This window comes from Microplitis demolitor, chromosome 2 (assembly GCF_026212275.2).
Source record: "Microplitis demolitor isolate Queensland-Clemson2020A chromosome 2, iyMicDemo2.1a, whole genome shotgun sequence".
NCBI classification, from domain to species: Eukaryota; Metazoa; Arthropoda; class Insecta; order Hymenoptera; family Braconidae; genus Microplitis; species Microplitis demolitor.
Genome location: NC_068546.1, coordinates 8,435,943 through 8,508,031, shown reverse-complemented (window position 1 = coordinate 8,508,031; position 72,089 = coordinate 8,435,943). Strand labels below are relative to the sequence as shown.

Below are 72,089 nucleotides of genomic sequence, written 5' to 3'. Positions count from 1 at the left end.
ATCATAAGTATACTTATCCTTTCGAACCAAGTATTTTTTAGTTAAGATCAATAGCATTAACCCAAGTTGCAATTATAATGTTTCATGTAATTCATTTATATAATCAGTAAAATATATTTTCTGAAGAAAAGATAAAGTTTTCATCAATTGTTTTAAAACTTGTCTACTGTCTACTTTGTGATGAAGGTAGCAGCGGACCAGTATAATTTTTTTGCATTACTAGTGTGATTATTATTACTACTACTGTGATTACTACTACTAATATTATTGTGATCATTATACTATTTTTATTATTATTTTTATGGCTAGCGTTAAGGGGGTATTCTGGCCTAGAAACCGAAATTTTAGGTATCTGTCAAAGTAGGATAAAAAAAAATGAACATTTTTACTATCCATTTTTTCATATGATTTTTATTGATATTTAAGGAATGAAAAAAAAAAGATTTTTAATTAAAAAATAACAAAATCTTTGAATTACAGGCCGGTGAAGTGCGGGCTACAAAAGAAAAACGGTGCTCTTCGGTTGATATGATTTCAACTTTTGTAGTGATCTAAAACAAACAAATTTAGAAAAATTTTAATTAGTAAAGATGCCGCTATCGCATGGACCTCTGCCAAGAAAAAAAAAATTTTTTTCACAAAATGGCGCCTGCAAAAAAAAAATTTTTTTCACCCCGTTTTTTTGACCTTGTCGAATTTTTTAAAAATACTTGAAATTAAAATTTTTTTAAATTTAAGGTTGGTGCGATAGAGAGATATATAAAAAAGAATTTTACCAAATTTCAAAGAAATCGGTAAGGTAGAACTTGAAATATCATGTCAACCACTTCAAAAAAAGTAGTTTTGAAAAAAACACGTTTGAAATTTGAGAAACAGTTTCAGTCAAATAACTCAGATAATATTTAATACTCACTTGGAATTAATCGGCGATCCCAGATCCCATATATTGGGCCTTCTTCTTGGAAAGAACGAGTCTTAAAGTCATCCAGCAACATCTGCCGTTCATTGTGTGATTTGCTGTACTCGGCCGGCTTAGGTACTGGGTCACGAAATCCTATGTATCTCGGAAAATAATTCGAATTTTGAAAAATCCGTTTTAAGGCATATTTTTGAGAGTCTAAACTTTAAAAATATACACAAAAAAGAAAATCCATTTTTTCAAATTTCTAGACCAGAATACCCCTTTAATACTACTGAAATTACTACTATTAGTCTTATTACTATCATTATTCTTATGACTATTAATATTATTACTTTCTTATTTCAATGAGTTTACTTATGTAATTATTATTTTGACTACTACCACTAGTATTGTTATTGTGATAACTACTTACTATTTTGGCTATGATTAATACTATTACCATTATTATTACTACAGTGATACTATCACTATTTCTACTATTATTGCTAATATTACTGCTATTATTGTTATTATAATTTATACTACGACTATGACTAGTGTAATTACTATTTTTTTAATATTATAACTATACTTAAAACCATTGATATTACTATGATTATTTTGAATATAACTAAACTTATAACTAACTACTACGTTTATGATTATTACTGGCATTATTATGATTCCAACGTACTATTACGATTATGAGATTGTACAATGTGAATGTATAAGTGCGCGACCGTGTAAAATTACTCAATAATATATTCTATTAACTCCTGAGCATTAAAATGAAAGGGAATCGAAAAAAATAATGTTAACCTAACTAAGTGACATTCGAATTTCCGCGGGTTAAGTATAACGACTGCAAAGTTGCCGAGTTGTGATTGCTGTACCCCACCACACGTCAAGTATTTTAAAATTATTTATATTTTAAAAATCAATATTTTTTAAACAAATCGGTCAAAAAATTCAGAGTTTTTTTCAAAAAATTTCTAATTTTTTCATTTAACAGTGGATAAGTTTTTAAAAAAAAATGGTAAGAACCGTTTCCAAGAAATTTAGGAAACTACATGTTTTTCTTATATTTGGTAGATCTCCAGCATGTTAATTATACACTTTTTTAATGTTAATATCTTGTCTTACAATCGGTAAAAAAATTTCGTTTTTTTTCATTACATATAAGACATTTTAATCTCATGTTTTAATTTCATCGCATTCCTAAGAAAAGTCGTTTTGCGAGTGAACTACCTTAATGACTATTCGGTCATTAAAATCAATTTTTGTCTATTTGTTTTATGATACCGAAACGCTTCCACAAAAGCGTACTTAAAATGAAAGTAAGGGATTAAGATTATATAAAAATTACTTCATTTGTTAAAAAAAAAAAATTCCATTCTCAAATTTATTGATTCCTTACATATTATAAGTACACTCTTGTGGATAAATATTTTTGGCTACTTCCTAATGAAAGCATTTCTAGAAAGTCTTTGGGCCTTGGTAATTACTTGAAGAGTTATTAAAACTACATTTAAGTGTTTGCTCTAGCATTTCAACGAATGTTAAAACAAACAAGCCTAAATCTTTTAAAAGCATTTTTTCTTTAAAACTACATCATGTCTTATCTCTCTAACATTGTTTAAAAATAAGATCTGGTCACCAGATAAATTTTAATTTGAAAATCTAAAAATAAAATTCAGGAATAAAATACAATGATCAGCATTTAGCTGAACGTAACAGTAACGTGGTTTAAGACTCACTCGGGCAAGCAAGGAAGACGCATTAACCTCCCAAGTGTCATAGGCTACCACGACATGATTACCGTTGTTTTTAGGTAGATTTTTTTAAAAACCTAGGCATTGCATTTGTCCCCATGGTCAATTCTTCAAGGAATTTAGTCATAACCTATTATAATTATTTGAATGGAGTTCGAAAACACCATTCGTTGAAAAATTTATGTATGTATGAATGTATGCATATATATGTAAATACATATATAAACTTTCGGACCAAATGTATTTTCTGACTCAACTCACCGAGCTGAGTTTAAATGTAGCAAAATTTTTCGAAAATTCTATCATAAAGACAAATACAATAGTTATATTTCTATGAAATCTACTAATAAATTTTTATGAATTCTACTAAAAATGCTACCTTCATGTCATACAAGCAGAAAATAATAATTTCCATAAAAAATTATTTATTAAACAAATTAATTAATTATAATCTAAGGAATTTAAAGTGATGATTTTGAAGGCTTTTTATTATAGATAAAATTTGTTACAAATTCTTTATTTGATACTTTTCGTGAGAGTAACAGTTTTCGTGTAGAAACAAATTGAACTCGAATTCTTAGAAAGTCATCTACTTGAAATACCTGTAACGTTTGACCCGTACGTTTTAGAACTTTTGAGCTCATGAACAATTTTGTAGAGCATGAAGTTCCTTACAAAAATGTCCATGATTAAAATTTTTTCTTCAACGTCAAATGAAGTTATAGAATTTTTCATAAAAAATAATTAAAGTCCCATAGCTTTAGCATAGAAAAATTTAAACAGCGAGCATTACTTTTTTAAATTGAAATGAAAAATCGTCTATTTGACAGAATTTTTTTTTTTTTCGAAATATATAAACTTTTTTTTCATGAGCCGAAAGAAAAAAAAATATTGAATTTTTTTGCTCTCTAGTGTGTATCCTATTTTTCTCCTCGACGGAGGCGGACAGGCCAGGTAATAAGATGTCCCGAAAAAGCTCGTAGGATTAACTCGTTCTCTGGGTGCTTTTACTCGATAGGATTTCTAGCCAAGTAAAAACCAAGAAGCTGCAGTTACCTGAGTTCCGACCGAGATACAGGTAAGTGATAGCTAGTAACCCACGAGGAAGTGGACTTATTCACCCCGAGGCCTTCTACCAAGGGGTGATAGGTGAACATAGTCGAGTAGTTAGGAGTGAGTGGGAGACTATCTGCTCATCACTAGGGGAGGGGTTGAAGTAAAGGCAAAGGGGTGACGACTAATTGCCCTTTTGGCAACCTGGGAAACCAGTAACCGGTAATGTGGATCATGGATTATTTTGGGACAGTCTTATATCACGCCGCGTAATTAATTATAAAGATAAATTGTAACTAGGTACTAAAGAGACTGTTTATTAATGCTTGGTTATTGTTAGAGACTTGTTATTAGATTGTTGATTAATTCTTATCTGAATAAATACTTTGGTTAATTCTTTAAATAAAGTCTTGTTTGTTTAAATTTCCGTTTAAAATATCCTGGACACCAGCGAGTATATCTGAGCCGGGAATTAGCTGATACAACGTATAATACGGTCTTTTTATTCTAAAAACTGAATATTCTTAACATTTATCAGAACTAAATCTTTGCTTTTATGATATCCCAGATAGCAAAATGCCGCTTTGATGAGTTCTGAATAAGTTCCTATTTATGATTTCGACGTCTCATCAACATTTTAAAGAAATCTTTAAGAAGTTCTCGAGATATTGAATGAGCCACCTAGCGAGTTCAGTAAGACGTCTTAAAAAAGAGTTCTCAAAGAATTCTTTTTTCTGACTTCGCGAATAAGACTTCAGTATGAATTTATCACGATGTCTTTAATGAGCTCCTAATTTTGGCTTCACAAAGAAGTTTAAAAATGAATACATTCAGACGTTCCAAAACTAACGTTTCATTTATGGGATTTTCAAGAACTCTCCATTAAGAGTTCTTAAAAATGACACCTTTAAGAAGTCATTATCAGACTTCTTGAGAATGCCTTCAAAAAGACGGTGTAAAGCAGTCATTCCAACTTGAGTACTGTCTGGGATCTATTCTGGTACAATAAAAGGATATCATTGTATTCATACCGGATACAGGTATCCTGCAAAAAAAAATCCGCTAAATTCTTATAACTGCATGTGTAAGGTTGTATACTCTACTATAGCATTTCTTATAAAACTTATTTATTCTTATAAAATTTCTATGGGGATTTATGAGAATATATTATGGTCTAAGAGCCAGTGAGCGGATACCTGCATGCATTTGACCAGACCTGGGTTTTTGCACATTAAGGCCCCTATACCTACCGTATATGAGGTGAGGACTCACTAAGCCCAAAGTGGTGGATGCGGCGAGCGTGTAGGTAAGACAGGTATCGATTTTTGGCGAATTTTAAATGCATTTGACCAAGTCTGCCGTTTTGAAATTTAAAAATATATTATTATTATTAAAGGAAAATAACAATGGCAGACCATTATCGCGCGATTAACATTGTGGCAGACAATTTTGAAAATATTGAAAAAAGAAAAATTTTTTTAAAGTAATTGACCAGATCTGCCATTAATACGTTTTATTTATTATAGTCTTAAAAACTTATATTGATTACGGCAGACGTATTCATTGTGTACGTACATCAGCAGATAAGAAAATCTGAGATACTACCAAGTTCGATGTCTATCCCTGATTAAACACAACGATTTGTGACGATTAAAACTGTTTTAATTGTTTTAAATCGTCATAAATCGTCAATTGATGATTAATAACGATTAAATTTTTCGAATGAAGATTAAAGACGATTCATGACGATTTGAAATTTGAATCGTCATTAATGGTTTTTAATCGTAAAATAATAAATCGTCTTTTGATGATTTGGGACGATTAAATCTGAAAATCCATGACGATTATGACGATTAATGATGATTTAATTTTTAATCGTTTTTAACCGTCACAAATCGTTTTGTTTAATCGAGATGTATTATGATAGCTGTTTTACATCAATATAATTTATTCATGATTTACTTAATCACTTAATTTATCGGAATTCGTATTTTGATGTAGTTTATATACTAAACTTTAAATGTTTGACGATAAAAAAAGGAGATACACTGGTAACAAAAATTAAGGGAAATGAAAGAAAATCCAAATTTTTGAGTGATTTTCAACATACTGTAACTCGGTGAAAAATAGTCATAGAGTTGAAATGACAACAGCAAATCGTAGCCTCAAGTTTCTAGTTTTCAGATCCGGAATTAAAATTTCATCATACATGGTTGCAGCCCGATAAAAAATGATTTTATTCGACCATGTAGAAGTATATATGACTATATATAATTATATATAAGATCATATATAACTATATATAATCATACATGGAATTATATATGATTATACATGGTCATACATGGAATTATATATAATCATATATGAACCTATATATGATTAGATTTGATCAGACCAAACTGATGAAAGCAAGATATAATTATATATAAGCCTATATATGATCAGGTTCAATTATATATAAGTCTATATATAATTAGATCTGATCAGGCTTCAATGATATGAAATCTATAAATATTTAATTACGTAGGGGTAGGGTGGGGAAGGAGGGGGGAGGGTAAAGCGAGGTACGTAAGGAAATACTATGGTTCCAAGGATTCAAATACGCGAAATCTTTTTGTTTTTAATGACATGCGAAGTAAATAAACAAAAATTTCAGTTGACGTTGGAACAAAAAATTTTCACTTCGGCGGTACCCCTAAAAAAGGCAAAAAAAAAAATTTCTGCATATTTAAAAAAAATTGATCAAATTAAATTTTTTTGTGAGCAATTTCCATAACGAATCATTACATCTTACACGATTACTGGATGCAAAAGCAGGAAAAATCTTTTTACTGGTTTTTGTCATAAATCAAAAGCCATCAACATTTTTTGTCTGAAAGTCGATTTTTGAAAAAGTTTAACAAAAATATTTAAAATATTACTCAATTATGTTTACAAAAGTTATTTTGGAATAATTAAATAATAAAATTTTCTCTTATGAAATCTTGGGGGTACCCCGTTTTACCTACCCCACCTTCTTTTTTTTTTTTTTTTTTTTTTTTTTAATGTAAATTAAACCAACATTCATATGAATGAGGACAATAAATCCTAATTTAATTACTTGATTAATAATTTTCAGATATTTTCAATGAGCTTTTAAAAATGACTATATTCGTTCATGCATAATTACATCTAATCATATATGATTATATATGATCAGATCTGGACAATTTTTAGATTTGATTATATATGTGATGTGTTTTATATATATATATATATATATATATATATATATATATATATATATATATATATATATATATATATACATATATATATATAAAACACATCACATTATTTTATATATATATATATATATATATAAAATAATGTGACAATTTTAATATTCATGTTGTTAAATTTTTATTTTGTCAACTATCAATCAAACTTAAATCCTCATTACTTGAAAAATATTCAAAGGTTTCGGCAGCAATTCAAAAGTATAAACCGATATCGATTTATATATGAATATTTATAAGTTTATAGATAAAAAGATTTGATTATATATCTATCTGATGAAAATTCAATATTTTTTTTTCTTTCGGCTCATGAAAAAAAAGTTTATATATTTCGAAAAAAAAAAAAATTCTGTCAAATAGACGATTTTTCATTTCAATTTAAAAAAGTAATGCTCGCTGTTTAAATTTTTCTATGCTAAAGCTATGGGACTTTAATTATTTTTTATGAAAAATTCTATAACTTCATTTGACGTTGAAGAAAAAATTTTAATCATGGACATTTTTGTAAGGAACTTCATGCTCTACAAAATTGTTCATGAGCTCAAAAGTTCTAAAACGTACGGGTCAAACGTTACAGGTATTTCAAGTAGATGACTTTCTAAGAATTCGAGTTCAATTTGTTTCTACACGAAAACTGTTACTCTCACGAAAAGTATCAAATAAAGAATTTGTAACAAATTTTATCTATAATAAAAAGCCTTCAAAATCATCACTTTAAATTCCTTAGATTATAATTAATTAATATGTTTAATAAATAATTTTTTATGGAAATTATTATTTTCTGCTTGTATGACATGAAGGTAGCATTTTTAGTAGAATTCATAAAAATTTATTAGTAGATTTCATAGAAATATAACTATTGTATTTGTCTTTATGATAGAATTTTCGAAAAATTTTGCTACATTTAAACTCAGCTCGGTGAGTTGAGTCAGAAAATACATTTGGTCCGAAAGTTTATATATGTATTTACATATATATGCATACATTCATACATACATAAATTTTTCAACGAATGGTGTTTTCGAACTCCATTCAAATAATTATAATAGGTTATGACTAAATTCCTTGAAGAATTGACCATGGGGACAAATGCAATGCCTAGGTTTTTAAAAAAATCTACCTAAAAACAACGGTAATCATGTCGTGGTAGCCTATGACACTTGGGAGGTTAATGCGTCTTCCTTGCTTGCCCGAGTGAGTCTTAAACCACGTTACTGTTACGTTCAGCTAAATGCTGATCATTGTATTTTATTCCTGAATTTTATTTTTAGATTTTCAAATTAAAATTTATCTGGTGACCAGATCTTATTTTTAAACAATGTTAGAGAGATAAGACATGATGTAGTTTTAAAGAAAAAATGCTTTTAAAAGATTTAGGCTTGTTTGTTTTAACATTCGTTGAAATGCTAGAGCAAACACTTAAATGTAGTTTTAATAACTCTTCAAGTAATTACCAAGGCCCAAAGACTTTCTAGAAATGCTTTCATTAGGAAGTAGCCAAAAATATTTATCCACAAGAGTGTACTTATAATATGTAAGGAATCAATAAATTTGAGAATGGAATTTTTTTTTTTTAACAAATGAAGTAATTTTTATATAATCTTGATCCCTTACTTTCATTTTAAGTACGCTTTTGTGGAAGCGTTTCGGTATCATAAAACAAATAGACAAAAATTGATTTTAATGACCGAATAGTCATTAAGGTAGTTCACTCGCAAAACGACTTTTCTTAGGAATGCGATGAAATTAAAACATGAGATTAAAATGTCTTATATGTAATGAAAAAAAACGAAATTTTTTTACCGATTGTAAGACAAGATATTAACATTAAAAAAGTGTATAATTAACATGCTGGAGATCTACCAAATATAAGAAAAACATGTAGTTTCCTAAATTTCTTGGAAACGGTTCTTACCATTTTTTTTAAAAACTTATCCACTGTTAAATGAAAAAATTAGAAATTTTTTGAAAAAAACTCTGAATTTTTTGACCGATTTGTTTAAAAAATATTGATTTTTAAAATATAAATAATTTTAAAATACTTGACGTGTGGTGGGGTACAGCAATCACAACTCGGCAACTTTGCAGTCGTTATACTTAACCCGCGGAAATTCGAATGTCACTTAGTTAGGTTAATTTTTGAGCATGAAAGTATTGGAGGTCAAAAAATTTTTGGAAAATTTTTTGAAATAATTTTTATGAATGTTAAACTGTTACGTCCTCGTCACCCTTCAACACTTTACTATAACGCACCTATCCAAAAATATCATTATTATTCTGGGAAATGCCCAGCATGAACAACTCATATGGACCGTTCCCGTATGATACCTTCATAAAATTTATACTTTAAAGGAAAATGTAAATTTAACTTGATTACTATGTATATGTATATGATTCGAAGAGTGTACACATATATATATATATATATATATATATATATATATATATATATATATATATATATATATATAATTATATAATTTATATATAACTTTTATTATTAAGAAAATGCAGTAAGAATAAGGCAAATATTTGTAGCTGCACATATACAAATGATTCATGTGCGCATACATACATATTACAATGTTGTGTATATGCGCATATGGAAGTATATGTGTAGGTATAAATGTGATTTAAATATTAGATTCCAAAAATAGTTATTTACAATAAATTAATTTAAACACAGATACTAAATTTAAGAAATAATATGTGCATGTATATCATACACTTAACGTTGCATGTATGAAAGCATACAAACATTCTTCTCTATTTACAATTAAATTTATAAAAATATTTTATTTTATATATATACTTAATACATAAATATTGCATGTATGACATACATACATAAAACATTTAGATGCAGCATGCATAAACATAATTTAATTAATTTGTAATACACCATCTTTGTACGAAAGAGAGCATACGAGTAGATGAAGCAAAACATGAGTGGGCGTTAGGAATACCATGCGGTAACCTGAGTACCGGGCGGAGAAAAACAATAAGAGCAAGGCCCAAGAATAAAGAAAAGAAACGCCCGCAGCTAGAGTAAGCGACCAACTTACTCTTGCTGCTATCCTGATACTAAAAAATCGAGAAAAGACAGTCCAGAAGGGCTGTAAAACCCTCAAATTTAAAAACAAAATTACCAAAATAGTAAATTTGATTATTATCTAGTATCTATCATATTTTGGCTTTGTAATATTTAAAAAGTATCTATAATTTTTAATAATTTATTCGTTAATAAATTTATCAGATGACGACAGCATCTCAGATTTGTTTAAATAAATATGATTGCTTATAAAGCATATCGTATTTATTTAAATAAATAAAGATTCCCGGTATTTTATCTCCGATAACGCCGGAAGAGCTGGATCATCGATAAATTTTTGATGATTAAAACAATAACTATGGGAGAGTGTTTCTGCGTCTTTTCTCATAGCCCCTACCGTGGGGGTCCATCTAATGTTACAATGTAAATAAAAGTCACTGCAGCCGCTAATTAATCAGTTCGTTTTTACGCTTCGTTACTGCCGGGTGTGACCCCGTTTTGAGTTTTTACAAGTACAGTTTAGTGTGATTTCATTTTTATACGAGAATTTTCATTCTTATTTACGAATTCCAATCTTTATACGAGAATTTTCATTCTCATTTACGAATTCCAATTTTTTTACGAGAATTTTTCATTCTCAGTCATAGATTTCGATTTTATACGAGGAATTTTCATCCTTAGTCACTGATTTCAATACGAGGATTTTGCACTCTCATCCAGGATTTCAATTTTATTTCGAGGATTTTCATCTCATCTACGGATTCCAAGGATTTCATTTTCCTTCACGGATTCTTAACACATTAAAATTTTACTCACGGATCATCTCAAGGATACATCTAAAATTCAGTTAAATAAAATTCATTGTTTCCCCTTCGTTAAAACATTAAAAGAAAGTGCAGTGATTTTTCTTTACTTGTGTTATATGGGCAATTAAAACCAATAAATTAAAATATTAGTCGTGGAAGATTTATAAAATTTGGTGAAATTAAAACAAGTGCGTGAAATTTAAAACTTAGAATTTCTTTTTCAGTTTTCTTTTTTCCTCACAATAACAGGTAACGATTTTATTTGGTTTACGAAAGTATGCTCTCTTTCCCTTTATCTAATACAGAATTTGTGAACAATTTGTGAACAATTGTTTTCCTAATAACACTAAATAATTTTACAAATAAATTTGGTAAACAGACATTGCATGTCAACTTTTTTTAACAAACCTTTCACACAAACAATAACTACTAATACAAACAAATAGAACTAGCATTAATTTTAAATAAGAGAATCTAATAAAATTTGAGGTTTCGTTAATTAACTCAACTTAGTTGAGTTATTCGACGGACAGAATCGAAGGTTATTAGATGGAGAGAGAAATCATGATACACATTTAACTTAGAATCATCAAAACAGAAATTAACGAATATTCTTTACATTAAAAGAATTTATTTGTCATACATAATCAACCTTCCATATATAGCTTTGTTTTATATGAAGGAGTGTTATTATTTTCGATCATCTAAATATTTCAATGAATTAATATTTTGTTTTCTTTATAATTCAATTCATTTTACAAGAAAAATTCACGATAGAAAATTTTGTTTTACTACAATTCTAAAAATTGTTTTCTTAATTCTATTCAATTTTATTTTTTTCAACCTATTAATAAATAAAATCTTTTTATTATTTATTCGAATCAATCCAAGATACATTAAACAAAATTTGCTTTTTTTCTTTTGAATTTTCTTCAAAGGTTTCGATTTAAATAAAGACAGGAATATATTTATAATTTAATTCTTATCCATTATATAAATTTTTAAACTCATTTTGATGTTTCAATCGTAGTCTGTTTGCAAGGTTGAACAATGACTTTTTCCATGACCATTGACATGTTTTATAAGATTTCATAAAAGGTGGATTTTACCCCTTTTTGGTAGACTTGTCATTCAATCTATGGTAGGAAAATTATTGTTTTTAAATCCTGCTGGAAATCAGCTATTCACTGCCTGACTCAGTAAATTAGAATCTTGATAGAACTAAGGTTTTCTACTTAGCCTTTTTGTATAATTTAAATTCAATTTACTTCCACGAAAATTTGTTTTATTATTTTAAGTAAATCCACTCAACTCAATGAACCCGTACCTGACATCCAAACCTTTTTTTGCCATCCATACTCCCCTACTATCAAGGAAAATAGCTATCTCAAACTTTCCAAAAAAAATACACAATGATGAGTGATAGCAACTGAGAGATCGACCTAGGTTGGTCAATGATCCATTCATTGATTCACTGAGTGTATTAAAAATTTTCCTATCAATTCATTATTTCCGTTCTATCAATTTATCGCTAGTAAGACAATAAATAAATAAGAAGAATCCCAATCACTCAAGTCAAGTAAAACATCTAATTGTGAGTCAGTAAGTGAATTCTGCATTGCTAAGTCAGGAGCAAATTGATTACTTTATCTTTCTCTTCTAATTACTATTATTATTTCTGAGAGCGTCTTTCGGGACAAATATCGTTATAAAAATGTTTTCGAACAGAGTCAATGGCGCCGAAGGTACGCCGGCCTAGGGGCTCTAATCCAAAACCTAAATATTGTGATTGTGACTCCTGTACGGAGTATGACAAATTGTGTTCTGGTGAACGTTATCACCAACCACTAATCAGACCTAATTTGCCCTTCGTAAGGAAAGTCACTGTCCTTCCAAAAAACTTTAGGGTTAAGAAACTCAAGTACAAACTGATCCCGATCACTGAGGTCGAAAGGCCGATACCTCTCATTTACATCGGCGACGCGGATCCAAGGTTCCATTTTTATGCCGATAAATTCCTGTCCGGACCTTCTCTGCTGGAGCCGTACACGGGGGTTCCTGACGACCACATAGAACTAATAGTCTTGGAGTAATTTTCAAAAGGAAAAGGTACCCTTTTTAAAATCGGTCCCCTTTTCCCACCAACGTAAGTAGAAATAAAATTTTTAACTTATTTTTTTTTGAGATCAGGGATCATTCCTAGGAATCAGTAGATTTCTAAAATATAAAATCTCTTTTCCCCATTATCCCAATTAACATCGGGACGTAACAAAACATTTATTCAATGATTTTAAACAAACAAAAAAATTATTTTTTAATATTAACTTACATTAATGATAGCTCGGCTGCCCAATTCCAAAGCACAGTAAGTGACAAATTTTTCAAAATCGATTTTTTAATATTTTTAATTCTACTGGTGTTTTGTGAACATAATTCTAAACATATTTTATAAATTTTTTTTTGTTTGTTACTCTGTTTTGAAATTGGTCAGCCGAGCTTTTCTAATAGTTTTAGAATTTTTAAAAATTATGATATTATATTGAAAGTAGCACACATCGAACAATGTTTTTCTTTTAAATTGCGATTTTTTTGTAAGTTTAAAAAAAACTATGAAAATATGCACAAAAATTAATTCTATCCAAAATTTGTGATTGTCAATAATAACAAACTACATGTATATTAAACTCACACCATATAAAGATTGCTACCTATACGTTTAATCTATTGACTATTCTATATAAATGTTTGCAGCGTTGCCACATTTATTATACTTATCAGTGTGATTGTATTAGTGTGTATCTGTATATTTAAAACTAAAATGTATTGGATACAGTCTCTCACTAAAACAAAATATTCTCGCTTTAAGTATTATAACCGGGCAGCATTGGTACGACGTGAGAGTGTGGCTCTCTCGCTGTCCTTGTTGGTTTTTGGTCTTTCTCTCTCTCTCTCGTTACAGCCTGATTGCCGAGTTTGGCTGAGCTAGGCGTTAGACCACAGGGGATGATTCCACGCAGCAGGTGACCGTAAATTGGTCATGTGCGCATAATTAGGTAGGGGTCATCGGAGGTTGGGGCCTAAGACGACTAGATAAAAGAGGCGATTCAAGGGCAGGCAATCAATTTAAGTTCAAGATTTCAATCGAGATTCAAGTCCAAGCGATCGACTCGAGATTCAAGTGCAGGCAATCAATTTAAGAGACACTCAAGTCGAAGCGCTGACGCCCACAGCCTCGTTACTAGTTACTCGATTTTCTCGTTGTAGTAAAATTTCAACTAAAATTCTAAAATACATTTGTTCTTTTGTTATAAACTGGTTTATAAAACCGAATTTGCGTTAAGTTCAGTATCTAAGTGATTAGTGAGAGTGACCAGCATCAAGTTCCGGTCAGCCAGCAGCCCAAGAACTACCAGGATCAACGGCGGCAAAATCAAGGATGAACCGACGCCCGATTCCACTTGTACGTCGTGCACAATAAAATCCAGATAAGATTTAAAATAAATTTACATTATATTTATATCTCTCTCTTCAACGAAAATTTAAAGTAGATGATTATTATTAAAATTTTCTCGTTTTCACATTTACTTATTTAATTATTTATTGGAAAGAATTTAATTTTATATAAAGGGGAATTTTGTACATATTTGGGATTTGGTTAAATAAATCTATTATATATATATAAACGGTAATTGAGTCTCTACAATAAATTTCTTTTATCACCAGCGTTCTCTAGAATAAGTTATTTCAGCCGCGTGTCCGGTAAGAACGAGTCGACCTGCAACCTGAGAACTATTTCCCGCTAAGAACCAGTAACAAAATAATTATAATTTATATTTATATTTAATAATTTATAATTAATAGTTAATTATTTAATCGGGAAATTTCGTAACTGTGGTTCGTGGCTACTGGACACGAAGTAGCCAGGGACAACCGTTATAGTATCTCGAACTTTTTGTAGTTATAATTACGCTATACTTTTGGCTACGTATGTCGCGAGTGAACTACCTTAAAAAAATAAACTTTAAATAAGTAATTTTTAAATAAAACAAATTTACTTAAATGAATAATTTTTAAATGAAACTATTTTATTTAAATAAATAATTTTTAAACGGAAGCATTTTACGGAAAAGAATATTTAAATAAACCGTTTTAACCGAAATCACTTTTAACTGAAAGGTTATTCTATAATAATTTTAACCGAAACAACTTTTGCCGAAAGAACACTCAATAATAAATTTGATAAGAGCCAATTTGAAATTAAAATACTAAAAATGAATTATTTCTGAATTTTGTAAATTAGAGTCGGCTGACTAGCCACCTAATAATTTATTTTTATAATTCCTTTTGTTGTAAATTAGAGTCGTCAAACTAGCCACATATTTTTGGATTATAATCGAAATTTTTTAAATTAGGATGCAGTTCCAACATTGTTATTAATTGCTAACTAAGAATTAATAATCTTTTAAGAACATAAAACTTATAACAATTAATAAAGGAATAGGCTCACCGACAGTCAATTGTAAATTTTGTATTGTTAACTGAAATTAATAATTTTTTAAAATAATTATAAAAGAAAATCTGATAACAAAAAGATTAAGAATAACCATAGAAACGAAACTATAAGAATAATTATTAAAACAAAAATACTTGTAAAATTCACAATAGCTACTTCTATAATATATAAATTCTAAGAATAACTATAAAAATACACGAGACTATAAGAATAATTATTAAAATGAAAGTAAATGTTAAATTCGAAATAACTACAAAAATAATTATATTTAATAAAGAAATTCTCATTATAAAATAAAATTTTTAGAATAACTATAAGAATAATTATGAAAGTAAAATTATAACAGGGCTAAGCTGTTACTTTGGTCGTCCTTTTATCAAAGGGCGCCACTGGAAGTGATAACGGCCTCCCAGAGCCGGATCTTAAGTCGTCAGGGTCGGTGTAATTTATTTAATTGCAAGAGAAGGATGAGGAAGGATAATTTATAAATAATTTAATAATTTCAATTAACAAATCAAGCCTTTCATTTATTTAATTAACCTTTAACCTTTATGACCTTTATAAACTTTATAACCTTGTGACTTTTATAAACCTTATACCTTTATAACCTTAGAACTTTTTGAAACCTTTTATACCTTTTATAACTTTATATTTATTAACTCGCAACAATTCACTTAAACCTAATTTCTTTATTGACCCCCAATATTTCTTTTGAAATTTAGCCAACTAGCTTTGACATTTTCCACACACTCACACACACAATTATTTAAAAATCGCTTAACCTTCGTGAGACTTAATTACTACAATTTTCCAGTAAAATCTTTCTTTATTTCACTCACACATTCACTCAGTCCCCTGGATTTATTTTCGACACACACTGATTTAAAATAATTTTCCCGCAAAATTAAATAAATTAATTAATTTGAAAAGTTTAAATAATTATTAATTAATTTTAATCTTCCTTTATTTTATTATTATTCCTTTTATTACTAATTACTTTTACTTTAAACTTTCGAAACTATTAGTCAGTAATCCATCAACACGTTACCAAATTATTTGAACCCAAAGTTCACTCGATTCAATTTATATATTTCCCACGTGCTCTTTTCAGGTACTTTTATTACCATAATAATTATTCTTATTTCATTTACTGAGTTTTCCTTAATTATTTCTTTTGTTTAGTTGATTAATTTTCCATTAATTTAAATTTTACTTATTAAAATTTTTATCAGTAACTATGACCGCAGACCTTTTTTTTTTACTTTTACCGAGACAATTCTCCATTCATTATATTTATAATTATTTTATTATTAAATTTACTTATAATTAATTACTTTTACGACTAGCAATTCGTGACTTGATTCTACGGTTTCTGGTACGTGAGACACGACCTACCTGAAAACTTCTAGAATATTTCCGGCCACCTGCCTGGAAATATTTTACTTCGTAAAAGCTCCGGCAACCTGCCTGGAGTTTATTAATTAATTATTTTATAGATTTTACTTCTGAGTTAATTTATTAATTTTGATTTTACGAATAGACGAATAAATTATCGAGACGCGACGATATACGACGTATGACTAAGTATTAAATAAAATTTTTCGGCTTACTGCCTGGAAAAATTTTAAATAAATACCTTTACAACTTTTAATTCGCCTTAATCAGTCCCCGTCGTAGTTGCCCTTGGTTGTCGTCCTGGTCTCGTAAATGTAAAATTTTTCCGTCTCGTTCTACTCCTAGCTCTCTCTCTCTATCTCTCGTCTCCACAATAACCTCGTTCCCTCCTTCACCTGTTATTGAGACGCAATCAGTAAAATTTTTATAATAGATACCGGCTACCTGCTCGGTATGTGATGAAGGATTTAAATAATTTATCGCTTGGTTCCACAATAAAACACAAGCTCTCAATTAATTAATTACCTGATATAAAATTCAGCGCCTAAAAGCCGGCGTCTGTTATGGGGTCTCGTCACTTATTGTTTGCCCTTGGTTCTCAACTCGATCTGCTCGGTCCGATTATTCCGATTACTAATCCCGTTTCACAATCCGGTCCCCGTTTATTAATTACTCGCTCTCCACTTGACTTCGGCAATCTTCAGGCTCCTACTTAATTCTAATTGTGGGAAACTGACGCTCAAGCATTTGAAATTCTCACATCCGAACGACTAGTCGCAACCTACCCGGAATACTCTGGGTGGTAATGTCACATGACCAACAGTGCGCATAATAGATTTTATTTTGACTTATTTGTACGCGGTAAATTTAAATTTACCCCGTTACAAAATAAATTTGAAATAGCTACTAAAATAATTAGATTTCTAAAAGAAATCCTTATGACAAAATAATAATGAATTAGGGATTAATATTAGGATTATAAACAAAAAAATAATATTATAATAAAAAAAATAAAGGTAGATGGGTGGGCGTGTGCGTAGATGGGCATACTCGCAGGCCAATATACGGCGAAACGACTGTTTTCCCGAAGGATGGGGGAGAGGCTAGAGCCGGAAAATCGTTTTCGATTAGACGACGCTTCCCTAATAACTCATAACAATAAGACCCATCAAACATATAAAAAGGGGCTCTTTTCCTAAAAAGCAGCAGTTACGCATTCACTCTTCTTGAGTTACACTTCTCTATTTTCTTAAATGCGGCTACGCCGCTTTAGTTCAAATTTTACACTTAGTGGTGCCACCCCACTGAGTAACACATTAACGTGGTCAGTCCACTTTTCGTGAGTTCGAATTTACCAAGAATAATTAACATCAATAAAACCAAACATAAAGTTAAAACATACAGGTACCGTAAACATATTCATCCTAAATATTTAGCTTAATTTCACCCTCAAATATTAAAATTAATGCATTTCATTACCAAAATCTCGCATTGTTAAATTATTTTTTGTTTTATTCGTAAACTGAAAATACCATGTGTTGTTATTTCAAATTGTAAATTAAATTGTATATGGGGCATTCCATGCCAAATCACCGAGGTTTTGACCCGACCCCCTTCGATTTTGCTGAAACTTTTTTATTATTTTCTATCCTAGCGAAGACATTTTTCTGAATTTTTTCAGATTTTTTTACCCAAACCAAAAAAAGTTACGAATATTTTTAAAAAACCGCTCTTTTTTTAATTGCTATAACTTTCTCACAAATTAACCTGTCGGCATTTTTTTTTTTTCAAAATTTGTGTTTTTAAATGTAGTTTTCAGAAAAAAATACAAAAAATTTTTTGGAAGTCACGATATATAAAATATCGCAGTTTTTTCAAATAAACCGGCATTTTTTCGAAGTCCGAAACCTTCGATTCTCAATTTTTTAGTCTCAAAAAAACTTTAACTAAGACAGTATTTAACCTCTCTATTCCCATTTAGTGCCGACTTTCCTTGGTATTTTTTTTTTCGATTGAAAGTCGAATAATTTCTAAATTTGGCTTATTTCTTATGACTTTGCGCTGAAGTTTTTTTTTTTTGTTTTTAACAGCTCGGAAGTTGAATAAAATTGTACAAAGACAATCGTAAAGTATATTAGGGACAAGGATTAATTTTTTCGGAGAAGAATTCCCAATTTTTAAATATAGAAAACCTAAACTTACAATTAAACTTCTCAATAAGACAATTTATAAATAAACTGAGAAAAATAAAGATAACCCGAACTGAGAATCGAACCTAGACCATGAAGGTATCGCGCCGAGTGCTCTACCAGTTGAGATATCCAGTACTATACTATATTCCGTTCAATTTGATCAAAAAATGTCTATAAGGCTATCTATATATAATAGGAAAAATTCAAATTTACCGCGTTCAGCTACCATGGTTTTCTACCATGCGCACGGTCGATATGATCTATTACTGCCCAAAGGTTATCCGGAGTAGAGTGCGACTGTCGTCCCGAGCGGAAATCGTAGGGGCTAGTCTGTCAGTCCCACTTAGTAATAAGTAGGAGTGTCTAAGTTTTCCGGAAGTTGCCGAATTCGAGCGAGTGGGTGCACAATTATAAGTGCAGGGTGAACTGAGGCCGAGACACACAACCGGACGAACCGCCCGAAGATCGAGACGCTCAACCAACTCAGGTAATTAATTAATTTAGACTTAAATTCTTATTGTGGAACCAAGGGATACTTCTATTAATTATTATTGATATTAGGCCATTGGCCGGTATCCTAAATAACCCTTATTAATTATTTGGAAAAACAGGTGAAGGAGCCAACAAAATGTTTTAAAACAAACAAGAAGGTACGAGAGCACGAGGGTATGACAGAAAAGGAAAGACGAGACAAGGAACTGGACGCGACGAACGTGATAACAGACAAGGAACCTGAAGAGATGGAAGAGAACACCGTTTCAGGAAAAGATCAGGTATTTATTAAACTAATTTTTCTATGCCTAAGCCTGAATTTTAATTTAATTTAATAAATACTTAGTCGTTCGTCGGGGTAATCCGCCCCCGTAATAATTAAATAGTTATAAAACTTATTAAATTAAAATTAAGCCAGACGTTGTCTAACCAGATTCAGATCCAGTTGCCGGGTTCAGGGCGTCGTTTATAATTCCAGGCCATTGCCGGAATTATTGCGTCGTAGAAATTTCTAGGCCGATTGTGTAGAACACAAGCTAGAAATTTCGTGGTCTAGTCCGCATTGAAATAAAATTATTAATTAATAAAAAAAAATATATTTAATATATATTCAAATTCAGAAAATTAAAAAAAACTCAAGTAATAAATAAACTGAAAGATAATTAAATAACGTCCGAAGTAGACTAATTTATTAATAAATAAAATTAATAATTAAGTTAATTAATAAATAAAAGTACGGAAAATAAAATAATAGTAAAGCAAAGTAAAGACGGAAAAGTAAGAAGTCGAGTAACCGCGAGTAAAGATGGCGGAACCTTAGTGATGCGAGTATCGGGAAAACGGTGATGAGATTTACTGACTTTTGTAATAACAATTAAATAAATGCATGCCAGGACTGGTTAGTGGTTGGGATGTTGGAAAAATACGCATATTGAAAAATATAACAATATTTGTATTTGTCACAGCACATAATATCACTGGGCTACAAAATTAAATCGTTGATTTAATTTATTAATACTGTTAAATTGTCTGAGCTCATGAATACGTAAATAATTTAATGCAAATTGTAAGATTAAGCTCGAGTAAATAATTGGAATAATAAGTTTGAATATATTTGAACACTGATTTGATTGAAAAAATGTCATGAGAATAAGTAACATGAATTCAGAGGTTACCAAGCGAAGTTAATTATTGAACACTTGAATTACTATTTCTTTAATAGCACAATGCATAAATATTTGAGTTCATTGATTTATAATTATTTATGATCACTTAATTTAATTGATTTTAATGAGTTTATAATAAATTGCACTGCATTGAATTTATTTTCTGAACACGTGGTAGCACGATTGCAGAGGCTACCGAGCAAGAATTTACTTTTAAAGTTATCAAAATATTGAGCATGTTTATAATTAATTTATTATTATATAGAGTCTTTTATATTATAAACACTTGATATAATTATTTATTAAATAAAAAGGCACCTGTGATGTCTCCCGTTTGAACAAACTCTTGAAAAACGTGGTCGATGATCACTGGAAGTCTTGAGTTTTTTATTTATTTATTTATTTATTTATGAGCTCTGGTGCCCACAATTACAAAAATAATTATATTTTTGATGAGCTTATTGATTACTTAATTGAGCTTAATTATTAATTTCTTCAATTAATTACTCGAGATGAGCGCAAAATGATACGATAGAATATAACACATGTTATAACTTGGATGTGTATATTCGAAAGATAATGGCGGCCGTCTTCTCGACACGAAGCAGGAAAAAGTCGTTGCGCATACTCAGGTTTTAATTTATAGCTAGGCCCCAGTAGGTGCTGCCTCTATTTGCCGGAAGTGAAACTATATTTGAATTTAAATATAGTTCCAATTACGCAACACTGACCAAAACTCGAAGTGTTCATTGTCGTGATTTCGGCTCGTTGTTAAATTAAATAATTAATGTTTAGTTGTTGAAAAGAAGGAAAATTAAAATCAATTAATTAATATCAATAAATTCTCGAACTTTTAATTAATTAATTTATTGAAAACCATAGCGGGAACGGCCATGTTAAATTCAGTGTGTGTGAACAAAAAGTCCAGGGGACTCGAGTGAGTGTGCGTGTAGATGAGATTTTAAAATTAATATTATAATAAATAATTAATTCGGGAGGTAACCAATTAATTTATAAGTCCAAAGGTAGTTGGCAATCATTTTAATCGAGTGAGTGTGTGTGTGCGATGCCAAGGTATTGGCTATTTAGTTCCAAGTCACCAAAGGTAATTGGTAATTTTTATGGTTTAAAGGTATTAGGTATAAAGTTATAAAGTTATAAGGTATAAAGTTATAAGATATAAAGGTCAAAGGTTTATAAGATTTATCAAAATTATAAGGTTTATGAGTTGGAAAATTTTAATAAAGAGAAATTTGTATATTAATGAAGTTTAATTTCTTTATAAGTTATCCTTCCTCTCTTCTCTCTTACTTTGAAAATTTCAAACGACCCTGATTTTAAGACCCGGTTCTGGAAGACCGTTAATCCTTCCAGCGGCGCCCTTTTTAAGGACGACCAGAGTAGCAGTACCCCTGTTATATATATTTTTCTCAGTTTATCTATAAATTGTCTCATTGAAAAGGTTAAATGTAAGTTTAGGTTTTACTATATTTAAAAATTGGGACTTTTCCTCCGAAAAAATCAATCATTGCCCCTAATACACTTACGATTGTTTTTGTACAATTTTATTCAACTTCTGAGCTTTTAAGAACAATCCAAGAAAACTTCAGCGCAAAGCCATAAAAAATAAGCAAAATTTAGATATTTTTTAATTTTCAATTGAAAAAAAAAGATATATAAAGGAAAGTTGGCACAAAATGGGAAAAGCGGGGTTAAATACTGTTTTAGTTGAAGTTTTTTTTGAGACAAAAAAATTGAGAATCGAAGGTTTCGGACTTCGAAAAAATAACGGTTTTTTTGGAAATACTGAAATATTTCATATATCGTGACTTCCGAAAAATTTTTTGTATTTTTTTCTGAAAATTAAATTTAAACACACAAATTTTGAAAAAAAGAAAGTGCCGAAAGGTTAATTTGTGAAAAAGTTATAGCAAATTAAAAAAAAAAAGAGCGGTTTTTTTCAAAAATTCGTAACTTTTTTGGGTTGAGTAAAAAGATCTAAATAAATACTTAAAATTGTCCATTTGGGCATTACATTACGTTTAGGTGAAAATCCTTTTATCCTAGCTTTTCAAATTCTAATCACCATCTTAAATTTTCTCACAGTCAAGTGATATCTAAAACCCACGGGAGGAACGTCTCGATTAGCGCAATCGAGAAGGCGTAACAAATTGCTTGTTCTTGTTAACATCATTTTCAAATTTATATCTTCCTAATCAATTATTAAGTGTAAACAGCGATTCACATCCAAGTAAATTGCTAGCGCCGGAGTTTCAATCGAACTTAAATAAACTACGAATTCATTACATTTCAAGTGTAGCCCTATAAGTTGAGTTTAATAGTTAATTGTAAATCCTAGAGATTGAAGTGGATTAGTGGATTAGTGTTAAGAACAATCTAACATCTGGTAAACTGAGTACCACGAGTCTGTCGGGCAATCATCAAATAAACATTCATCATTGGAGAAAACCTGTACATCAAATAATTTCTATTCATAAGATCTGTTCCCTCCTTCCTGGACCAAACCCTACGTTCAATCAATGACAACAGCGGCCCCCACAGGAGTTACAGTCCATGGGCCATGAAAATCAACTTAAAAGTAAGTAGCGATCATTGAAAGTTTGGTGAAATAATATAATTCTTTAGCGCATAAAATTCAAATTCTGCGTTGAATACACCGGAAGTCTCCTGAGGGGCTTATCGTTCGCATTCTCACAACCAAAATAATACCTAGAGCTAATCCTTTGGCATAATCACTCTGTTTGCTTGGTGCCTCCCATTTGAGGCTCATGTGACCATTACCAATAATTAATTAATTGAATCCAGGCTTAACACAAGAATTATAAATACAAGTCTAAATCAGTTCTGAAATAATAAAAAAAAATTAACAGAAATGGTATAAGGAAATACACCCGTACAATGCTACCTAATTTCACGAAGTCTACCTATATATAAAACTCTAATTTATTTTTCATTTCTTGATAGCAATACAGTTACAATTGTCACTTTCATCATTCCTTAAAATAGTTATCAATTGTCTTGTCAGAGGAAAAATTTTAGTCCAAAAAGGATATGAATTATTTATCAGTTCGAGACACCAGTTTTGTAGCCCTGCATTTTGATGAAAACATCTCAGGTATATAGGAATAACATTTAGGAATAGCAATTTATTAGATGCATTTTCATCTTTTCTCACTTCTTTATTTATCCCTGTAACGAAAAATATATATTCATAAGTATCATCAAAAGTTTTATGATAAGAAATCGTTTTTAAATTATTTTCTTTGCTTTTTTGACCGTAGTCTTCTTGAATGCCACGAAATCTTTTTTCATTTTTACCTGAGCGTAACATTTTATCATTGTATGCGGTTTTCTCAAATTTTGAAGGAAACTGCAATCGAAGCTTATGATTACTGCTAGACATTATACTTCACGGCATTTGATCATAAACTTATTGAATTGCAAAAAATTTAGCATACATCTATTTCATACTGAAATCCGTGTTTTATTGACAAATGAATTTTATCACTACAAAGATGTTCATTGGCCTGTTATTCATTATAATCAGAATACTTTCATCGTTGATCCAAGTTGTAATGCAAAAATCTGGAATAGTTGATAAATGTCATAAAAGGTTAGATTCAAGTAGAAATTTTGAACAATTCAATGTATATTTTACTCTTGCTATGGTAAATAGCTTGTTATCTTAGAAATATTGTATGTAAATCCTTAAGCAGATCTAATTGAATCTCCGAAAGCTTCTATTGTATCCAAGTCATTTTCTTAATTACCAATCTGAAAAACTTTTTGTATGATTCCATGCTAATGAGTACACGGAAAGAAAATTATAGAAAGTATTCCTAAATATTATGGGAATGGTTCCCATAATCGTATAGAAATTGTACCCATACTATAATAAAAATGGTTCCTATATATTATAGGAACCATCCCTATACCATTATGGAACCATTCCCATAATATTATAGGAACAGTTCCTATACCATTATAGGAACCATTTCTATAATATTATGGGAACCGTTCCCATAATATTATAGGAATGGTTCCCATATTATTTTGGAAAACATTCCCATAATGATATGGGATTGGTTCCCGTAATGGTATAGGGATGGTTCCTATAATGTATAGGAACCATTCCTATAATAGTATGGGTACAATTCCTATACCGCTATGGGAACCATTCCCATAATACATAGGAATACTTCCAATAATTTGCTTTCCGTGTAGAAGTAATTGTCACACTTTTCTTTGAATTAATATTTTCATGATAGTATGGGAACCATTTCCATAATTTTATAGGAATGTTTCCCATAATGGTGTAAAAACGATTCCTATGATATTATGGGAATGATTTCCATAATGATGTAGAAAATATTCCAATTGTATTATGGGAACCATTCCTATAATATTATAAGAATGGTTCCTATTATTTATAGGAATGGTTCCTATAATTTATAGGAATCGTTCCTTTATATTATAGGAAGTATTCCCATAAATTATAGGAACCATTCTTATAATTATAGGAACCATTCCCATAATAATATGGGTATCATTCCCATAATTATAGGAACTATTCCTGTAATTATGGGTAACATTCCTATAATTATAGGAACTGCTCCCATAATTTATGGTCGTCATTCCTATACTGGTATAGGATGAAATTTCACAAAATTATAGGAACCATTCCGATGATTTTCTTTCCGTGTAGAGAGGAACTATATTTATAAATTTCAAATGTACACAACTCAATATTCTATGTTATATAGACGGCTGAGGCAGCCGTTCGGCACGCGTGTGGCATCAAACACGATTACTACTTGGCTAGGTGACCACTTAGCCACGCGTTTGGTTCGAATGGAGGTCTCGGAGTTAGGCGCAGGATGAAGATCCAGTGATCGGTAAAATGGGAATTTTATCGATCACTGTAGCTTTACTCAAACCAAAATTGTACTGGCTAGGTTTTCTCTGTGGTTATCTTACGCCACTGCCCCTCCATTGCACACGGGAGGTAGTAGAGCATCACTGTAATAATGCAGTACAGTACAAGCACAAGTCGGGCTACAGCCGCACAAAAAACCGGGTATAAGAAAAATTGAGCTGAGTAAATTTGTATACTATGTGACAGGCAACACCTACATACATGGTGGATTTACAAATAATGATAATAAAATAATAAATATTCTATGTTATCCATTGAATAATTGATCCACTTTCACATATTATCGAAACATACATCTACATATTATTATTCTTTTTAAAACTGAAATAATATTAAATCTATTTAATTGACACGAAATAATTCTTAACAGTATAATACCGACAAGTCTTCTTTACTCAATTAATAATAATAGTCTCATATACTCCATGAAGCAAGAAAAAATAATAAGATATATGCAATGCTTAATGAATCTTTAAAAAAACCTACAAAAAATTTTTTGTTAAATTCAAACAAAAAATTTTCAATCAGCCGCATTTTTTTTACAAAAATTTTCGTGCCAGTACTGTCACGAGGTTAAATCAAGCAACAGCACTTGATGATGAACGGTTGCATGAGGTGTTTACACAAATATGTGTGTTGTACAAATATAAAATTAAAATTAAAACATCTGTCAAAATATCGTGACGCGCCGGGAAAGGCAAAGATTAAAAAGAAAACGATCTTGACTCTTTTAATGTTACTAAAGACGCAAATAATAATAAATTTAAAAAAAATAAGTTCAGTGATCAATTAAACGAGTTTGGTGAAAACATTTGTATTAATTTGTGCTTAAGTGCGTGTGTTAATTCAAATAAATTTAGTGATAAATCAAATAAGTTTTGTGAATATTAAAGTGCGCGTAGTAATATGAATAAATTCGGTGATGAATTAAATAAGTTTTGTGGATATGTTTTATGACATAGGTTTCGAGGGCGTGTAATAATTTAAATGAATTCAGTAATTAAATAATTAAGTCCGTGAAAATATTTTTCTTAATCGGTGTCAAAGTGCTTATTTGAATTTACTTGTGTGATATACTACATATATAAAAAAAAAAAATTCGTGATTAATAAATTAGTATTACGTAATTACGTGTGTAATAAAAATATAAAATAATAGTGATCGAAACATAAAACGCCGGATAATATTATTATTTTTTTTTTTTAAAAACAGTGAAGCCGGAAGAATATTTTCTTAGCATCATTTGAGGAGTTGGAGTTGAACTTATGAATAACTTAAAAATTCGGAAAGGATAAATTGGTGATGTATCATTAATTAATAATAATAATAGTTAAATAAAATTAAAAAAAAAACAGTACAAATTAACTAAAACTATCGTGATATCTAACCGCTCTTTTGTTTTATAATCGATTGACGTGTTTAGTGAACCAAACACATTTAATGATTTTGTGTTGTAGAACGATAGATAAAAGATTTTGTATAGATAGTCAATTTGAAAATATTTTTTATTTTTTTTTTATTGTTCTGTCGGGGCTGTGTAACACCTCAAGTATTTTATCGAGTCAATGAATATAGTCTTACACAAATAAATAGAAATATTTTTGTAAAGCTGCTGAGATTATCATCATAAATTAAAATTTATTTAAAAAAAAAAAATTAATATTAACGAAAATAATTAATAATTTTATCTACTTCAATGCGATTGGGAAGATCTTCATGAAATCGAAAATAAATTAAATAATGTAGTTTACAGAATTAGGAAAATACCAAATGAAAATATAAAATCGTGCATGTAAACCACCTTGCAACATATTGCGATCAATAAGAGGAAATAAAAGAGAAGTCCGGTTGGGGCCCTGAACGATCTCAGCGTAGACGTTGTAAAGGGTTCCCGGTATTCTGTAGTCAATTAGTGAGAGTAGGTTATCTCTTTTAAACTGATAGAATCGAAAGATTTATTTGGACGACTTACTAAAGACTGGTATAGTCCGTAAGAGAAGTCTGGCAGTGGAACCTTAATAACCACACTGTAGACGTCGTAAGTTCCCGAGATACTGAAAGTAGTCTGGCCGAGGGCTCTAAACGATCTTGGTGGTAACGTTGTTTGGGAATTCCCGCGATTTTATTAGGACTGGGAATGTTCGAAGTTCAATTATTAGCTGAGGGAAGTCTGGCTGAGGGCCCTAAGTGATTGGTCGCTGTGAGGGGATTCCCGGGATTCCTGGGCCTTTGATGAGAGACGATATTTCTTTTAGTTTAAGTGAACCCAGCTCAAGTAAAAAGTTTGAATTCTCAGGACTTATCATTGGTCAACAGTATCCTGGATGGAGCTTTGGGATCCATCCGGAGTTGAAATAGTCAACACTTTTCTTAAGTAGTGCACGATTTCTGGAAGATAGGTGGATACCCTGGTGAGTTTCCGAGGAACTTTTAGGGGGAAAAATTGAAATTCGTTTTAACGTGTATTTTTCAGTAATTATTGATGTGTTAGCTCGAGATAACATATCGGCATATGAACTGAATGGATCGAACGGTAGAACATTGAGCATTCAAGATCAAAAATTATTGAATTGATCATAACAAAGAAAATTTCTAAATTAACAACTAATAAATAATAAGATGTAATGATGAAATATGTTTAAGTATAAAATTTAATAAACGTTGGAGATACTCGTTTTGTTTCTTTACTATGTGCAGATAATATTTCCAATTTTATTGCGGAAGGAGAGAAGGAGTCCATTCCTAGTCCTTCAAGTAGGAGAGTAAGGAGTTCCTGTCCCCATCCCGTATCTGTTCTCATTCCCATTGAAGATCCATCAATCAAGAGTAGGGTTACATTTTTAATTTTATTTATTTTGATTCGTTGAATAGAAAAATAGAGTCACGCGCACCGATTAGCTTCTTAGCAGAATATTTTATATTTTTTATCAATTCTGAGCTCAATTAAATTATAGACTATTTTTTTTTATTATGTCACGTAACGATTCAAATTATTTAATTTTATTTAGTTTTAAGTCAATTATCGTAATTATATATTTGAATTTGAATCGTTGCGCGGGCATTCCGCCATTTCGCCGATGGAACGGCAGTCCGTGCACGGTGCTCGCGCATGCGCGAAGGGTATGAGAGAGCACATGTGTGATTTAATTTATTTTTATAATTTATGATTTGAAGCACAAACGCTTGACTTTTGCTTATTTTAAGTATTTATTTATAATTTTGAATTAGTTGGGATGCGTAATCCAGCGTTATATTATGCCCCAACAATTGTCAACATATTACTCTGTTTAAACTTGTCATCCAACTGATGACGTAAATTGATGTTTAATATTTGGAAAGAATGTTAATTTAATTTATTGTTGACTATTAAAAATCCAGATTATATGACGAAATGGGTCATATAATTAGATGATTTTTCATGTATCATTCAGATGTCAGAGGATTTATGTTTTATATTTTATATTTTTAATTTAAGTAAGGCCCAGGGCTGACAAAAGTAATTAAAATAAAACTTAAGGGCGACGGTGGTGCCATGTGTGCGACGACCAACAGGTGGAGGCTTAGATAATTAATTCAGAAAGATACGGATAAGCATTGTGTACGGACGTGATTTTTTTTGTCACTAAGCACTAAAGTTTTCTTTTGAAAATAAGTAAAGTTCACCGGGTGAATTAATTCGAGTGATTGATATCATTATTCCGTTATTGGAAAGTTTATTGTTTTTTTTCGCTGATTTGCTGCTTTTGAGTAAGTACTTTGTATTTCTGTTCGCTGGATAATATTTTTCATTTGGTAACCTCCCCCGGTAGTTGTTGGTCGCCGCGGAGAAAATCATTTATTTGTAGTTATTATTTATTTATTGAATGATACATGAGAGAATTGTTATTAATTATCATTAAATATTATTTCGTATGTGGGTGAAAATATTTGGTAATTAAATATATATATATATATATATATATATATATATATATATATATATATATATATATATATATATAGATAAAGCGTACGCAACGTCGTAAAACGTTGCCGGTACACACTTTTATATATATACATTAGTAGTATATATAGCTATACAGCACACGCAGTACTTATAAATTCCTCAAGCACTGATGTCAGCACTCGGATAAAGAATTCCCGAGTGAATATAATTATTATTTTTTCTATTTTATTTAGAATATCTGTATAATATTATCAATCATTATTTACGTTTATTATTATTTAACACAATTGCATAGCATTATATTATTTTATTTTGATTATGTGTACCCCAGTGGTAAAAATTATTAACGAGATTGTTATGCTAAAATTATTATTTAACTTATATGTTATACATTTATAAATTGGTAATACCGAGGAATTTATCTTTTTGAGTGTGAGTGAGGAAAAATTCCGTGTCTTTCTCTCTCTCAAGCGTGTTGAGAGATAAAATAAAGTAAGATTATTATTATTATTCCTTTTTATTTTCTGGAAAAATTTAAGTAAAACAATTGGTTTCTTTTATTTAATAATAAAATTAACAGTGTTAATTGAATTAAATTATATTTATTTTGGGTTGAATTTATATAACGTTATTATTTTTTTAGAACCATCGAGTGTCATTATTGTGGTTAAATTAACAAAACCTATTTATTGTACAATATTATTAATTATATTGATTATTGTTTAAGATTAAAATACGGAAACCAACAGCTGTCGGGGAAAATTTAATATTTATTTTCCCTGGATCTTTTCCTACTACTTAATTTCATTTTTCTGATTTATTTATTATTTGTAATATCATTATTTATTATATATTTACTATTTTTCTTTTCTTATTATTATTCATTTTATTTTATTTTTCTCAATCGTTTGTCCGCGTTGTCGTGAATCACTTGCTCGGATTTTCCCTCGCAGATTTCCCCCTGAATTGAATTTTGTCCGTTTTAGAATAAACGGTCTGGCGCCTGCGTGCACTAACCCAGCCTGAGGAGCTGGTTCAGGCACTCCAAGAGTTTATTATTTATAATTTTATTATTATTTATAACTTATCATTTATTTCAATTTGAAGGAAACATTTAAAATCATTTATTAGCAATATTTATTATTATTATTTTAACACGTGGGTGACCGCATACGGTTTACCGGTTGATCCGCGTCTTCGTCGCGGAAATTAATTACGGTTTACGTTATATGGCGCCCAACGTGGGGCCAGGGGGTCAATAATTTTGAATTAATAAATTAATTGAATAAAAATAAAATCTACGAGGTTCCACGGAGGAGCAAAACAAAATTAAAAACATTCGGCAGCGGATAAAAATAAATTGGACAAGCTACTCAATATATACAATTGATTTTTAAATACATTCCATATATTTACATATTTACTTATTTACAAATTAATAATACTTGATTCATATACATATATACACGGTAAAAATGAACAAGTTTAGAAAAATTTTAACAGAAAAATCAGATCGGTTTGTCGATTTTATGTCGTCAATACGTATCCGCGGTGGCGCTTCGGACGATGAACTCATTCCGACTGAGGATGAGAATGCGATTGAGAGAAACGGGAACGGGAGCGTGGTCGAAACCGTGAATAATGCTAGATATCGGGATGTTCCGATTAGCGAGACGGAAGACGAAGGTCTTCGTGAATTTTTCGAACATAGCCGCGGGCCTCCCCAACAACACATGATCCCAACGATCGTGCATGGCCCAGTGAATCGTTCTGGCCGAGAGGTAGAGATCGTGGGTGATAACTCCCACCTTGCCCATGCGACTGACCCTGGGCATAGGAGCCGGGGGCGCGGACGAGCGTCACGGACGGCTAGGGATGTTGGATCACACGACACCTCTACTTCAGTGCCAGAAACTGAGCTCACCTGGATGCTGACGCGACCGGATGATGAAATTCGGATGATTTTATTCGGATTGGGATTATCAACCGCCGGTAGCCGCAACACACGACGCGATCGGCTAAACCGATATCACAAACGGGCTCTCGGGGTTCCGGATATCCCCTGGGATCGGAAAAAGGATAAAATATCGCGTGACGTAGACGCACGGGCGACAAACTTAACCGACGCGGAGATTCGTCGATACTTGCTATCTCAGCAAGTTAATCCATCTGGGTCCAGCGAGGTGGTTCAGGACCGTTTCCGACGGCTGCTGCGACGCGAAGATGGGGATTACGATGCACCATGGAGTCTCTGGAAGGATGAATTGGTTCCAGTCGGCCAAGAAGCGCCGGAATTTCCCGATGGTATGGATGCGTATGTCACCGGGACAACATTTGTACAGGGGCTACGCATGCTTGAGGAGAAAATGGAACGTGGGCAGCAGAGACTGTACGAGATGATCGAGAGGTTATCTACAAATAACCAAATTCGTGCGTCTTCACCACATGGGGGTCCCACTATGCCCGCAACACTCCCGGAAATCAGTGTAATTCCCACTGTCACCACTACCATGAGCTCCGCGCAGAACACGAGACCTGCCACTACTCAGGGCACTCGTATACGGGATCCCAGGACCAACCCACTGGCACCACATCCTGAGGACATTCTCAATGACCAGCGACGGCAAAGTACGGGGCCTGAAGGTCTTCCCAACCCCACACCATCGCGTGTTCATTTCGAGACACCCAAAGACTCACACAGAGGTCGTAATTCTGACCAACATCGTCACAGTTCGTCTGGCGAGTCCGATTCAGACGATAGTTATTCTTCATCGTCATCGGAGTATCATTCACACAGGAGTTCGGGTAGTGAAAAACACCACTCACCCCGTGTGTTCGCTCGAGATCATGGTGCCATCGCCAGGAACTGGAAACTATCGTTCTCTGGTGGTGGAACAATGACTAGCGATGAATTCCTGAGGCACCTGGTCGTATTAATGCGCAGCGCTGGAATTCGTCGAGCTGATCGTCTTGCAGTATTACCAGAGGTGTTCAAAGGCAAAGCTGAGGTCTGGTTCAGCGCAAATTGCCACCGATGGTCAAATTGGGAGTCATTCCGGTCGGAATTTTTGACGTGGTTCAAGAGTGGTGGTCGTCAACGCGAAATCAGGGCTGATATTCGCGCACGTAATCAGGGCCTGAAGGAAAATGCCCGTGATTACTTAATCTGCCTTCAGAATTTGTATTCTCGGCTAAGACACCCACCATCAGAGCGCACACAAGTCAGACGGGCAACAAAGGGATTGTTACCCGCGTATTGGGACCACTGTCCACTCGGTGACTTCGACACGTATCAGTCATTGTTATTGAAAGCCACACAGGTTGAAGAAAGGTGGAAAGCTGCAAGGAATCATCGCCAACCACCGCCGAGGGAAGAAGCGAACATCAAGGAATGTTCGTACTCTGCTGGTATTCGACCTCCCAGGGATCACCGAGCTGTTATGCACGCGGTAGAACCAGCTGCTGAACACTCTGACTCAACCAGCGGTTCGCAGTCCGGTCCAGGGACGAAAAAGAAGCGAAGATCGCGTCGATCTCGCCAACAGCGGGCTGCTGAGCGTAACTTGGCACCTATTACACCTAGTGGACCTGACCAAGCGTCAAAACAGGTCCCAGGGGGAACCATGAAGACCCCAAATCAACGTGGGAACCCACAAAATGCGCCAGCGAATCAGCAACGAAACCAAAGCGCGCAGAACCGTGGCGCGATCCCGAAAAATCCGCCGTTACCACAGCCACAACCTCTGAAGGTGCCCAATTCACCTATGAATAACCCTCTGAGAGGTCAAGTGAGTCCATCCGGTGGTAATCGATCGCCTCCTGGGTTCAACAACAACAATAATCAGCCGTTTGTCCGGAATTCAGGTCAAATGGGACAAAACAGAGTCGTACGTCCAAGATTCTGCTATAATTGTGGCTCATTAGAACATTTGGGCTACTTTTGTCATGAACCACGCCGGGACGTATGTATGAGATGTGGAAAAGTTGGAAAGACAGCTGTTACGTGTGTCTGTAACGTCGACAGTCGTCCCGGTGCGTTCCAACTACCAAAAAACGACAACGCAGCCCGCCAGTAGAGGGTGGTGGTGCTGGACCTTCATCAATCCCTCCAAAAACAGTCACCAGGGAGCAGGATTCGATGACTCTACGTCGTATTGTTGTCCAGGCTGATATACACGCTATTTCTGATCCACCGTGCGAGGCCAAGTGTGAAGAAGATGCCACACTTGATGAATTAACCGCGGTAGATTATCGAACAGCTGTCCCAGTGTCACTTATAAATCAACCTGGTGATGAAAATGATAATTTTTGGCGTTTACGTCATGGGAAACCCAGACCTCAGGTGGTCATTCGCGCTGGTAATCGTAAAAGGGTCGCGATAATCGATACTGGGGCCAAAACGACTGCTTTTGGTGATTTCGCAAGAGAATCAATGGTTGATGGTTTTCCATGTCTGTTTGAAGCTCGACCGACGCGTTTTGGCATGGCAAACAGAACGACTGACGTGAGTGGAGGCGTGGTAAACGTGAAAATGACTCTCGATGGTGTTAAAGAGGTCATATTTCCGGTTCATTATATTCCTCGGTTGGGAAGTCTAAACTTAATCGGTACTAACTTCATGAATCATGTCAATATGGAGTTAGACCTGAGAAATCGATCGTGGCGTATACAAGGTGGTACCTGGCACGAGGTGTCGTTCGAGCCTGAAATTCATTCGAGACCTGAAGACGTTGCAGCTATACATGAACTCACTGGAGATGAAACCAAACAGTTACGTGAGTTCTTGGACCATCAACGGAAACTAATGCCACCTGGTTTGGGATTGACCTCGTTGGTTGAGCATCAGATTAGGCTCAAAGACGAGCGACCGATTAAACAGCGAGTTTATCGTCGATCACCAGTGGTTCTTCAGGCATTACACGTGGCCATTGACAAGATGCTCGAAGATGACATCGTCGAGCCTGCGCCAGCATCGGAATGGTCCAGTCAGCCTATCATGGTTAAAAAGCCTGATGGATCATATCGCATGTGCGTTGATTTCCGTGACGTGAATACTGTGACCGAAAAAGACACGTATCGACCGCCGGATATGATTGAGATTCTTGAAAAATGTCACGATGCTCATTATATTACGACTCTCGATATGAACTCAGCGTTTTGGCAAATCTTAATGAGTCCAAACAGTCGTAAATACACTGCTTTCTGGGTTCCCGGTCGCGGTCTTTTTCAATACAAACGTATGCCTATGGGATTATGTAACGCCCCGGCGAGTTTTCAGCGTGTAATGGATAAGATAATTACACCTGATCTATCTCCGTTTGTATTTGCGTATCTGGACGATATAATTATCGTAACCCCGACTTTCAAGAAACATCTGGAGATGTTAGAAGTCGTGTTGAGTCGGTTACGAGGCGCTGGGTTTACTTTGAACTTCGACAAAAGTAAATTTTGCCAGCAACAGGTACGATTTTTGGGCTTCTTACTTGATAAAGAAGGACTCAGGCCAGATCCTGAGAAAACTGAACCGATTTTGAATTACCCGCGGCCGAAAAACGTCAAACAAATACGTCGTTTCAATGGCATGATTAACTGGTACCATCGCCATTTGAAAAACGTCGCGTGCGTAGCTGGTCCATTATATCGGTTAACTCGCAAGGATGTACCCTGGAGATGGACTGAGGCTGAAGAAGAGTCTTTCCAGTCTCTTAAGAAAGCACTCGCGGAAGCTCCAGTCTTGTCAACACCTGATTACACGCTACCGTTCACGTTATATACGGATGCGAGTCAGTGTGGACTCGGTGCAGTCCTAGTTCAACGTAACGGCGATCGTGAGTATCTGATTGCGTGTGCGAGCAAGGCCTTGAACAGTGCTGAAGCAAATTACAGTACGACTGAAAAGGAATGTCTGGCGGTAGTTTGGGCCGTACGTAAATTCAGGCATTACCTCGAAGGTTTCAAATTTACAGTCGTGACTGATCATGCTAGTCTCTGATGGCTCATGAACGCTCGGGATCCGACGGGAAAATTAGCCCGGTAGGCTATGGAGCTCTTCGAGTACGATATGAAGATCGAATATCGAAAAGGGGCGGAAAACGAAGCCCCGGATGCCCTCTCGCGAATCTACGAAGACCAAGAGCCTGCCGAGAGTCATGTCAATGCCCTGGGCGAAGCTGGAAACGACGAATGGTACGAGGAAAAATGTCGTTTGTTGACTGCTGACCCCGAGGCTCTACTTGACTACCATTATGAAAATGGTAGATTGTATCGACGTAGGCCTGACTCGATGAGACAAATCCTAGGTGAAGAAGATAACGACTGGAAGTTAGTCGTACCAGCTGATCAACGAGAGCGTTTACTCCAGGAGGTCCACGATCATCCACAATCTGGTCACCTGGGTGTCCAGAAGACATACGCTCGGGCGATATTGCGGTATTATTGGCCCGGAATGTTTCGAGATATACAGCGATATGTCAACAGTTGTGAACTATGTCTCGAGTCAAAGCCAATTCAGCGCAAACCAATTGGTTTTGTGACGCCAAGGATACCCAGTGAGCCTTGGGAAGTCATAGCAGCGGATACGATGTCGTTTACGCGTTCTCGTGCGGGTTATTCGTATTTACTCGTGTTCGAAGACCTATACACGCGGTGTATCGAGTGCGTTCCAGTTCGAGCTGCAAACGGAAAAACTGTTGCCAAAAGTCTTCGACAGTTCGTCATTAACCGCTGGGGCGTCCCGCGTGTATTTTGGACAGATAATGGCCGTGAATATTTGAATCGAGACGTTGCTGATCTCATTCAAGAGTGTGGTATCCAGCATACTACCACACCACCGTATCATGCCCAAGCTAACCCGGTTGAAAGGGTCAACCGTAATTTAAAAACAATGATCATGAGTTACTTGGGTGATGATCATCGCGACTGGGATGTAAATATTCACGAATTCCAGTTCGCGTATAATACTGCGGTACATGAGTCGCTCGGTGTGAGTCCCGCGTATTTGAACTTAGGCCGTGATCCATGTCCTATTCGCAACTGTCGAGTTGCAAACGACACTGGTATGGTTGTTGATAATAATGTTAACCGCAGTATTTGGATTCAACGCATGGATCGTATGGTAGAACTACGTGATATTGTTAACCAACGTATTCGATGATCCTCTGAACGATATGCGGCTTATTATAACGATAAAAGACGTAATATTTTGTTCGAAGTAGGTGACCAGGTATATAAACGAACGTGAAACTGATGTTTTAAAATATTTAAATAACTAGAAATCAAATGCCTTCTTCTCTTGTTTTATAGATGCGCGACTAAAGTCAGTCAGTCCTATACTGACAACTAAACAGCAAACATTTGTATTCAACAAACTATATCTCTCTCTTGCTTTCTTTTACTGCTGTTAATTGTGGTGTTGTTAATTCTAATTGAAGTGTGTTATTATTGTAGTGTATAAGTGATATTAATTTAAGATACCAGTCACTACAATATATAAATATATATATATATATATATATATATTTATATATATATATATATATATATTAGGGTGCTTCGTTTCCGGCGAAAGTATTTTTTTTTTATTGCTCAACAAGTAAAATATTGTTTTTTATGCTAAGACAAAAATCCCTGCCAAGTTTGAGCTCTTAATTCCAATCCTAAGTACTTTCCATTTGATTTCCAAAATTTACCATTTAAAATACACGTAAATTAAATTACTTTTTTTTTAACTTTCTAATAGTCAGCTGCGTTTTATGATATCGACGTGGTTTTGGTCGCAAATTGTAGGCCATTTTGAGTTCTTCAAAAGTGCCCATAGTAACTTAGCTGTAATTCCTGCTGTTTCACTGATGTCCGCTGAGGAAGTCATTTTTCATATCAAATTGACCTTTATTGGCTTGCAGAACGTAAACCAATGAATGCACACCAAAAATGTAAATGAGATTTTATAGGAAATTTTATTTCCTTTAAAAAAAGCCCTATAAGGCAAATCGCTAAAGTCCATAGTTTCCGAGTTATAGGAATTTTAATAATTTAAAAAATATAAAAAAAAAAAAAAATGACAATTGCTATTTTATTTTTCAAATTATTAAAATTCCTATAACTTGGAAACTATGGACTTTAGCAACTTGACTTATAGGGCTTTTTTTAAAGGAAATAAAATTTCCTATAAAATTCCCATTTACATTTTTGGTGTGCATTCATTGGTTTACGTTCTGCAAGCCAATATAGGTCAATTTGATATGAAAAATGACTTCCTCAGCGGACATCAGTGAAACAGCAGGAATTACAGCTAAGTTACTATGGGCACTTTTGAAGAACACCAAATGGCCTACAATTTGCGACCAAAACCGCGTCGGTATCATAAAACGCAGCTGAGTATTAGAAACTTAAAAAGAAAGTAATTTAATTTACGTGTATTTTAAATGGTAAATCTTGGAAATCAAATGGAAAGTACTTAGGATTGGAATTAAGAGCTCGAACTTAGCAGGAATTTTTGTTTTAGCATAAAAACAATATTTTGCTTGATGAGCAACAAAAAAAATACTTTCACCGGAAACGAAGCACCCTAATATATATATATATATATATATATATATATATACATATATATATATATATATACTTACAATTATAGCATCGCTGTTGTGCTATGGTAGCTTGCAAAACGAAGCATCAGCAGAAAATTTGTTGTTTAGCTTATGTTTATACTATCTTGTCACTTTACATTTGTACATGACAGAATATACTACTGTCTAAAAAACTATCAAGAACAGCGTAAGCGTGTGATTTATTTTAATATGCTGCAAATTAATAAACATCTCTATGATGAGATTATAAAATTAGTGCTGTTTATACGTAATAATGAGCCTGAATTAACAGTACCGTTTCCGGATGACCGTTCAAAAGTTTGGCAATATCTTCCAGAAGAAGCCGTGTTTTTGCTCTTAAAACGTATTTATTTATTTGCGCCAGCTAGCATAATAAGTGATGCATATGAAAGTAGTTTGATTTTTTCAAGTGTTAAAATTATACATGCTGTGTGTGATTGTTTAAAAAATAGTAAAAAGTAGCAGGCTAAGAGGCTTTCTAAATTGTTGACAGCTTGTGGTATGTAATGCTATACATTTGAACATTAAAATTTTTACAATTTAGTTTAAAAAATTTTGAAAAACAATTGTGTTGAATATTTATTTTCATATTATACACCAACATTGTAAAGAAGACATTTTAGCCGCTCTTTCTAATGATATCAACAACACCGTGAATAATGATGATGATGCAAAAGCTGTTGAATCGTCTACTGTACCTTCTTCTTCCACCCTGGAGGTATGTAAGATGTAATTTTAACCTGCACGAGTATTTTAAAATATTTTACATTAAATTTTTATAGCCTCAACCTTCCACTTCTTATCAAGAACGTGAAAATAACGGTAATTGGATCGATTGTTCGGAAAAAACCATTTCAACAATACTACCTGGTGAAATAAAGGGTTAGAGTGTTCGGGTACACGTTGACAGAGGAAACTACATATCTGTTGAATATTTTCTGGAGATAATAGACAGCGATAATGATGATGATGATAATGAGAACAATGATAACCGATCGGTTTTATCATGTGATACATGCAGTGCTAAAAATGAAAGGGAAAATGAGGATGTTGACACTCTTGCACAATTCATATTAGAAGAAGATGAATTTTATGTAAAAAAATTCTGGTATTGGAGAACGAACACCCTAACAAGAGCAGAAATATAGGCTCCGTGTAATATCTGAAGTGCGTATGGATGCCGATTCTGATTCTGAAACGGAAAATAGTGAATTCCACTTCTTAATGGGTAAATTTAAATTTTAAACAAATACCATATTTCATTAGACCAATATCTATTATTTCCGTAGATTTCGTTAACACTTACCTTAGTGCTGATCATGTAGGAGAATAAACTTTAAAACAAGTAAGCTAAGCTGAAATTTTGACTATTATAGTTAAAGATGTATTTGTGAAAAATTTACAGGTGATCAACGAGGTGGTATTTTAACAAGAAGTGCCCGTTTGAAAATCCAGACAACTAATCAACATGCAGCCTTGCAACATTCTGAAGACAACAATTTTCAGAGTATAGAACCGCTGGGTCGGTGTTTTATTATTGAAAAATAACAACACTGTCAAAAATTCGGTGCAAAAGGGGTGGAGAGCGTTATCCGTATCTTACAACCACCTGCAAATACCAATAATATTCATTGACTTGAAGGTGGTTTGAGAGACATTATAACGCACATTATCTCGAAATGTAGAGGTCATAATTATGTGGAATATACAATCACTTGTGATAGATTCACGCCAGGGCCCTTATGGTCTCGTTTCAAACAAGCTAATACATATACGCCTGACGATCTAGGCTTATTGCTAACGTAGCACAAAGCGCCGGTACTATCACAACAGATGACCAATTAGTCATTACAGTCTCTACTGTAGAGGGTGTTGAAGGCACAGGTCGAAAAATTTTAACGCACCAATTAATTTACAAAAAATATATAATACCTATCAATAATAATGATAATTTATGTTTACCGCGGTCATTAGTAGTTGGACAGGCCTATGTTGAAAGAGGTGAAATACGTACAGGTACATTATATCGGAAATGGAAATCAATCACAGATAATAGATGTAACCTACAAAAAATGGACGCGTTGTCTTTGGTTCATAAAGCGAGTGTTAAAATTTCTAATAGGGGTTGTGGTATTGAGCGTGTATTTACTTTTCAAAAATATTTTGAGCGCGTGGGTATTGTTACGTCCAGAATGACGAACACGAGTTATTCAGTCCCTTAATTTTGAGTCAAAGCACTTAAGACATTTACTCGGGTAGCGGGGACCTCGCTATTTAGTGTCGAGTATGTCGATACACGAAAGTATGATGTACGAGGTGAATGGATGTATCTTATCACTAAATAAATGAACAATTGATTGAACTTACCGTTGGTTTATTCGTCCGGGTAAAAATAAAACAATCTATGGCAGACTTATCAAAGATCTACTGCATAACTTTCATTCACGGATTTAGGACAAATCTACGGTAAGTCTATCTGGGGAGACAATATTCTCTAATAATGAAGAGTATAACAGAGACTTTCTTAAGACCTCTTATAGATCCGCGAACAACGAATACGCGGTAGGTCTTTAGAAAGTCTGCTGTAGATTTTTCTATTAAAGCTTGGTATTTTTAGATTTTGATCTGATAGCTGTTGCAGTTTTTAAATCTTTGAAAACTTATTTAAAAGGACAATCAGACAACATCACAATAAATCCATATAAAGCAATAGCATCTGTTTTGGACACTATACTTCAAGTGAACGCATGATAATTCCTCCTAAAATATCGCAATAAGAACGTTTCAAATTCTTATGCATTCATCCAGTGTTTTTTGCATGAATCAAATAAAAGTTAAAAAAAAATCGGTCTGTCAGTTAATCCTGCGGGCCAGCCCCAAAACTTCCCGCTGCTTTTGAGTTTCTTGAGCTTAAAATCATTGTTGAAAATACATTTTTGAGCTCTCCGAGCTCGAAAATACTTTTGTATGCCTTTGTTTTCGAAAAATAACGTTTTTTACCAATGTTTTTACAACGATATCTCTCGAACGAAATCACCGATTGAGACGTTTAAGGTGGCAATCGACGCGTTTTATTGAGTTCTAGAGCTGATCAAATTTTAAAATTGATATATAGAGTCGTTTTAGAGAAATTTCAAAAAAAACTAAAAAAAAAATTTTTTTTTATTTTTTCGTTAACGGTTTCATTCGAACGAATGAACCGATTTTAATCTTTGAGGTGGCATTTGACGCGGCTTACAAAGTATTAGAGCTTTCTAAATTTTGGAATCAATTCATCGAGCGAATTAAAAGTTATTCGAAAAAAACATTTTTGAAATACATCCGAACGTACTCTACCGATTGAGCTCAAATTTTTAGTGCTTATAGTAAATAACAAGCCGCGTCGAATGACACCTCAACGATCAAAATCGGTTCATCCGTTCAAAAGTTACAGAATATTTACATACGTATGTACGTACGTACGTACATACATACATACGCTCGGACAACATCTTGAATTCAGTCAGAATAGCTTCTTAGAACCTTGAAACGTCGACATCTGTTGGAATTTCGATTTTCACAAATCAGAGTGAAAAGAATAACTTCCCGGAATTTTTGAAAATCAAGCAGGAAGTTAAAAAAAACATTTTTATAATGTTGAAAAAAAAATATTTTTTTTAAATCAACACATTGATAGTCGGCCTTAAGACTGAAACAAAAGTCCTGTGAACTATGGAGACACTCATAGTAGGCTTTTAGACTGAAATAAAAATTCTGGAAACTGTTGAGACACTGATAGTGGGCTTTTTGGCTGGAACCAAAATTCTTGCTTTTTGCTACATAATTAAAATTAGAATAGTATTATAATTCAAAGATATTTACGAAATGATCGACTTTATATCATTAAATACGTTTATTGAGGGTCCACTTCACATCCTGAATTAATGAGAATGATGAAATTATTATAATTTAAATTTTTAACAGTGAAACTCATGCTATAAATAATGAAATCAATCTACTAATGTCCATAATTTCTTATTAATCTCAAACGAAAAAAAAAATTGAATGAGATTTGAACAATGAAAAAAATAACATTCAAAACATTAATATTGCCAAATTAGTAGCGAAATAAATATGAAAAAAAATGTATATCGTTGAATGGATTATGAAAAATCAATTATTAGATATGTATATAGTTGACTTGAATTAAATACTTATGTAAGTATTTTATAAGACTGACGGTAATTGTCTGATGCATCGTGAGCATATACATTCGAAGCACGCTTTAAAATCCTATTGATCCTGGCTGGTGAACATTTATGGGGTGATTGACTTCTGGACGTGGGTAAAGGGCGTTTTTAATTTGGATTAGTTGAAATTTTTTTGTATCGTTACTCGCATTTTTTACACCAATTCGTTGAATATCATTTTCTTCTGTGAAAGTACCAATATTTGAAATTGAATTTTTCGCAACATTGTGACTCCGTTTAAACGATGTAACCATTTGAGTAATCGTTCTTTCAAATTTTTCTAATTTCATTGTAGGTCTTGCGTGTGATGTAACGTAATCTGAAGTAAAACATTGTATATGGTACTTTTTCTACCATTAAATTATTAAATTCTTCACACTGTTAAAAATTTTCTGGATTTTCAAGAATAGTTATCATGGACTATTTAAAATTTAATGTTTTGTGTAATTATTCAAAATATTGAGTTAGATTTTAATTCAAAAATTTTTATACTTACAGTATTAAATTTGAAAAAACAAAACCTTAATCGGTGTTTGATAATTGTGGGTTTAATAATGTCTTGATATGAAATTTCTTGTATGTAAAAAGTAATTATATATGAAAAAAAAAAAAAATAATTTTTAATTGAAATTATAGTTTTTCAAATAACCATAAATTTCTAAATGAATATTACTTTAAATTAATTTACTTAGGGATAAAAAAACCATTATTGAAATGAAATAAAATAAATTAAAGTATATGATGATTTTAATTTTTATAATAGTTGTGATTTGATCATCAAAAGTAATGGAAAAAACGAGGCATGTATATTTTGAACAGTGTATTTTGCATGTATCGCATCTCTAAAGCTGAAAGAGCGTATAAGTTTTTTATTATGAATCGATAATGGGCTGGAAATAGAAATAAAAAAAAATATTTATGCTTAAAACTTGTATCGACAGACATAATCCCTTTAACCATAAGAAAAATTATAAGCTTTGTGCCAAAAAAGCATATAATTTTTTTTTTTTTTCAATCAGTTAACAGACTCTTTCTAAACCAAAAAATTGTAAAAAAAATAAAAAATCATAAATAAATAAAATTCTCAATTTCAGATATAAAATGACTTTTTTAAAAATAAAAAATATTTTTTTTTTTTTTTCAAATTGAAAAAAAACTTTAGCTAAAATTTTTGTTTTGATTCAATTATACCATAAACTGTCTGATAGACATCAGATGGTAATGGCTGCCACTCATTTCCACCAGTAAGGCTCATCGTACTCAAACGATCTTTTCCAATAATAAATTTGAGAAGACGTCGTGCCATTTCTGCAGGATTTCGGTTGAATTTATTTCTTATGATTTTTAAATTATTTTCGTCATTGTAAATATCTGATTCTGGAAATAATTCCACCTGACAAAGAAAAATAATTTTAATGACTCCATTATTATCAAATATATTTCAGAGTCAATCTTGTAAATAAAACAAATATTGATTAGAAAGCAAAAAAGACTACGTAAAGACAAACTTTTTTATGAGCAGGGATATTCCATAAGTATTGAGAACTATGTGTACTGTTTTGATTTTCATTGGTAGATTTAGTAACTCTTGAATGGGATATTCCTGACGCTTCTGAATAGATTCTCTTCTGACATCTGATAAAACGTCTAAGCTAAATTCTTCAGTTGAATCTTCAATGTGCTTACGGCAAGGAAACTTCTTGAAACTTAGAGAAAAGTGTTCATCAAACTCTTGGTTAGACGACATTGTAGCGCTGATTTAGGTTGATAGCATCCAAAGCAGAAAGCTCCATAAATTGTTCAGAAGCAGATGTACATCATTCATAAGTAAAAGATGACTTTGGCATCAAATTATGAAAATAATTAGGTGTTTCAGTACAGCGTTCAATGTATTTTTGTTTATAAAAATGCTCGTAATTAAATGATGACTTATTGAACGGGTACGATCTAATTAATTCGTTAGCAGGAGATGATGTGGATTCAACCACAGATTGAAAATAAAAATAATTCTAATGAACAATATCATTGTAAATAACGTAATGTATCCTAAACAACGAGCTACTTTAGACCTTATTTAACATATCTATGTTATTATTTTACATTATAGAAAATTTTGAGTCCGCGGTGTGGTGGGAATAATTTGGTGTCAAAATTTTCAACACTGGTAGTGTGAAAAGTTACACGACGCACGGCATAGTTGAAAGAATATTATGAAAAATCAATGATAATTGAATATTTAAATATTTTTTCACGTGTACGGTGTTGAAAAATAAGCTGTCTAAAGTTCATACGAAAAATTGAGATATACAACGATCAATTATTATATTTATCAAGGCTAAATAATTATCAGAAAACAATATACAGTTTAGAATTATAGTTTAGAATATAATTATGATTTATTTTATAACAATTTACTCCCTGGAGAAGCTTTACATTGCGGACATTCTGAAATTTTCGGAAATTTCTCAATCACAGCATGGTACTTATAAATAGTTAATCCATTTGAAAGACGAACAACTTTTTCATCGCGAGTTGGTGAATATCCATGATCTGATAAGTCGACATCAGATTCCGATTTGACTGATTCCTCCAAATCAGTTTGTGCACTGACGTCTCCAAGCAGACTTCTAGTGTGAACTACATTTGTATCTTGATGGCTTCTAATATTCTAGATATTTTTATTATAGCCTAAGATCCAGTGGGCGGCAGACTACAAATATTTTAAGAAAGCCTAAAATTTCCTCGGTGAGTCTGTTGTACCTGCCAACCATGAAATAGTAGCTAGCTAAGCGTGGTCGCGGTGGCCTCGGCTACACTCAGATGCGACTGGTGTGAAATTTTCATGAACTAAAAACATATTTTAGGAAAGCTGCCGTTTGGATATGTTTAAATATACTATTATAGCTATGTAAAACCGAAACGGCAGACCATCATCGCAGTTTTAGAGTGGTAGCAGACATTTTGAAAAATCCGAAAAAAAAAATTTTTAAACATATTTTAGAAAACTTGAAATTTATATATGTTATTCTTTGAAGTATCAGAAGCTTATATTTCTGAAGGCAGACCGATACGTCAGTTCCTTCGACCTGGCAGACAGTAAAATCTTTTTCTCCCACGAGTTTACCTGGGTGTAATAGATGCGTTGTATTTGAGTAAGAAAACGTCAAGTGGACCCCCCCCCCATTCTCCACTTGATCAAAAAATTAAGTCTATGTATTTTTTCTCAAGTAGTCACTATAAAAATCAATTCCGCAAACAATTTTTCAGAATTCTCATTTTAACAATAATTTTTTTACAATAAAAATTTTGAGTACTTTTAAATAAAAAATAGATTTCAAAACAACCGTTAGAGATAAATTAATGAAATTTTTAGGATTTATTGTTAAATATCTATATTTTATTAAAATAATAATAGCTTAAAATTGTTTTAAAATTTTAACTGGTATTTTAATTATGACTGACTGAAGCTGCAATATAGCCTGAGAAGCTCGGCCGCGCACTGTATTGAGAGTACCCGGCACCCCGCACGTGGTGAAAAATGAATTCATATCGTTTAAGCTAATCGCGAGCAGTGCGATTTTCTTCAGGAATCTTAAACTTTAATAAATAACACATGTAACCGATGAAAAATAACTTTATTTTTTTGCCGAGAAGTCAATGAAATTTTAATTTGTTTGCTTAAAAGTTAATCAACAATAGAATAATAAGTCAACAATTTTAAGCTATTATTATTTTAATAAAATATAGATATTTAACAATAAATCCTAAAAATTTCATTAATTTTTCTCTAACGGTTGTTTTGAAATCTATTTTTTATTCAAAAGTACTCAAAATTTTTATTGTAAAAAAATTATTGTTAAAATGAGAATTCTGAAAAATTGTTTGCGGAATTGATTTTTATAGTGACTACTTGAGAAAAAATACGTAGACTTAATTTTTTGATCAAGTGGAGAATGGGGGGGGGGGTCCACTTGACGTTTTCTTACTCAAATACAACGCATCTATTACACCCAGGTAAACTCGTGGGAGAAAAAGATTTTACTGTCTGCCAGGTCGAAGGAACTGACGTATCGGTCTGCCATCAGAAATATAAGCTTCTGATACTTCAAAGAATAACATATATAAATTTCAAGTTTTCTAAAATATGTTTAAAAATTTTTTTTTTCGGATTTTTCAAAATGTCTGCTACCACTCTAAAACTGCGATGATGGTCTGCCGTTTCGGTTTTACATAGCTATAATAGTATATTTAAACATATCCAAACGGCAGCTTTCCTAAAATATGTTTTTAGTTCATGAAAATTTCACACCTGTCGCATCTAAGTGTAGCCGAGGCCACCGCGACCACGCTTAGCTAGCTACTATTTCATGATTGGTAGGTACAACAGACTTACCGAGGAAATTTTAGGCTTTTCTATAATCATAATTTACTGTCCAAGATTTCGAATATTTCTTTCATTTGCAACACAGATGGCACTTGCTGAGAACACTATCCTTGCAAGGTTATAGTTTGATTATGAAAAACCAGATGCTAACAAATTTATAGGCGCTTTTTATAATGAACTTAAAGTATCATACAATGGTTTACACTTTAATGTCCCAGGTTTAAATGTTCCTATTTTTGTACGAGGTATAGTTTTGTGTGGAACTCTTGATTTGCCAGTAAAAGCGCAGTTTCTAAATATGAACCCTCATATGGCTTGATACGCGCTGTTACAATTGTGAAATCGACAGTGAAAAAGTAAACCATTTTCAATCATATCGCTTTACCAATGCATTGAAACTCCGAACGACAAGAAAAACTATTAATTATGCGAAGAAAGCGATGAAATCACGCAAATCAGTTATGGGAGTGAAGGGGCCTACACTTGTATTTAAAATTTGATATAACTTCATTACATCAACTGCTATTGATTCAATGCACTGTATTGATTTCAGCGCTGTTAAAAAATTATTGTCATTGTTATTTGATGAGACATACGCTGCTCAGAAATTTTGGATGCATAAATACCTCAAATTAATTGATTCGAGGATTCGGTCTATTTCTCCACCTAGTAACGTAATTCGAGATCCAAGACAGGTATCTGAAATGAAATATTGGAAAGCACATGAATTTCACGCCTTTCTTCTTTATTACTGTGTGCCGCTCTTACATGATGTGATGCATGAAAAGTATTTTGATCATTTCAAGTTTTTAGTTTTTCTGATGAGATGATCAGTCTAGCATCCTGTTTATTTAGAGAGTTTGTCGGGAGGTATGAAGATCTGTACGTTTCGCATCATATGATTTGCAACCTACACTATTTGTTTCATATATCTGATGTAGTGAAACATTTAGGACCACTGTGGGCAATATCGTGTTCCCCGTTCAAAGGACTGAATGGACTGCTCAAAGAATTAATTCATGGAACTCGATACGTACACCTCCAAATTACTTCAACTGTAATGATTTTCATCAATATTACTAGAGGAAAATTAAAAGTGCTTATAGCGGGTTCCAAAATAAGCTCATTCTGTGAACGATTAGCATTGAGCGGGAAAAATAGGCAAAAATTAACAAAGATATTGGATGACACATCGATTATTGATAAATGTACGCGAATTCAAAATTTACCAGATAAATTAGTTAGCAGTTTTCGGGCATACCCAACAATGGACGGAGTTCACAAAATTTACGTATTTCAACGACTAGTTAAAAATGGTATAGTTTACAAATCGAAACTATATAGTCGTAAATGAAAAAATAATTCCACACTGGTCAAATTTTTCAATAAGAAACAAAAAATTCTAACTTCGGAATCGTAAAAAAATTTTTACAGTTGTGTTCATGAAAATGTCGTAATAAGTGTGAAAGTTGTAATTTATATTCAAGATTTTATGCTGTAATAAATAAACTAACGACGACGACTCCGTTCGAAACATTCCCAAATGTAATAATGTATTCGATATATTCCTGCAAAGTAACTAAAGACAAAAATTTGGTAGTTATTAATATCAATTGTTTGAAAAGTGTGAATTACACTGTTAAAAATTTTAATGATAATAATTTCTTTTTTTTTATTGATCCAGTATGTAGTGCAGACTCTCAATAAACGTATTTATTAATGTAAAGTCGATAATTTAGTGAATATCTTGGAATTACAATACTAATCTAATTTTAAAGTACAGTGTAAACTCTATATAGCGACACTGAAGGGACTGTGCATTTTATGGCGTTATAGAGAGTTGTCGTTAAATGGAGAGAAGAAACACCAGAATTAGAAGAAGAAAAAGTTTATTTCCGACTATTGTTAGTAGTTATGTGCATAAAAAAGAATGTTATTTGAACGCTATTGCGTATAGTCTGTTATTTTTGTCTGACGTCTTTTGCCGCACCAGTAATTTTGTTGTATTTTTTTACTTATTTTATTCATATCTAGCAATATTGAGGCATCTTGATTATAAAGGAAGTATTTTTCCAATAATTTAGCTGCTTCCAGAGCTTCTTTAATGCTCGGCGGAGGCTCAGGTTCATCCGTCTCATCTTCTTCATCGCCTTGTTCTTGATCCTCAGTTTTTCTCACTGAATCCAAAATTTCTTCGTTTGTGAGTGAAGCCGTTGTAAGCAGGCGGTCGTCTACTTCGATGTAGGTTTGAAGATTTACCGTATTTCCTGCCATGTTGAACTGTTGAATCCACTCAGTTAATGGAAGGTCGTCGACGCTTTCAAACTCAGGTTCTGTTTCCACCTCATCACTCGTAGAATTGGTACAAAGTCCAGCATGTCAAAAAGAGTGCTGTATAGTTGTGGGTGTCACTGCGCAGTTTTTACTAATTTTAGCAACTTAAAAGGTACTTTTTATTACTCAATTGTTGTCGTTATTGAGAGTGGGTGTAATGCTATGTAGAGTGAAACATTGTATGAAAGACAAGCTAAACCAACCAAAGCCAATTGATTTCGACGCTTAAGGGAGTTTGTCGTTAAATAGAGTGACGTTACATGGAGTTTACACTGTATGTAGCAAAAAGCAAAAATTTTTGTTTCAGCCAAAGTCGTATGTAGTGTCTTAACAGTTGCTACAATGACTGTTTCAGTCTAAAGGCTTACTATGAGTGTCTCAACAGTTGTCAAAATTTTTATTTTAGTCTTAAGGCCAACTATTAATGTGCCAACTTTTAAAGAAATTTTTTTTTTTCAACAAAAAAATTGATTTTTTCAACTTTTATTTGATTCGTGCAAAAATACACTGAATAAGCGCAAAAAAATTTGAAATATTCTTATTGCCATATTTTAGGAAGGAATATCCGCGTATTCGTTGTTCGCGGATCTATAAGAGATCTTAAGAAAGTCTCTGTTATACTCTTCATTATTAGAGAGTATTGTCTCACCACCCGATAAAAAACATTTTGATCCAACCAGATATGTCTGGATCTCGTTATATCTGTTTATATCCAAATACATCCAAATATTTGATATTGCTAAATATAAACATATATAATTATATCTGCTCAGATCTAATCATATATAAGCAGATATAGAGATGTATTAAGATTGATATCCAAATAGATATACGTATATCCAAGCATATATAAATATATCTGCTCAGATCCAACTATATATAAGCATATATAAAAATTGATATCCATTCAGATATGCTTATATCCAAGCATATACAAGTACATATAGTTATATCTGCGCAGACCCAACTGTATGTAGGCGGATATATAGATGCAAAAATAATTCATATCCAAGCAGATATACGTATATCCAAGAATTTATGACTGTATCGAAAAATGTGTGTATATATGTAGTCATATTTGATCAGATCCAATAATATTTAAATACAGGTAAGGCTCCTGTATCGTCGAACTGTCAGGGTTCTACTGGGAATAAGACATTGAATACAAAGTTTTTTTTACTTAATTATACACGAATATCTGAATAATATACGAAAATTAAAAACTTTTATCCAAGCAGATATAAATATTTCCGAAAATAAATTATTACACATTGGTAGTATTATATCTGTTTACATCTAACTATATAGATTAAGGTGAATAAAATATATTTAGCTCCATGTAATAGATAGAAATTTACGAAAATATTTATAATTTTTTTGATTACATGTAATTAAATGTAAACGTAAATAATTGAATATAAAAGTATCAATGTTTCTAAAGTATTCATCTATTTTTTTTTTACTTGAATATCAATTGACTTTTGATACATATGTTATACATTAGGTTCATTAAAAACATTAAGAGGTAATAGCAATAAGATCCAAGATGTGAGTAGATATTGCTTTTAGAATGGTCTAAAGTATAATATATTTATACATGCATTCATTTGAATCTAGTGAAACTTCTTTAGATATATGTGCTTAAATCTATATAGATTTCTTTAAAGATCGACATTTACGCAGATCTGCTTGGATACACTTTGTAACATGATGGAAAATTCGACATCGACTCGTGGTTTGAATTTATTTCAAATAAGAAATAGTTACCGGATGAGCAAATTTTAGTGACATCTAGAATCGAAAATTTCGACTTCGACCGACTAATTGATCCAACCCATGGATCGTGAGAGAGATCCGGACGAGACGCCGTACTGAACGGTCACGTTTTACGATTCGAGAAATTCGACCCGACCAAACGAACAATTTCGATTACGACTCTTGAACAACGTGAATTTTGTTCTATAAGAACAATCCGAGTGATTAACGAACAATTCATTGCGATAAGTAAAATTTTTTTTTACAAATAACCGCCGTCGTGAACAAGCGAATAAGCCGAAGCCTCGGCACGAGAACTGATCAAGTGTACGACCGATTGATTTGGTTTTATGAACAAGTGCAACCTGATTTGTGGAAATAATAATTAAATTAATGATTGATTGTACGTACTAACTGTATGATAGTGAAATTTCACGCGTTACCGAAATAAAATATTATTTTATATTTTATTTTATTCCAATCGAGCAATTCCGAGAATTACGGATTATCGCCTTCTTATTCGTTGCGGCAGCCGAGTCTTGCCATGTAAAATACTCTGACGTCACCGGTCGAGTATTTCGTTAAGAACTACGTCGAGTGTGTTGATGAAATAAACGACGAGTTTTTTTTTCTTTCGACAACTGACTGTTATTTTTTTAACAAAACTGACTGTTTCCGACCAACTACGTTTTGTTGTACTTTGGTTTATATCGAGTCAAGCCGACAACGGCATTTATTATGTTTGTGTAACCGACAATTTGTGTGAAACCGATCAGTTATTCTGTCTATTGAATATACGACTAATTTGTTTAATTCTGATCACTTATTTTATCGTAATTTTAACTGCCTGACCTTTCCCCGATCCGCCACCCTGAGCCGAATTTTTTTTTGTTTTGATAATTATTTATTTGGTGATTATAAAATCACCTGGCGCCCAACTTTAAAATTTTGAACAAGGTTGTCAAATAGTAAGTATACTCGGACTTCACTCCGGTAGATCCCCGGTGGTGAAAAACCCGTTATAACTTATATATTCGTGGATATAGTGAGATCTGTTTCGATCTCTTTTGATATTTTAAGATCTGTTTGAATATATTTAGATATAGTGAGATCTCTTTGGATATTGTCAGATCTGTTTGGATCCGCTTGGATCGCGCCAAAATTTGGATCCAAGCATATCTGACTGTTTGGATCCAAATATGCTTGGATCTAAACATTCTTTATCGGGCAGGTAGACTTACCGTAAATCTGTCATAGATCCGTGAACGAAAGATATGCAATAGATATTTAATAAGTTTGCTGTAGATTGTTTTATTTTTACCCGGGAATGTTTCTGAGCAAAAATTAAAATCTTAATTCACGATTTTCACTCAAAGAAGCACATGGTTTTTTATCTTGTGCTTTTTTAATAATATATAAGTGACTATTAGTCAAGAAATCTATTATTCTCGATTTTAAAACATCAAAAATGGTTAGAACACGATTTTTTTTAAGAAAGTTCCATTTATATGCAAATAACTGAAGAATATTGCTAAATTTCGAAAACTTGGTGCCAGATAATATATTAGAAATAAAATGATCTACAAAAGAAACCTACGACCTTTTGTAATAAAACGGATATTTTTGTCGGGAAAGTTAAATAAAACTGAAATTGACCAGGAATTTAAATTTGACGTTGAATAACTTTTGAACCAGTTAATTTATTAAAAAATTATACGAGACCTTTTTTGCAGGACTTCCAATTTCCAAAAAGAATATGTATTAACCATTCCGGCTTAATAATTAGTTAATGAGTTATAAAATTCTTAGTTAAAAAAAAAATTTTCCCATGTTATTTAAATAGGAAATAGAAAATTGTAATCAGGACGTATTCAATATTAATATTAAGGGCTTAAATTTTATTAGGCATCTTCTCTTATCCTACTGAAAATTTTGAGTACGTGTCCTTAAAAAATAACAAATAAATATATTAATGTATATGGGGCATTCCACGCCAAATTGGACGGTTTTAAGAATTTTAATTTTTAATTTCCGTTATTTTTTGATATTTTTTAGTACTCATCCTCCTAAATTTTGAGATTTTTTTTATCATTGGTTACAAAGATATGAAATTTTCAAAAAAATCGCTCTTTTCATGGTTTTTCGCTCAAAACTTTTTGAAAAATATTTTAAATAAAAAAACTCAAAGAATAAAAAAGTTTCGTTATTCCATGTAATTTTAGAAAAAAAATATGAATAATTTTTTAGAAAAATTTTTCTGCGTTATTTTTGAGTTTTAAAACTTTAAAGCCGTTTTCTGAAAATCATGCATATTTTGATTTTCCGGAAAATTTGTGTCAACAAATTACTATCTATTCCACAACTTTTCAGGTGGTTTCGGTTATGGGACCTCCGTGGCTATTTTTTTTTTCGATTATTGAAAATTAAAAAATTTTTTTTTTCGCTATAAATTATTGTCCGTACCGATTTTTGATACTGTACACTTATTTATCTTACATATTAAAAATTGATTTTGACATTTTTTTATTCTTAGTAGGAATTTAAAAGCAGTAAGTAAAAGTTAATGCTATTTATAAGCAGTTATAATAAATGTTTTGATTTATTGAGAAGCAACTATTTCGAAGCGAAAGAAACATTAGATTTGCTATGTAATTCGGCTAAGAACATCACAGGAGCTCGAAAAAATCATATAATTATTCGGAAAAGCAACGAAACTGTATTACAAACGTTTTGAATTATTTCCGTGTTCTTTTAAAAATTTTACATTAATGATTGTTTTATGAACTACAGTACTCCTTAGTTAATATAGCACCGTCGCTTTATCGAATAATTATATGATATTTTAGAGCTCCTGTAATGGTCTTGGCTGAATTGAATAGCAAAGCTAATGTTTCTTTTGCTTTGTAATAGTTGCTTCTTAATAAATCAAAACATTTATTATACTGCTCTTAAATAGCATTACCTTTTGCTTACTACTTTTAAATCCCTACTAAGAATAAAAAAATATCGAAATCAATTTTTAATATGCAAGAAAAACAAGTGCACAGTGTCAAAAATCGGTACGGACAATAATTTATAGCGAAAAAAAAAATTTTTCAATTTTCAATAATCAAAAAAAAAATAGTAGCCACGGAGGTCCCACGACTAGAACCACCTGAAAACTTGTGGAATATATAATAGTATGTTGACACAAATTTTCAGGAACATCAAAATATACATGATTTTCAGAAAACGACTTTGAACTTTTAAAACTCGAAAATAACGCAGAAAAATTTTTCTAAAAAATTATCTGTATTTTTTTTCTAAAAGAACATGGAATAATGAAACTTTTTTATTCTTCGAGTTTTTTCATTTAAAATATTTTTCAAAAAGTTATAAGTGGAAAACCATGAAAAGAGCAGTTTTTTTTTTGAAAATTTCATATCTTCTGAACCAATGATAAAAAAAATCTCAAAATTTAGGAGGATGAGTTTTTTGATGAGCACTAAAAAATATCAAAAAATAACAAAAATTAAAATTCTTAAAACCGTCCGATTTGGCGTGGAATGCCCCATGTATATTGAAAAAGTAATTACATACCTTACTCTTAACTCAAACGCGATGCTTGAAAGTAGTATTCAAGCCTCTTTAAGGTGGATCTATAACTCTCCATAAGTTCTTAAATTTTATATAGTCATGAGGTATATCAAGGCTTCTGCATTTCGTCAAGTTTAAACTGAAATTTCCAAATGTAACGACTACATTGCTAATAAATAACGCATGCGTTGATTCAATACTCTCAATAACTTCAGACGTTCCGATCACTGCCTATTTGGAGCATCTAAGCATTGATACTGATTAATTTTCATAAAAAAATGAAATAATTGGGTTTGGTTATTATTTAAAACTTTATAGTCTGTTGCGTTATCATTGAGAAATGTTCAAAATGTCACTTCTCATTCCCTGAGAATTATTTTGAATTATCCTTTACAAACATTTTTTTAACTTCCCGCTAAAAAAATTGCAAATTTTCTAAAATTTGGGAAGTTATTGGTTTCAGTCGGATTTTCGAAGATCGAATTTCTAAGAGATCTTGACATTTTGAGGTTCTAGGAAGCTATCCTGACTAATTTCACGGTGATGTCCAAGTGTATGTATGTATGTACGTACGTACGTATGTATGTAAATATCTATAACTTTTGAACGGATGAACCAATTTTGATTGACAAGGTTTCATTCGACGCGGCTTGCGAATATCTTGAAGATGAAAAAAAATTGAGCTTGATCGGTAGGGTTCATTCGGAGATATTCCAAAAATAAACTTTTTTTAAAAATGTTTTTTTCGGATAACTTTTTATGTTCTTGATGGATCGAATCCAAAATCAACTGGGCTTTATAAGCCGCGTCGAATGCCACCTCAACCATAAAAATCGGTTAATTCTTACGAAAGAAACCGTTGTCGAAAAAATTAAAAAAAAAAATTTTTTTTAGTATTGTGGAAATTTCTCGAAAATGACTCGATAAATCAATTTCAAAATCTGATCAGTTTTAGAACTCAATAAAACGCGTCAATTGCTAGCTTAAACGTCTCAATCGGTTTATTCGTTCAAGAGATATCGTTTGAAAAGAAATGGTGAAAAACGGTTTTTTTCGAAATCAAAGGCATACAAACGTATTTTCGAGCTCGAAGAGCTCGCAAACCCGTGTAAAAAAAAAATATACGAAAAATGTTCGAAGTTGAATATCGAAACGTGACACAGTTTCGCATATTTTTCGAAAATTGTTCGAGCATTCAATGATTTCATTATTTTCGTTCCGAAAATGTTTTACAAGAAATTTTTTGTATTATTTTAAATTTTTTTATTGTTTCAATATAGATGAGTAATAAAATTTCTATAATTTTTAATTTCTGAGATGTTGAAAGATTTCCGTACATTTTGCGAACACATTTCGTACACGGAGAGAAAAGAATGTGAATTTTTCCAATTTTACTTGGGGAAAATTCCTTTATTGGCATTGTAAAATTTACTATGTCAACATCTTGATTGTAACTATGTCACATGGTGAATTTTGCGTTGTTACATAAAAATTATTCCTGTATTGAAAATGTAAATTTTCCCATATCAACATTGGAAAGATAACTATGTAGTAAAGGAACAATTCCAATGTTAACATGGGAATTTCTCCCATCATAACATAGGAAAAATTCTCATGTTGACATTGCCATAATTCCTACGTTAACATTGTTGTCATCCCTTTTATGACATGGGAAAATTCGCCAATGTCAACATAGGAGAAATTCCCATGTATAAAGAAGTAGAATATTTATGAACTGATTTTTTTTTTACGTAATTTATTAAGTAAATCAAAGTTAAATAGTCGAATCGATGATTATACAGGGGAAGGGAGGGGGGCAAAATGGGCCCCTTAAGAAAAAAATTTTCAAATCCTCAGTTTTTTTTACTTATTTTACTTGTTTTTTACTCCCTTGTCAAGTATTTAATCTTGATTTGTTCTCTCCATTAAAAATAAAAAATTAAAAAATGTGGGGCAAAATGGGTCCCCTCAAAAAATTTTGAAAATGTAAGTTTTTTAGTTTGTATCACTTCATTTTTTTCCTTCTGCTGAGTTTCTGGTGTCAATTTGCTGTGTCGATTTAAATTAAAAAATTTTGTAAAGTTGGGTAAAACGGGCCCCCAAAAAAACTCAATGCATGTTTCACGCTTGTTTTATATTTTAAAACTTTTTGCTATGTATTTAGTATAAAAAAGAGTTGATAGTGAAGATTTGGACCTTAAAATAACTTAATTCAAAGTTTTCTGTTAAATTACTATTCGATAATTTCTTTCACCAAAATTTTAGGAACCCGTTTGGCTAAAAAGTATTTGTCAGTTTTCAAAGTCTAGGCAGCCCATTTTACTCCCCCAACACTTTTCATGTTAAAAACTTTGGAGGGACCATTTTGCCTGAGTATCCCATTTTGTCCCCTATTTCCCTACTCGTTTATATTAATCGAATTTATAAAAACATTTGTTCATTGGTACGTGCTACAAAAAAATTTTAATTAAAATACACAAAATTTTTTCAGAAACTTTGAAGTTCTATTTTCGTAAATGTTAAAACCTTCATACATCCCTATTTTATCGTTTTAAAGCCTAAATGATAAAAATGACCAAAATATTTGATATTTTGGTGAATTTAGCTTCTTTTAGACTTTTCCCATGCAACATAGCAATTTTCCCTATGTTGACATGGGAATTTTTCTCATGCCAACATGGATATTTTTACTATGCAAACATAGAAATATTTGCTATGTTAACAATGGAATTTTTTCCTTGTCGACATGGGGAAAATTCCCATATCAACATAGAAGAAATTACTCCAGTAACATCGGACAAATTCCTATACTGACATGGTAAAAATACCCATGTCAATAAAGGAATTTCAGCAATGTTAACAGAAAAATTTTTCCATTCCTACATGGAAATTTTTTCAATGGCAACATGGAAGATATTTATATAATATATGGATAAAATTCCTACAAAATATGGTTATATTTTTCTACGGTAAAATTTCCCATGTTGATAAAGCCAAATTTGTCAGGTCAACAAGGGAATTTCTCCTGAGTAAAATTGGAAAAATTCCCATGTTTTTTTCTCCGTGTATATGAAATTTCTTGGATTTTGAGTCTAATTTTTTTTAAAATGCTGACGAAAGTTTTCGAACAAAATTTCGAACATTCTTCACATTTTTTTCGAACATATTTCGGATATGAAATTTCTTGGCTTTTGAGTCTAATTTTTCTCAAAATGCTAACGAATGTTTTCGAACAAATTTCAGACATTTTTGAAAGTTTTCGACTACATGTGAAAAATTAGACTCAAAATCCAAGAAATTTGATATACGAAATGTGTTCGAAAAATATTCGAAATTTGTTCAAAAACTTTCTTCAACATTTTGAGAGAAATTAGACTCAAAATCTACGAAATTTCATATACGAAATGTGTTCGAAAAATATGCGAAAAATGTTCGAAAACTCCGTAGAATTTTAAAAAAAATTGGAACTAAAATCTATGAAATTCCATATACGAAAATTGTGCGAAAAATTTGCGAAAAATGTTCGAAATTTGTTTAAAAACTTTACTTAGGGTTTGGAGAAAATTCGACTCAAACCAAAAAAGTTTATATACGATATTTGTTCGAAAAATATGCGAAAAATATTCGAAATTTGTTCAAAAACTTTCTTTAGCATTTTGAGAAAAATTAGACTCAAAATTTATGAAATTCCATACGTAAAATGTGTTTGAAAAATGTTCGAAATTTGTTCGAAAACTTTCCTTAAGGTTTTGAGAAAAATTACTCAAAATCAAAGAAATTTCATATACGAAATTTGATCGAAAAATATGCGAAAAATGTTCGAAAACTCCTTAAAATTTTAAGAAAAATTTATAACCGGGTACCCCTTCACTTCCGTGGTCTTGACGACGAGGCTTACGAGGTCAGAATTTGAACACCTTTTGAACCCAAAAAGTTCTAAGGGCGCCACTGAGATTAAATTGCACGACCTCTCAGTATCGTGTCCAAGGCAAAACAAAGCAGAGAAAAATGAAATCTCAAGGACGAGTTCGAAAATTTTCTTACCTTGGCTGGACCACACAGCAGTTGAATTAGGTTTTTAATATAACAAAATCAATCACTGAATGAGCGGTCGGTGAGACTCCGCGTCATTAGTCAATTGAGAATAATTATTTCAGTAAATTTAATTTAATAAAATATATTTAAATTTATTTATAATAATTATGTGGTAACAGATATGCTTTCTAGTTTCATATTAAATGTTTTAATAATAATAAAATTTCAATTTTCCGACAATACTACGTATTTTAAAATTTGACTAAGTTTTAAATTTAATATAAAATTCCTTTAATTTCAATAACAATTATTATCTCCTTTATATAAAACAATTTTGCTAGCGAGGAAATAATTAACCATGGACTCACACACACACTTATTAGTTATTTATTTATTACGCCGAATAGTTCTTGGTCCATTTATTGCAAACCTGATTTTATTTTTATCATACTAGTATAACAATTTTACTAAACAAAGTTTCTAGTAGTGCGGTCTGTGAGACTCAGCACCAAGGTCACGATACTTTAGTAAGATGCTACCCAACTAAATTCCAGCACCTTCTAGAAAACGGTCTGTGAGACTCAGTGTCTCTAGAAAAATACCTGCTATTATTTCTAAACAAATTTAGTAATATATAAAAATAATTAATTAACAAGCATGTGGTCGCTAGACTCAACTGTACTAATTAATTAATATTACTTTATCAACGAAAATGCACCAAGAACTTGCACAAGATGGCGACCGAATGCTCTCGAACCCACGCCGTGATTTTCACTATTTTTTTTGTAATTTATTTTTTACCCTTAATAACTTAATTATTATATTTTCCGGATACCCAAAACTTTCTAACAAAATTTATAATATAAACTTGAATTTCCCCTTTTCAACAATAGAACCAGACCGTTATTTATTACCAAAATTTTATGTTAACTAGTGAGTGACTCGCCTCTGCCATTACATGTCCACTGAACGTTCTGCTGTTGTGCTTGACTCGTCGGCGAACTGCGTAGCTTGTGGCGCAGATCTTGCCTTCCTGAGTTTAATGATATCTCAGCAATCAAAAAATGTTGAAATTATATACGCGGTCGTTAGACTCAGCGTAATAATTATTTGAAAAACTGGCTTTAACTGCAGCCACAGCTTCAAAGACGATATTATAAAAATGATTTATTCGGGGTCAAATAAAGACGCACCGAGACGACGATGTCCAGTAAGTTAATATAAAGATGGGGTCTTTCGACTCACCATAAGCAGCGACGTGTTGTTAAGACTCACTCTTATAAAATACTTGTGTAATGTATGGCTGATCTTAAAGGTGACTGATCGCCAGCAGCTCCAGGCATCTTGAGACTGTTTGTCTTTATTTTTAAATGGTCGATTCTTGATCAGAGATGAATACATTGTTGACGTTTTCTCAACTCTTTTGAGTGTTAAATTTTTAATAGCTAAATTTTTCGGTGGCTTATACACTCGCTTCCTCTTCAAACGAGTTGCATTAAATGTTATTTGCGACATCTTACCGTGGTCGATTTTCTGTAATATTGAATAATAAAGTATTATCATCCATCGTGGCTCTAAAAAATTTATCAAGTATATTTTGTTCCGAAAATAATTGAACTTACCGACTAATATGCGTCTTTGTAAACTTATTGTAGCAGCGAGTAATACTCCTCCGTATTAACAGTCAAACGCTTACTAACTAGAACCTTTTGAGTCGGTAACAATCTGTTTTGCTACTCTATCTTCTACTCATTTTTCTACTTTGAAAGCACGTTTCAGGCGACATCATCGGCGGAAGTACGAAGTAGGCACGATGACCACTTTTGTCGCGTATTGATTAACGAAAGTTCAGTCTCCTGTATATAGTCTCCATAACTGGAACTGTTATTGATTGGTTAAAATCTTTCGGCCGTGTGACAAACGGGTACCATGAGGGGCCCCGAGTCCCGCCTGTTGTGGGTCGGCGAATATGTGCCCTCACAGTGGTGGGCGAAGATAGCAAGTTAAGTTGGCACTACATGCCGTACGGAATAAAAACTGCTACAGTAGCTGATCTATAGATGTCAGGTCAATAGGTATAATATACAATCGTATTTTAGCTTGAGATTCTCTGACTTAAAAACGGAAGGAGAAATTAAATTAAAAATTGATAGAGGCTATATATATGTATACTTAAATCCAAAAGAATATGTAAGGTACATTGAATATATAAGCATAGCAATAGCTGGAATATAATAAAATTAATCATAAACAACTGTCAAATGGGCGTATTTGTAAATAATAGTGACTAATCAATCCATTTATTAATTCAAAAATGAAACATTAATGATATCTATTTAATTATTGTTACGAACCCTACTTAGAAAATCCAATATATTCTTATAGCTGTATATATGAAGCTCTATATTTAACTATTGTGGTTCTTATAGAAGTCATTCATTCTTATCGAATCTCTATAGAGATTCGTGACAATCTATTGAGTTTTATGGAATTTCCTACACAGGAGCCCGTAGATTTGAAAAGATTACGCGTATTTCTGAGTATATATCCGTGGATATAACGATAAACTGCTAAGTTATGATTAAATAAAATATTTGAATAGATAAAAAAATTAAAATAAAACCCATTACACCTTGAATTGCTGAAAGTCAATGTCTTGATGGTTGTACCCGTGGATTTAAGAAAGAATGATATATTACTAAATTTCCAGCAATTAAGCGGATAAAAACATGATGTTATTCATCAGAATTAGTAAAATTAATATATTTATAGACCACACAGTGACCAATTCCTTTATTTATTTGGAAAAAAACAAGCAAGACAAAATTTATTTGATTTAAAATTTTGACCCGTAGATTTATAGAAAAAAAAAAATTTAAGAGCAACACAGTCATAAAAAAATCAACTATATCCTTATTAAATAATTATTAGAAATAATTTTGATTCAAATCTCTCATACTTAACAGTTTACCATGAAAAGCTTAAATAACTTTAGATAAACTTCAAAAAATTCAATAGTCTTTGTATCCTATGACCCGTGGATGTATTGAAACAAACTTCTAAATTATTGCTGATCAGTTATTAAAGTAGAATTAACAATTCCTATCAATACTGGCAAGTTGTCAATTGAAGTTTGACCAGCTTATTCATTTATTTTACGAATTGAAACCTTGCAGTATTTTGATTCAATTCTTGTCCGTGGATTTATAGTATGAGGAGAACAGTAAGAGTACAAAGTAGCAATCTATAGTTTACTAATCTCTCAAGGACTTGAAATAATTTGATTAGTCAATGTACATAATAATGATGTAGAATCATCCTTTTTTTTTTTTTTTTGATCTACAAGATGAAGAAACCATCTGTGGATATAATATGCGGTCGTCATCCGGGGTGACTACGAAGTATTGTGTCAAATATTTATTAACCTTTTGTTTGATTAACTATCCAATTAGTTTAATAAATTTTCGATAGAATTAAAACAACGATTTGATTACAAAACCTATTACACCTAGAATTTCTCATAGTCAATGTCTTGATGGTTATACCCGTGGATTTAAGGAAAAATAGTAGATTACTGAATGTTCAGCAATTAAGCGGACAAAAACCTGATCTTATTTATCAAGATGAGTCCAATTGTTGTTTTTATAGATCACACTGTGACTATTTTCTTTATTCATTTGAAAAAAACAAGCAAGTCGATAAATTGTATTTGATCAAAATTTGACCCGTAGATTTAAAAAAAAAAGTTTAAGACTAACACTGTTATAAAAAAATTAACTATTTCCTTATTAAATATTTTTTAGAAATAATTTTGATTCATTCTCTCATACTTATCAGTTTACCATGAATAGCTAAAATGATTTTAGATGAACTTATGTGAAGAAAAAGGAAGGGATAATGAAAACACCTGTAAGACCCCTGATAAAAATTTAACATGTCCAAGAAAAAAACGCATAGTCAGACGAATTGAAGATGTTATATCTTGACTGGTGCGTCGTAGATTAGCAGAAGAAAATCCGATAACGAAGACTACATCTATTGTAGCCGCTGCCTCTGTTGTTGAACACGAGGATATTCGTGAACATGAAACTGGCCTACCTGCAGATGGAGAGCATCATGAAGATCCGACTGAACCTGATGTTGGAGAAGCATCTGGACCTAAAATAATAGATAAATTATGGGAACCTGAGAACCACATAGCTGTGACGACAGCAGCTGAGTCAGAAGACTTACAATTTGACTTGCTTGATTCAATAATGAAGCCTGCATCCATTGTATCGACTGCCTCTGTTGTTGACCACGACTATATTCCTGAACATCCCTGTTGAAAATGTCCAATAGAAACTCATACAAAACGATAAGGATTGTATTGGTTTTTATATGGTCTATCTGGAACGAAAAATTTCCCGATAGAGGTGAAGTTGAGATTAATCAGAATCTATAAGCAAATCCAGTAACAACTTTTTTTCTGATTGGAATGAACAAGAATTGAATAGTTTCGGTAAATGTGTGGATTTAATATGGAAGTAACTTGTATGATTCTAATGTTTCTTATAAGGAGTTACATAAGCTTCGAGAATTTATACGTCATTCCTATTAGAACAACTGATTGGTTTTTATTTGGATTTTTCGAATCAATGAAGCTATCGATACTTATCGGTAATGACCACGAAATAAAATGTAGGGGTTCATGAGTAATTACTGATAAGTATTCAGTCGGTAAGGTACTAGGAATCACCAATAGCGGATAATTTTATTTATAAGATTATGGAAGGATCACCAATTAGTACATAGTTTGTATTCTAAGGAAAACAGTTTGGAATTCCTGCGTCAAAAACACACTACAATCTTTTAAGATTTCATAGCATTCATGGTGTCTACGAGGATCAATCAGCAAATCCAATTACAAAGTTCATTATGATATTCATAAGAAAATTTAGGTTTGAATTTGAAATGGCTTGGTTGCATATCAATGGGATTTTACTGCCATCATATATATGAGAAATTATATATTTTAAGCAGATAACCAAAAATAAGTTTTAGATGAAACTCTGAATCAATGGTTGCAATGACAAAGATCTTATGCGAATATCCTATTTTACCATAAAGATCCGATAAACTTTAATCAAAGGCCTGTAAATCAATTTTTGGGTTTTGTTAATTTCACTCATTAATAATTTTAAGAAGGACGCAAATTCAGTTAACGTCGTACACCTACCAAAAAACAATTAAATACATTCTGACTTAAAATTAAAAAAAAATTTTTTTTTTATTTCTTTCCTCTCAATGAATTTGAAGTTATGATGTTTACTTAAATTGTCGTTGTAAAAAACATCTTTGAGAATGTGTTCTACTTCTAATAATAACCGCATTAAAACAATTAGAGAGCATCAGGTTGAAAACTTTTATCAGGATCTCTCATTTTAACAATAGAATTCAACAAGTTCCGATAAAACGTTTCAACAAAACTATCTCTCATGTGATTTTTTCATTGTTCCATTATTTTGGAATTTTTAAATATTAAGAATACTGCTCACCGTTTAAGAAGTAAATCGCTACAATCTTCGTTAAAAATTATATGTGCAAAATGAAGAGTTTGAATTTGACTCAATGTGTTGGTGAACCCAATTTTAGATTTTTGAAGAGTAAATTTAAACTAGTAATTTCTCTCTGCGTTGTACTTTTTTATTCAATAACTGAATAGAAAATTATAGAGGTTACTTAAATGAAAATTCAAACAAATTAGTTAAATTTTCCGATTCTGACATCAACGCCTCTGGAACTAATTAAGAGTATTGGGTTATATAGAATCTAATAAGAATATATTGATCTACCAATACAACACATTAGAGCTCAATGAGGATCAACACATCTCATGTTTTTTTTTCTTTTTTTAGCGAATTATATAGACTACTTCAATATCGAGCATACTTTGCATCTATGTCGGGATAAATAGACACTACAATTTTCATAACGAAAATATATTTCTAATTTTTTTTTTTTTAATATGTTCAATCTGATTAAACATTTCAGTAAAATAAAATGTTCAAGATTCTTTCTTTATAAATAAATGAAAAAAGTATCGTCGGTACTTGCATTTAAATCCGATGAAATTTGTTGAATATTCAGATTTTGATAATTGCTGTTTTAAAATATACCAGAATTATAAGGTTGTGTTGTATCTTGTGAGGATATCCCGATTGACCAATAAAATCCAATAAGTTCCATAAAGATTCAAAATTCACATATTTTCTTTTTCTTGTTAGTTAATTATGTTAGACATTCTAATTATCATGCACACTTTGGATCGATATCGGAATAAACGATCGCTACAAATTTTAAAAAGGAAATAAATTGCTATTTTTTTCACGTTTTACAAAAAAAAAATGAGTTCGATCAGCATAAACATTAAATTTTAAAGATTCTTATGTTATCAGAAAATTAAAAAATTAAAGTCAGTACTTGCATTAGAATCCGAATAAATTTGTTGATTATTCAGATTTTTATAATTACTTTTTTAAAATAAATCATAAGTATTAGGTTGTGTTGAATCTTGTGAGGATATTCCGATTGACGAATATAATCCAATAAGTTTTATTAAGAATCTAATATCTAAATACACTTGTTTAACTCTTAGATTCTGAGAATTACTCTTCGGAAGTAAGTAAAATGTATTGGGTTATGCAGAATCTTATGAGTATATTCCAATCAACCGATATAATCCATTAAAGCCCATATCAACGAACAGCTCTTATTTTTTTTTTTTTTTTATTTCTACATTATATTAAGTTTTCTAATTATCAATTATACTTTCTATACGATAATAAATGACCAATTGTTATAGAATTATGGTGGAAAATTAGAATAATTATCTAATTTTTTTTTCAATTGATAACGCAAAATTCTTAGCAAGTTGTAACTAAACTTTTATGAAATTGAAAGTTGTTATTATTTCTCAACAATTTAATTTTAAATAAATATTTGTATTTGCACGGAGGTCTTGCATGAATTATTTTATTAAAGGATCGATTTTCTGTTTGATTTTTTTCAAAAATCAAAATCTGATGGTCCAACTGCATCACTACAACATTTGTAAAAATTTTAATAAACGTTTTCTTTTTTATTTTTATATAAAAGAGAATTTTTTTTATCAACAATAAAGTTCCAATAAAGTGAGATTGAACATCCAAGAAACAGTCCGAGCAACAAAGACATAAATTTGTATTTATTGCTTAGCAATTCCTGGAAATTTTCCAGGCTAGTATTTATCCATACGCGTTGTGCGTTAGACGAGTCAAGTGGACATCACAGATGGTAGGGATAAAGCGTCCGTCACAACCACGTGAAACGTTTCCCGCTCAAATTTGCTTGCTCGGCAGTTAGCCAGTTAGTTGTGCTGTAGCGGTCGCACGCGTAAGAGTTGTGTTGTGTGTTGAAATTTCATTTATAGTGCTGTAAATTTGATTATTGAGTGTTATTTTGTATCCAGCAAGCTAGCTTCGATATCTCTACATTTTGATTTTATAAACTTGTGTAAGTACTTTCAAAAAAATTTAATTATTTCATGCAATCTTAAGTTAACAAAGAAAAATGTTTGTTATGCGTAGGATATTTTGCAAAAATTATATTTGTTAGTAAATTACTAACAATCATTTTTTATCAGCGTCAATGTTGCGGTAAATCGGATATTTGTTAAATTTTCAAAGATTTAATGAAAAATGCTAATGGCTATTTCGATAAAATTTTCAGTGAATTTGTTGAATTTTATGGTTCGGAAACCAATCTCCGTGAAACAAATGAAAAGTTTTGGGTTGTGTAGAATTTCATAAGGGTTTCCCGATCTACCATTACAACCCAATAAACTCCATCAAGAATCAACAAACATATCTCTTGTATTTTTTTCTTTCTTTTATTAGTTTATAATATTAAACTTTTTAGTTATCAAGCACGCTTTATATCTATGTGGGAATAAATGCTCACTTCGTTTATAAATTGTTTATTTTTTTTTTTTTTTACATAAACAGGAGTATGTTCAATAGTAAATAAATATTTCAGTAGAATGAAATGTTTATGATCTTCTGCTATAAATAAATAAAAAATTACAGTCGCTACTTGCATAAAAATTCGAATATATTTTTTAAATTTTTAGATTTCGAGAATTTCTATTTTAAAATAAATGAAAAGTATCGGGATATGTTGAATTTCGTGAGGATATCCTGATTGACCAATACAATCCAATAATTTTTATTAAGAATCAAGAATCATCTTAATTTTTTTTTTTTTATTAGTTAATTATATTAGGCTTTTTAGTTACCTAACACGCTTCGTATCTATGTGGGAATAAACGCTCGCTTCATTTGTTAAGATGGAAATAATTTTTTAGTTCTTTTTTTTTTTACAATAACAGAAATATGTTCAGTACGTGCATAAATATTTGAGTAGAATAAAATGATTAAGATTCTCCTGTTCTGAATAAATGGAAAATTACAGTGGCTTACTCATTGCATATAAATTCTAATACATTTCTTTAATTCTTACATTTTTAGAACAAGTCTTTCGAAACAAATGAAAACTATTGGTTTTGATAAGGTATCCCTGTTTACAAAATCTCATAGAATCCAATAGATTCTCATACATTCCTATAGAAATTTTATAAGAATGAATGAGTTCTATGAGAAGTGCTATAGTTAAGTATAGGGCCTTATACATACAGCTATAAGAATCTATCGGATTTTTCAAGCAGGGATAACATCGAATGAGGATATCAAGTATCACCAATACAATCAAATAGGCTTCAATAAGAATTAACTGACATTTCTTATTTCATTTTTTTTAACGGTTGATTGTATTGAAATTTAATTAGGTTGTGTTGAATTTTGTGGGGTTATCCCGATTGACCAATAAAATCCAACAATTTCTGTTAAGCATCAATAATCATCTTATTTCCTTTCTTTTTTTTTATAGTTAATAATATTAGACTTTTCAATTATCAAGCACGCTTGATATATCTATGTGGGAATAAACGCTCGCTTCATTTGTTAAGAAGAAGCTAAATTTTTTATTTCTTTTTTTATGTAAATAGGAATATATTTAATTGTGTTTAAATATATTAGTAAAATGAGATGTTTATGATTCTCCTGTTATGAATAAATAAAAAAATCATGGTCGCTACTTGCATAAAAATTCGAATATATTTGAAAAAATTTTAGATTTCGAGAATCGCTATTTTCAAATAAATGAAAAGTATTAGGTCGTGTTGAATTTTGTGAGAATATCCTGATTCACCGATAAAATCTAATTATTTCTATTAAAAATCAAAAACTATCTTATTTTTTTTTTTTTTTTTATTAGTTAATTATATTATGCTTTTTTCTTCGTTAATTATATTATACTTCTTCATTTGTTGAGAAGGAAATAATTTTTTAATTTCTTTCTTTTACAAAAACAGGAATATAAAACAGGACATGCATAAATATTTGAGGATAAGATGTTTAAGATTCTTCTGTTATGAATAAATTAAAAATTACAGTGGCTGCTCATTGTATATAAATTCTAATACATTTTTTCAATCTTTACATTCTAAGAACAACTCTTTCAAAACGAATGAAAACTTTTGGTTTGGATAGGATCTAATGAAGATACCCTGTTAAGAAAATCTCATAGAATCGAATAGATTCTCATAAATTCCTATAGAGATTTTATATGAATAAATTAGTTCAATGAGAAGTGCTATAGTTAAACCCGGGAAAAAATTATCCGACCTGATCAGACATGAACAGGCATGAGTCTTCAGGCCTGATCAGACATGAAAAATGACCATGCCTGATCAGACATGTTCAGGTCTGATCATGTATGTTCATGTCTGTTCACGCCCATCCGGGTAAAAAAATTATAGATAAAAAATGGCCCTAGATAATTATATATAATTATGGATAACTATTTTATACAATTATAAATAATTATTTCTATAAAAATAAAAATAAAAAATTCGGACGTGTGCAGGATTTGAACCGAGGACTTTGCGCTCGAAAGTTTAACCCGCTACCCGTTGACCTAAGAGATTGACTTGAAAAGTTATTTTCGTATGAACTTCAAGTAATAAAAATCTTATACGTGATAGATTCTTGGTCTACAAAATTTTATATCTAATTTATTAATTATTGATTAATAGTTATATGAAATTCTTTATAAGTTATATATAATTATAACTATGTTAGCTATATGTAAGTATAACTAAGGTAGTTATATTTAATTATAACTAAGATTTTGAATTTAATCCCATACATTAAGCATGAACAGACTTGAGCAGGCATGAACAGGTATGATCAGCCCTGAGCGTATTTAACGCTTCAGACATGAACAGACATAGACAGACATGAACAGGCATGGTCAGGTCTAATTTCAGGTCTGATCATACATGAACGAGCATGGTCAGGTCTGATCATTTTTTCCCGGGAGAATGGAGCCTCATACATACAGCTATGAGAATCTATCGGATTTTATAAGCAGGGTATCTTGTATTACCAATACAGTCACATAGGCTGTAATATGGATTAACAAGTATTTCTTTTTTTATTTTTTTAACGAATGAATGTATTATAATTTTTGATCATGAAGTTTGCTCCGTACAAGTTTCAGGATTAACTATTACTGTAATTTTCATCAACTACATGGACTTCTAATTTTTTAACTTCCCGATAAGCGAGACTTTGCGCTTCGGGTTTTTACCCCCACTGTCAAAGCGCAATGTCTTAGGTATTAAATTTAAATAGTGGGGGTAAAAACTGAAAATATCCGAAACACAAAGTCTCGCTAATCCAACTATACACATGTTTAAGTAGACTACTGAATATTTCTCTTCGACTTGATATACATCTATATTCATAAATTCTGATTTTCTTCCACATTGTATCTTAAATGTCTTAACAGTCATTAAAACTTGAAATTTCCTCACAAGTGATGTGAAAAAAAAATTTTTATATTGATTATACATCTGCTTCCTCCAACTTATAATTGTAGATACATCTAGGCCGTGGAGTTTGGTTATCACGAGCGACCTACGACAATGATGTCTACACTGCTGGATCGTCAATGGCAATGTTTGTGAAAAATATTGCAGTCTCGGTATTTGGAACCGATTATTTAAAAAAACATAGTGTCAAAGGAAAAGGGTGCAACAAAACTAAAAGTGTACCAAGGCCGGCTATTGATTCTACGAAAGCTCTTGCTATTCGAGGTAATATTGATGCATTTTAAAATATAAAAAACGGTTGGCACTGCAGACTTCCTCTAATACTTTCAAGCTATTTTCAAATTCAATGCGCTTGAATATATCTCTATGAGTCGGTTATTGTGCTTTACGAGCTTAAAGTATCGCTTTTGATGTTTTTTCAAACTCAAATATATACTTTCTATACATTTTCAGAATTTTAATGTCGAAAATCGCGAATGTAATACAAAATATTTTCTGTTGCAGACATTTATGAATATTATTTGAAAACTGAAAAGAATATGCAAGGTTCAGAGTTACAAAACGAGCTGGATAATTATGAAGATTACATTCGGCAGAAAATTTCAGATCTAATCCGACCAAAAAGAGTGCCTAAAACGGATGGAACAAGTAAGAACAACTTTTTTTAATGTAAATTTCATCGTTAATATATTCAAAAATGTCGGTATTTTTTCATTAATAAGAAATTGTTAATTCGGATATTATGTAATGTATGCACGTATGAATCAAAACACACGGCTTGTTGATACGATAGCGTCGAAAATTTTTAACAAATAAACGTTGAAACTGAATACACTTATATTTTAGGCAATTACCTTGCATGAGTTTGAAGATAAACAGAATTGTTAGATTTATTTTTTTATTCATTTGGAAATCGTGGTTATTTGACATGTTTAAAATAATAAAAATTGCGATTTTTGTGACTTGTTTATAAACACTATATTACTGAGGAGTAGCTTGTTTCTAAAAAAAAAAAAATCATGATTGAGCTGATGAAATTAACTTCAATTCGCTTCTTGGAACATTCACTTCATAACAATTTTCGCAATTTTATGTAGGTTGGAAACACTCATGTGTATTATAATATTAGGTAATTGTGAAAAATTAAACTCTATTCATTTCTGGCTGTAAAAATCCAAAAAATGAACGCGAAGAAGTCTTTTTTCGAGTAATTACTTTTTGTTTTTCAATCTTATCAAAAATAAAGCAATTCAAAAATAAACTATGCCTAAAAAAAATTTTTTTTTTTTTTTCATTTTTAGAAGAAAATTTTGTAGAAGTCACAAATAATCGACAAATTGTTATTCATAGATTTTTTTCTTGAAGTTGTATTTCAAATGAAGTTCCGGAACAACCAAAACTATGCTTTTGTTGAAAAAAAATTTAATGGTGGAAAACTTCACCTTTTTTGTTCTAGAAGATTCGAAGATAGATAAAAGTGGTAAAGGGAAAGATGATCCTACGAAAGATGATTCTACCGTTTATAAAATTCCTGCGTCTGCAAATACCTCCACTGTACTCACTGGTCCAATGAGTCACTCCTCAGCTGATCAACTCTCTGAGCACCCGACAAAAAAACGAAATAAAAAAAAATGCCGGTCAAGCATGTGACCTCTTCTTCAAGCAGCTCCTCTGGATCTGCTGAAGACTCAGAATCTTCTGAAGATTCAGGAACTTCATCTGATGAAAACGCCTCACCAGATAGATCAGTCATGAAGATCGCAACAGAAGAATAATTTTATTACATATACTTTTCATACCCTATTCTTATTTTTTGCTAATTATTCTCAAATTCCTACACTACAAAATTATGTTCAACAGTAATCAAGTATAAATTTCAATAAAAAATAAAAAACCTTTCCGATAGTAATTTTATCCGTTCCTACATTATTTTTATTATACCGAATATTTGTATTAATATATTTAATAAGTATTGACAAATAGGTACCGATGAATGAATTTTTCATTTGATTGTGGAAATCCTGATCAAGACTAGAAATGTGAAATGTGAATTCTAAAAGGATCGCCCCCTTAAATTCATTAGGTGATAAGCTAAGTCTGATCTGGAAATCCAATGATAATTCTTGAAGCATTCAATTAGTGTTGACAAATAGGTACCGATAAAAGAATTTTTCATTTGATTGTGGAAATCCTAGTCATGACTAAAAGTGTGAAATGTGAATTCTAAAAGGATTGCTCCCTTAAATTCATTAGGTGGTAAGCTAAGTCTGATCTGGAAATCCAATGATAATTCTTGAAACATTCAATTAGTATTGACAAATAAGTACCGATGAATGAATTTTTCATTTGATTGTGGAAATCCTGATCAAGACCGGAAATGTGAAATGTGAATTCTAAAAGGATTGCTCCCTTAAATTCATTAGGTGGTAAGCTAAGTCTGATCTGGAAATCCAATGATATTTCTTGAAGCATTCAATTAGTGTTGACAAATAGGTACCGATAGAAAAAATTTTCATTTGATTGTGGAAATCCTAGTCATGACCAAAAGTGTGAATTGTAAATTATAAAAGGATCGCCTCCTGAAATTCATTAGGTGATAAGCTAAGTCCGATCTGGAAATCCAATAATAATTCTCGACGATTCAATTAGTGTTGACAAATAGGAACTGA

General features: G+C 31.7%; 1 protein-coding gene across 2 annotated transcripts; it reads left to right on the top strand.

The window, feature by feature from the left end:
- Nucleotides 1-29,187: 29,187 nt before the first annotated feature.
- Nucleotides 29,188-71,318, top strand: LOC128667291 (uncharacterized). 2 transcript variants are annotated; one of them, XM_053736852.1, is made up of 4 exons: nt 29,188-29,327; nt 69,468-69,684; nt 69,925-70,068; nt 70,877-71,318. In XM_053736852.1, the coding sequence occupies exons 2-4, from the start codon at nt 69,540-69,542 to the stop codon at nt 71,068-71,070; spliced, it is 483 nt and encodes a 160-aa protein (XP_053592827.1). In that variant the 5' UTR covers nt 29,188-29,327; nt 69,468-69,539; the 3' UTR covers nt 71,071-71,318. The 2 variants fall into 2 exon arrangements, with proteins under 2 accessions (XP_053592827.1, XP_053592826.1); XM_053736851.1 differs by lacking the exon at nt 29,188-29,327 and adding an exon at nt 65,852-65,981.
- The last annotated feature ends 771 nt before the right edge of the window (nt 71,319-72,089 follow it).

Excerpts from the sequence above, each read along its gene's own strand:
- LOC128667291 (XM_053736852.1), top strand. The coding sequence starts at position 69,540 with ATGGCAATGTTTGTGAAAAATATTGCAGTCTCGGTATTTGGAACCGAT. Across the intron at positions 69,685-69,924 it reads GAAAGCTCTTGCTATTCGAG|ACATTTATGAATATTATTTG; the intron begins GTAATATTGATG and ends TTTCTGTTGCAG. Across the intron at positions 70,069-70,876 it reads GCCTAAAACGGATGGAACAA|AAGATTCGAAGATAGATAAA; the intron begins GTAAGAACAACT and ends TTTTTGTTCTAG.